The 70,586-nt window shown below is 43.0% G+C and overlaps 3 protein-coding genes and 1 long non-coding RNA gene across 7 annotated transcripts; 2 read left to right on the top strand and 2 right to left on the bottom strand.

The window, feature by feature from the left end:
• The first annotated feature begins 9,532 nt into the window (after positions 1-9,532).
• CAMP (cathelicidin antimicrobial peptide) lies at positions 9,533-11,501 on the top strand. The gene is made up of 4 exons (XM_025989838.2): positions 9,533-9,780; positions 10,408-10,515; positions 10,653-10,724; positions 11,300-11,501. The coding sequence occupies exons 1-4, from the start codon at positions 9,583-9,585 to the stop codon at positions 11,438-11,440; spliced, it is 519 nt and encodes a 172-aa protein (XP_025845623.2). The 5' UTR covers positions 9,533-9,582; the 3' UTR covers positions 11,441-11,501.
• An 11,479-nt stretch (positions 11,502-22,980) lies between these two features.
• On the bottom strand, positions 22,981-32,368 carry NME6 (NME/NM23 nucleoside diphosphate kinase 6). Of its 2 annotated transcripts, none has more exons than XM_025988903.2 (6): positions 32,196-32,368; positions 30,046-30,142; positions 28,162-28,264; positions 26,949-26,988; positions 26,166-26,326; positions 22,981-25,888 (listed from the first exon to the last, which is right to left on the bottom strand). In XM_025988903.2, the coding sequence occupies exons 2-6, from the start codon at positions 30,133-30,135 to the stop codon at positions 25,722-25,724; spliced, it is 561 nt and encodes a 186-aa protein (XP_025844688.1). In that variant the 5' UTR covers positions 30,136-30,142; positions 32,196-32,368; the 3' UTR covers positions 22,981-25,721. The 2 variants fall into 2 exon arrangements, with proteins under 2 accessions (XP_025844688.1, XP_025844683.1); XM_025988898.2 differs by having other exon boundaries at positions 32,150-32,262.
• On the top strand, positions 32,302-51,696 carry LOC140593940 (uncharacterized). 3 transcript variants are annotated; one of them, XR_011994407.1, is made up of 5 exons: positions 32,302-32,349; positions 32,627-32,923; positions 49,420-49,748; positions 50,171-50,346; positions 50,609-51,696. It is a non-coding gene; the product is annotated as an uncharacterized lncRNA (long non-coding RNA). The 3 variants fall into 3 exon arrangements; XR_011994408.1 differs by lacking the exon at positions 32,302-32,349 and adding an exon at positions 32,389-32,460; XR_011994406.1 differs by lacking the exon at positions 32,302-32,349 and having other exon boundaries at positions 32,471-32,923.
• A 282-nt stretch (positions 51,697-51,978) lies between these two features.
• Positions 51,979-65,080, bottom strand: SPINK8 (serine peptidase inhibitor Kazal type 8 (putative)). The gene is made up of 5 exons (XM_072722128.1): positions 65,026-65,080; positions 58,601-58,647; positions 57,661-57,782; positions 52,447-52,489; positions 51,979-51,984 (listed from the first exon to the last, which is right to left on the bottom strand). The coding sequence occupies exons 1-5, from the start codon at positions 65,078-65,080 to the stop codon at positions 51,979-51,981; spliced, it is 273 nt and encodes a 90-aa protein (XP_072578229.1).
• Between the last annotated feature and the right edge of the window lie 5,506 nt (positions 65,081-70,586).

Below are 70,586 nucleotides of genomic sequence, written 5' to 3'. Positions count from 1 at the left end.
TGTTTTTGTTTTGAGTTTAGCTCTTAATAGGGAAGATTCAACTGTCTTAGATAACCAAAGATGGGATAAAGACAACATGAAGCACAGAAAATGGTTTTGAGAAAAAACAAATTCCTTGCTTTCTAGTCAGATTATTCAAAAGATAAAGAAAAACCTTTCACGATCTCTAATTAGGAGCAGACTGGTACTCAAAACTTTGTCCTTTTAGCAAAGAAAATTTCAGGGGCACCTGGGTGGCTCAGTCAGTTAAGCTTCTGCCTTTGGCTCAGATCATGATCTCAGGGTCTTGACATTCATCCCTGCATCAGGCTCCTTTCTCAGTGGGGAGCCTGCTTCTCCCTCTACCTCTGTCACTCCACTTGTGCTATCTCAGTCACTATCTTTGTCTCTCTCAAATAAAATCTTTTTTAAAAACAAGAAAATTTCATAAGTATACTATTGATATTAAAGCTTATTTAAAGAATCCTTATAATAGTAAATCTTTTTAAAAAAATGGTGGGGGCATGCCTGGGTGGCTCAGTGGTTGAGCATCTGCCTTTGGCTCAGGGATCCCACAGTCCCAGGATTGAGTCCCACATCTGGCTCCCTGCATGGAGCCTACTTCTCTCTCTGTCTCTGTCTCTGCTTCTGTCTCTGTGTCTCTCATGAATAAATAAATAAAATCTTTAAAAAATCCTTATAAGAGCAAGTCAGTTTTAGCCAACTTGCCCACATAAAGTAAAATTCTTTTTCTCTCTTTTCTCAAATTTCTACTTTTTAAATTATTTTAAAAAGATTTTAAAAAAATAAGAAAAATAAAAGATTTTATTTATTTGGAAGAGTGTGGGCACACAAGTCAGGGGAGGAGCAGAGGGAGGAGAAGCAAGCTCCCCGCTGAGTAGGGACCCCCAACTCTGGGCTCAATCCCAGTACTCTGAGATCATGACCTGAGCCAAAGGCAGGTAGTTAACTAAGGAGCCACCTAGGACACCCCTCTCTCTTCCCAAATTTCTATACCATTTTGTTCTTTATTCTCCTTTTTCCCATTCTGAAATAACTAGCTTGATGACAAAATTAATTTCCCTTAACAATTCATCTCCATACCTCATATCTTTCTTTTTTTTTTTTTTTACCTCATATCTTTCTTACCCAAAAACATATCCTACTTTCTTTGTATACAGAAATTTTAGTTACATATATTAATTGAAATTCTTTTTTTAAAAAGATTTATTTATTTATTTATTTATTTATTTATTTATTTATTTATTTATGATAGACATAGAGAGAGAGAGAGAGAGAGAGAGAGGCAGAGACACAGGAGGAGGGAGAAGCAGGCTCCATGCTGGGAGCCTGACGTGGGACTGGATCCCGGGACTCGATTCCGGGACTCCAGGATCGCGCCCTGGGCCAAAGGCAGGCGCTAAGCTGCTGAGCCACCCAGGGATCCCCTATTAAATGAAATTCTTAACCCTTAGGGGTACGAGGGTGGCTCAGTGGTTGAGCATCTGCCTTTGTTTTTTTTTTTTTTTTTTTTTTTTTTTGTTGTTGTTGTTGTTTTGACCATCTGCCTTTGGCTCAGGTCATGATCCCAGAGTCCTGGGATCGAGTCCCAGATCAAGGTCCTCCCAGGGAGCCAGCTTCTCCCTCTGTGTATGTCTCTGCCTCTCTCTCTTCTCTCTCAAGAATAAATAAATAAAATCTTAAAAAACAAACCACAAAAATATTGATATGCCCCAGCTGACCAATGGGTTACTTACACCCAGACACAGGTACCAAAAAAGGGAAATTCCGTATGTTCCCATTCCTCTTCATCTTCCCTCTTAACTACAGCCCCCTACCCCTGTCCTGTCCCAGGATCCCTTGGAGTATATTCAATTAACTTCTATCTCCTTTGTTCTGCCTTGAATGAATTCTTTCACCTCCTGCACGACTGGCCTCCACCCAATAGGGTCTCCCCACCTTTAGTGGCCCCCATATGATCAGAGTGCACCACGTTACCAACATTTTTTAAAAGTTTTATTTATTTATTTATTCATGAGAGACACAGAGAGAGAGGCAGACAGAGAAGTAGGCTCCCCATGGGGACCCCATGCAGGACTTGATCCCGGGATTCGGGGATCATGACCCGAACCAAAGGCATATGCTCAACCACTGAGCCACCCAGGCGCCCCCCTCCCCCCGCCACATTTTTTTTTTTTAACATTTTGTTTTAATGACCCTTCATTCCTAATATATTCTTATGAACATGTTTTTTTTTTTATTTTAATTTTTATTTTTTTAAATTTTTATTTATTTATGATAGTCACACACACAGAGAGAGAGAGAGAGGCAGAGACACAGGCAGAGGGAGAAGCAGGCTCCATGCAGGAAGCCCGATGCGGGACTCGATCCTAGGATCACAGAAACATGCCCTGAGCCAAAGGCAGATGCTCAACCGCTAAGCCACCAGGTGTCCCTGAACATGGTTTTTGTAGTGACATTTTTCAGATCTGTTAAAGAGATTGAATGCTGAGCTTGGGGAATTTATTCTTCTTACAGATTTGTCTTTTTAATATAGTCTTTTTTGTGATACAACAAAAACTAGCTCTTTATAAATGAACATTTTAGTTCATTTGATGTCTCTTAAAAGTTGAGTAATTTTCCGATGTACCTTCTTTTAGTATCTTAAGAATATCTTAAGGCTGAGCAATTCACAGAATCTAGCAAGTTTAAGAATTATTCAAAGGTCTTCAAACATTTTATACCATTTACAGTAATTCATATTATAGGAGATTGGTTTGAACATTTTGAAGATTTCCATGCAATTCGACTAGATCTGCTTTTATTTTCTCTTCATAATCAATTTGAGCAGACATGGAAACATAATGTGGGATGGGGAACCTGAAAGTGGGAGACCGAGATGTGGAGGCTGAGGACACAGTGAGGGTAGGGGTCCCTGGAACACTGGAGGCCAGGCCCCTCTAATACTCTCAGGCCCTGTGACTCCACTCCTTGCCTTATCCTATATAAATCCATGATACACTTTTTGGACAAATCAGTAAATTTAGTCAACTGTATGAATGAGCCACTTGGAAAAATAATGTTTGGTCTTTGACTCTAAGAGATTTTTTTCTCCATTTGATTTTCTTCAAGCATCCCTGATACCTCTTGTGCTGGGTAATGTCCTAGCTAGGTTGGTTCTGTCCCAGGCTACCCCAGAGCTTAGGAGTCCCAGCCTCTGCAGACTTCTGACCCACCTGCCTCCACAAAATCCTGCTCAGATTTTGAACAAGCCGTTTCCTGCCTTGGGCCCCCACTGAATCTCTTGGGGACCACTGTTCTTTCCCCTCTGTCAGTGCTTTCAACACTCCCCATTCCCCTCTTATCTCTTCATATGGCCCTGGCTGGCCGCTGTGCCTTTGCTCAGGTTGTACCTCTGGCCTTGGAGCTCTTTTTCAGTTCTGGGTTACTCTTTCCCAGGTTCTTCCTCTGATGCTTGGTCTCTTTCACTCTCCGGGGTAAAGGATAAAAGATAAAGTATCACCAGTGAGACCACTTAGGGATAGTATGTATACTTTGGGCCCCCAGGGAGTGGCTGGAGGAATTCCCTCTGGGCCATTGACAATTAGGGAGGGCATCTTGGGGAGGTGTGGTTTGGGCTGACCTTGACAGATGGATTGGGTTCAAGTATGCCAGGAGATGAAACTAGGACACACAGGAGGGGTAAAGGGGAGGCCTTAGCAAGGTTTATAGGCAGAAGCCAGTGTGGTGTTCCAAAGTTTAAGATGTTTGTTCCTCCTCAGGAAGTGAGGAAGGTGAACAGGTTGGCAGATGATGGACAACCTTGAATGCCCAGCTAGAGGGCAACACTTGGCCCCTGTGGTCCTGGGCTGGAGATGTGGTATGCATGGTTCCACTTCAACACTGTGCTGTTGGCAAACATGAAGAGTTAATTAGAGGGGGACCTGGGTGACTCAGTTAAATTACTCTTTTTTTAAATTTCTATTTTTTAAAAAAATTATTTATTTATTCATGAGAGACACACACACACACACAGAGTGGCAGAGACACAGGCAGAGGGAGAAGCAGGCTCCATGCAGGGAGCCTGATGCGGGACTCAATCCCGGGACTCCAGGATCACGCTTTGGACTGAAGGTGGCGCTAAACCGCTGAGCCACCTGGGCTACCCAGGTGTCTGACTCTTGATTTCAGCTCAGGTCATGATCTTGGGGTTGTGGGATCAGTCAGGTAACAGGCTCTGCACTCCTAGTGGGTTCTACTCCAGAATCTCTCTCCCTTTTCCCCTCCCTCTCCCTCTACCCCTCCCCCTGCTCGTGCTCTCCTCTCAAAATAAATAAATAAAATCTTAACCTAAAAAGAGTCAATTAGAATTACTTGTAATAACCAAAATGTAGAAACAAGTCAAATGTCCACCCATTGATATGTGAGTCAACAAAATGTGGGATGACTGTACAATGGAATATTATTTGGCTATAGAAATGAAATAACCAATACATGCTGCATCATGGATAAATATTGAAAACATTATGCTAAGTGAAAGAAGCCGAACTGTTTATACGAAATGTTCAGAATAGAAAAATTCATAGAGGGATCCCTGGGTGGCGCAGCGGTTTGGCGCCTGCCTTTGGCCCAGGGCGCGATCCTGGAGACCCGGGATCGAATCCCACATCGGGCTCCCGGTGCATGGAGCCTGCTTCTTCCTCCGCCTGTGTCTCTGACTCTCTCTCTCTCTCTGTGACTATCATAAAAAAAAAAAAAAAAAAAAAATTCATAGAGACAGAAATTAAATTAGTGGTTGTCTAGGGCTGGGGGTGCAGCTTGGTGGGGGGGAGTGGCTGCTAACAGGGGGTTTCTTTTTTTTAAGATTTCTTTATTGGGGGATCCCTGGGTGGCGCAGCGGTTTGGCGCCTGCCTTTGGCCCAGGGCGCGGTCCTGGAGACCCGGGATCGAGTCCCATGTCGGGCTCCCGGTGCATGGAGCCTGCTTCTCCCTCTGCCTGTGTCTCTGCCTCTCTCTATCTCTCTGTGACTATCATAAATAAATAAAAAAATTTAAACAAAAATTAAAAAAAAAAAAAAAAAGATTTCTTTATTGGGAATCCCTGGTGGCTCAGCGGTTTAGCACCGCCTTCAGCCCAGGGTGTGATCAATGTGACCCAGGATCAAGTCCCACGTTGGGCTCCCTGCATGGAGCCTGCTTCTCCCTCTGCCTGTATCTCTGCCTCTCTCTTTGTGTCTGTCATGAATAAATAAATAAAATCTTTTAAAAAAATAAGATTTCTTTATTTATTTTAGGGTGAGAGAGAGAGCGTGCATATGTGTGAGCAGGGGGAGGGGCAGAGGGAGAGGGAGAGAGAATTTCTTTTTTTTAAAGGCTGTGGAGCATTTAGATGACCACAACCTTTTTTTTTTTTTTTTTTAAGATTTTATTTATTTATTCATGAGAGACACAGAGAGAGAAAGAGAGAGAGAGAGAGGCAGAGGGAGAAGCAGGGTCCATGCAGGGAGCGTGATGTGGGACTCGATCCGGGGACCCCAGAACCACACCCTGAGCCAAAGGCAGACTCAACCACTGAGCCACCCAGGCATCCCAAGAGAGATAATTTCAAACAGACTCTGCTGAGTGCAAAGCCCAAGATGGGGCTCAATCTCAGGACCCTGAGATCCATGACCTGAGCCAAAACTAGGAGTTGGATGCTTCACTGACTGAGCCACCCAGGTGCACCTAACGGAGAGTTTCTTTTGGGGATGATGAAAATGTTCTAAAACCAACTGTGGTGCTGGTTGTACAACTCTGTGAATATACTAAAAATCATTGACTTGACACTTTAAATGGGTGGCCTATGTGGCATGTCAGTCGTATCTCAGTAAAGCTGTTACAACAGAAAAGAGTTGATTTGGGAGAAGACACCTGCTTCCCAATCCTTTCAGCCACAGGCAATGAATATGAGTTACAGGCGCATGCTGCCCTGCCTGTATGAAAGAAGGGAAGACTGAGGTCATGGGCCAGTCCTGACTTGGGTCACATAATTCTGGGGACTCCCTGGGGTGCCAGGTGGCTGGAAGGGAAGGCTGAAAGAAGGAGGCTCATCAGGGGGCTGGCTTCTCTCCTGCGGCACCACCCCCAGCCATGTGGAAGCACAGAAATGTTGGAGTTGCACAGGGCTTATGGATTGCTGCCACAGGAGAGGCTGGGAATGGGGAATGGAGCAGGACAAGGTCACCTGGCAAGCAGGAAGGGCTGCCCAGGTTAGGAAGCTGGAGGTTTCATCTTTCTCATGGGAGGCAATGTGGAGATGGGAAATCTGATTTTGCAATGTATCCCTGGCCCAGGGTGGGTATTCTTGCACAGGACAGGGTGTGATTGCTCACAGCTGCCTTGGCCTTTCCCAGAATGACACATACTTCAGTTTGACACTTCCTGCTCTAGCCCCCATCTTGCAACCACAACCAGAGGAAGACAGATGGGCCCTGGGAGCTGACAGCTGGGCAATATCTGGGTTTCCCCCTCCTGGCTGGACAGAGCTTCCATCTCCCTGGACACCATGTTCCAGGACCCTCTTGGGAATCACCCCAGGAAACAAAGTCATATTGCTAGAAATTACCCATCATCACCCCCACGATGTATAGTTTTTCTTTCAACAGATGTTTTCTTCTGGCTCTGTACCTGCTGGCTGCTGGGCCCCTCGGAGGGCAGAGTCCAGTGCTGGGTCCTGAGAGGGACCCAAAGATGAAACAGGTCCTGTCCCCTAGAGACTCTAGGGGATGAAGGAATGCAGAGTATTGTCCTCAGAAGCCTCTGTCTGTAGAACAAACTTCTCACATTTGGGAAGCCCTTGGTCGGGCAGAGGTTGGATAGAAAGGATGGCTTGGTGAGTCCCAGACTAAGGGGGCAGCTCAGGTCTTCATGACTGTTGCCTAAGGAGATAGGTAGTCCTATCCTGGGGACCAGTCTGAGATTAAAGGTAAGGTCGGTGAGCTGCTTCCCATCCTGGTGTTGGGTATGGGGTATATCATAGAGGATGCCAACTGGGGGTGACACTGGGACAGATCTCCTGGAGAGGCTGACCCTGAGTAGAAATGTCACAGGGCCTGGGGAAGTGGGTGGTGTTGTTGGCAAGGAGGGCACAGCTCCCAAACTTGCATGTGGGCACATATCTATTGGGGAACAGTTGAGCTAGAGTCATTGTAGAGCAAGGAGACTTGCCCCTGACCTCACTGACAAAAATGCCCCAGGAGTGCAAGACTTGACAGGAAACATGCACTTTCTCACTCGCTGTCACACGGTCCCCATGCAGACATTTCAGGGCATGTAATCTGCATCCTAAGGATGAGGAGATTGAGGCCCAGGAAAACAAAGCAACTTGCTCAAAATCACACAGCTAGGAAATGACGGTGCCCAGGACCCCCATTCCAGGTCTTCTGGCAGAACAATCCTGCAGGTGAGAGGAAGGCACACAGTGGCAATTGCAGAGTGGGCAAAACTGCTATAAAAGGCCCTGATGTGAAGCCCTGCTTGACAAGAGGCCACTGGGGCAACAGCTGGTCTGTGAAACTAGGTTGTACAGCATCCCACATTTCCTTCCTTTTCCCAAGGCTGACTGCACAACTAGCAGCACGCATCCAGGCTACACCTTCCGAGGTGCCCCACCAGAGCCCCCAAGAGTCCCATGGGCCTTTGGAGCCAGGAGCTACCCCCAGCCTCACAGCCTCATAGCCATTTCACAGGAGAGCTGGGATGAGCATTTGCCTCATGGCCTCTGGACCCCTCTGTCACTGTCACCCCTTTGTCACTTCTCCCAGTGGTGTTCTCTCCACTCCCCAGAACCAGCCTTCCCAACCTGGCATCTCGACTAGAGCATTGGACTTAGAGTCATTTGGGGTCAATTCAGAGGAGACTTTATGGAGGAAGCAAAGAGGAGCAAAGAGGAGGAGGGTGTTGTGTCTGTTTGGAAGTCAGGGAAGTCTTCACAAGGTGGAAGGGCATGCCAAACAGAGGGATCCGGTGCAGAAGGCTTTTTTTTTTTTTTTTTTTTTTTTTTTTTAAGATTTTATTCATTTATTCATGAGAGACACACAGAGAGAGGTAGAGACAGAGGCAGAGGGAGAAGCAGGCTTATGTGTGACTTGATCCCAGGACTCTAGGATCATGCCCTGGACTGAAGGCAGACGCTCAACCAATGAGCCATTCTGGTGCAGAGGTTGAAAAAGAGAAGGAGGCTCTAGGAGTCTGAGCAGTTGGATTATATATAGCATCCTGGTGCCTGGGGTGTTCAGGACTGTGGGGGCAGGGAGGTGGTAATGGGAAGCAACAAGATAGCAGCCCAGGAGGCATGTGGGCTCCTAAAGGCAGAGGTTTGAAAGAGCCCTTGGAAAGCTGGTGTGGATGGTAGATTGTGGTTTGGGGAGAGCCTGGAACTCAGAGAAAGTGGAGTCTGGAGAATATGGTCACACTTCAGGGGAGAGAAGATGGTGGTAGGAACCAGGACAGGGACATTGGGGGAGGTCAGAAGGGAGTATTCCCGGGAAAAAGGAGCAGATGGGGTACCCCCTAAGTTTTCATCTCAGGGTTCATGCAATGGCACTGAGCAAAACAGCAGGCCAACAGGCCCAGTGGGGACAACCAGGGGTGTTTATAGGAGTCTTGAATTTAGAGATACAGACCATAACTGTCTCCAATAACTGGTATCCTAAAAGGGGATGTCCTCAGGGAGATGTGAGGCCTGGGAAGAGAAGCAACTCAGGATACAATTCTGCAAGCCTCACATATTAAAAGAGGTCCTCGGAGGAGACTAGGGAGTACCTGGGAGATGAGAGGGAAACCAGGAGGGTAGCATCAGGGGACAATGAAACAGGTGTCATCATGCCTGCACAGGTAAAGACAAGGCTTCAGAGTGACCCTGCCATCTAATGAGGGCTGGCCAGCCTGTAGTGGCCTGTGTTTGAGAGAGCGAGGAAGTGGGTCAGTGAAGGTAGAGGACCTCAGGTTCAGAGGGTAGCAGGGAGCCAGTGCAATGGGCCACATCTGATGGTGGCTGGGGCCATTTTTAGACTGAGAAGGCAGTGGAGATGAACTCAGGAAAGGAGGACAGCCAGAGCTGAGGGCCTACTGAGTGCATCAGGCTCTAGACCAGGGGTGGTTACTGTTAATCATTCATCAAACATTTGCTGAGTGTGTATTGGGCGCGAGGCAGTGCCTAGAGCTGGATATTGAGTGGTGAATACACTACATTGCCATGATTCCTGAGGAGGCCATCTGGGGAGAAGGATGTAGGACACCCGTCTGCCTCTCTTTCTCTCCTGCGGAACTCAACTCTCTTGAGCAACCTTGGCAATAACACTCCCCTGTGGGGCCCAGGAGAGGCCCAAACCTTGCCAGGGAGATGGAGAAACTATTTCTCTAGTTGCACATCAGGCAGACTTGCGCACTGCCCAGCAAGCCCGGTGGGGCAACAACAGCCCACTGAGGCAAGCCTCGGCCCACATCCTGGCAAACAGCCAGGGATAGGTGGATCAGGAAGGCTCCTGACTGGGTCTTTGCATCAGGCCCAGGCTGGGCATAAAGGAGAGACTTGCAGGCTGGGAGGAGGGAGACTTGGGGACCATGGAGACCCAGAAGGACAGCCCCTCCCTGGGGCGGTGGTCACTGTTGCTACTGCTGCTGGGCCTGGTGATCACTCCGGCTGCCTCCCGGGCCCTTAGCTACAGGGAGGCTGTGCTCCGTGCTGTGAATGGCTTCAACCAGCAGTCCTCGGAGGAGAATCTCTACCGTCTCGTGCAGCTGAACTCACAGCCCAAGGGAGTGAGTCGAGGAGGGGGCAGTGAGGAAAGAGGCTCTGCTCCAGCCAGCAGGTCTTGGCCATACTGTCCCTCCCTTTGTTCATGCTTTGCTCACGTCCAGATGGCTTTTCTCCCTTTAAGTGTAGTCCCACCTCTTCCAGGAAAACTTCCCAGATCTGTGTGCCACTACCTGCCCCCTAGCATGAGTGCTTCTTGCCTTAGCATCTTTACTGTATAAAAAGGTGTCACTCCCCATCAGCCTTCTGGAAGTTCCAGGGATAAGAGTTGGATTTCGGGCTCTGGGGTGTGAGTTCCCTGCCCAGGGATGGGCTCTGCTTGGCCTTGAGATTCCAGTGGCAATATCTTTCCCTCCAGGAGGCCTCTGCTTTCCCTTGGTCCCCTGAGCCGGAGACGCTATGCATTAGAGCCTGTCTGAGGTCCGCTCATGCTCTCTCATCTTGGTGAGGGCAGGAATGGGCTCTGTCTTCCTCATCTCTGTGCCTTAGCACAAAGCCAGTGCCAGGCAGAGAGCAGGGGTTGTTAAAAAGCTGTTCTCTTAGCTGGGAGGCAGGTGGGGTGGGCAGGGAGACATATTAGAGAAGGTAAGCATGAGCCTGACTCTCGTCTTCCCACTTCCTCCTCTGCCCAGGATGAGGATCCAAACATCCCAAAGCCTGTGAGCTTCACAGTGAAGGAGACTGTGTGTCCCAAGACGACACAGCAGCCCCTGGAGCAGTGTGGTTTCAAGGACAATGGGGTGAGGCTGGGGGCCCTGGCAGATGCCCCCCAAGGAACTGAACAAGAGGCTTCCTGGGACTGTTTCCAGCCGCGGGGGTGAGGCTGGGAGGTTATGGCACGGGCGTTCCAATTTGACCTGGAGCCTCCTCTTCTTAGCTGGTGAAACAGTGTGAAGGGACAGTCATCCTGGACGAGGACACGGGCTACTTTGACCTCAACTGTGATTCAGTGAGTGATCCCTTCTGGGTTGTAGGGGTTGGTGGGGTGGTGGTGCATGGCCAGTTAGCCACCTTCGCATCCAGGCAGAGAAAGCCTCTTCTACCCTTGGCTTCTCCCTCAACCTGAACCTCAGGTCTCCAGGACTGGCTCTACAATCCCCTAGAACAGCAGGTTTTCAAAGTGTGGTCCTGAGAACCTGGGAATTCGTTAGAAATGCAAATTCTCAGCTCCTACTCCGACCTAGAGAATCAGGTTCTGGGGTGGAGCCCAGCAACCTGGAGTTTAACAAATCCTCCAGGGGATTCTGACTCCTGTAGAAGCTTGAGAGCCACTTAGAGTAATGAGTTTTAAGCTGTGAGACCCTGGGAAGCTCTCTGCCGTCTCTGGGACAGTTTCTTCATCTGTCTATGGGTGTAGGGATTCAATCAACCACATACTCTAAAGGTTATAGCCAGAGGATGAACTGGAGCCCCAAGGCTCTTAGGGTGGCCCAAGAAGGGGGGTGTCTAGGAGGGGAGGGGTTTTGTCTTGACCCTGGATCCAGCCTAGCCCCCATAAAGAAACTGCTTCCTTCTGATGCACAGATCCTGCAAGTCAAGAAAATTGACCAGCTGAAAGAGCTCATCACGACAGGGGTGCAGAAGATTGGCAAAAAGATCAGGAGAATTGGCCAGAGAATCAAGGATATTTTAAAGAATCTTCGGCCCAGGGGGGAGGAGTCCTAAGGGCTTGCTGCGCCCTGGCTTAGGCTTCTGGACCCTGAAAAATAAATTTTTGTGAAAGCAACTTCCTCCTCCAAGGTTCAATTTTACTTATCTTGCCTCCTTCCACTTACCATGACCGAAGTCTCAATTCTGGGAGGACTTATGCATGTGTGTGCATGTGTGCATGCACCTGCCCATGCAAAACACAAAGGTGGGGGCAGCTAAGGGGTGAGGCTGCAGGGCCAGGAGGGCCAGGACAGTGTCTCTATTCTCAGGATTCTTCCCCATGCCCTTTACATGCCTCCCACCATCTTCATTGAACACCCAGTAGTGATGGAGGAGATCTACCTTGTGTGTAGTGGTAGTGGAGGTGCTGTAGAGCTGTTCCTGCTCATATAGAGATGACAGCTGAGGGAGGGGCCAGACATTTTGTTAAACACAGAGACACAGTTCAGTCTCCTGGCTGGCTGGGTTCTATGGTCAGCCTTCTGGTATAATTCCCATAAAGTTCCAATTCCCCTTGAAAATCTTAACTCTGGAAAAGCCCACCACTCCTGGCATCTCTTCTGGCATTGGAAAACATCACTGTTTCTTTAGCTGGGTAGCAGATTTAAGTTGGGAGCTTTAATGTTGGGAACATTTGGGGCACCTGGGTGGATCCACCATTAAAAGCAAGAATCATGCTCGGCAGGCTGAAGAGCTCTGGCTAGGAGAGACATGGGTGTTTCAGACACTGTCAATGTCTTGCCCACTTGCCATTCAGTAGCTGACTAGAAGCTCCCGAGGCTCTGGGCTAGGGGCAGACTGGAAGTTCTGGGGAGTTGGCACTCCAGAGAGCAGTCTCAACCAAAGATTGGTGGGAATTGGCAGACAAATATTTTCTCTTCCTTGTTCCTTGGGTGGGCCCACTCTAAGATGTGTTATACATCTCCCAGGTCCCCAGCTGGTTGTGCCCCTGTTGCTCACAGCAATGACCTATTCATTAACACATCCTGTTCTGGCTTCTGTTCCTGTTCCGTCTCACTTCCTTATGTTCCTGCTGTTGCTTTCTGTATTTGCCTGCCAAATAAACTACTTCCACTTGCATCCTTGTCTTAGGTCTGCTTCTGGGTCAGCCTAAAATAAGACATAGATGTCCTGCTCTGAGAGCAACAGGAGCAGGATATCACATAGCATTTACTTTATTATCTGTCATGCTTGCTTCTTCCTAGTGAGCAGGTCATATTACGGTTTTCTGCTTTTCATGGCTCTCACTTTCCAAAGTGGGCCCATAGTGAGTGGGCTCTAACTTGACCCTCCCTTCTGTGACAACCACTGTTCATTAATTACTGGATGCCTTATCCAGGCATGGGCCATCGTTGTAATTACCCTGGAAATCAGAGTTAATTGTCTTAGTGAAGGGATGTAGCCTTCTCTGATTACAAGGATCTGAAAAGGCTCTTGCTTTAGGAAATAGGTTTCCTCTTCCATCAAAGGTGTTCATATTTGTGTGTACTTTATTTAGTTTTTATACTTTTCTAAATGTCCCTGGGATCATGACCTGAGCCAAAGGCAGATGCTCAACCGACTGATCCACCCAGGTGCCCCTGCTTAGATTATTTTTGTAGTTGCTTTAGATTTAGTCCTCTAACTGCTCCTTAGATGGCCTTTGCTCCTTGTGGCTAGCTTGGGGGCAAAAGCATGAGCTCAGGAACCATGCTTTTAGCTTGGTCTTTTTAGGGCAGGATGGCCCACACAGATGTTTGTGATGAGAGGAACCACCCCAAACAGACAAGATCAGAGCATCTAGTGATGTCAATGTTGACCTGTATCAGTCACCAAAGCTGTGGGCTGCTGCCTCCAGAGCACATAATAGGTAGGCATCCAAGGAATGGTAGTCCCTCTCTTCCCTTTAGGGGAGAGGCTTTGATGTATAAAACTTGTATTTTCTGGTTTTTCCGAGAATGACTTTGGTGGCTCAAGACTGGAATGTCTTTAAACACAAGGTGGAGGAAGCGTATTGTCTAGCTGTGATCTCATGGTGAAAATCACTGCTAGGAACTGAAAGTTTGGGGCCACATTCACTGGAGCAGCCCCAGAATGCATAGCAGGTCAGGTGAATTACTTGGTGCCTTGTAACCAGCCAGATGCCACCTGTGAGGAAGATGAGTGGAGTTTGGCCTTGTCAGCATCTGCTCACCTAGTGCTGAATGTCACTGTGTTGCACTAAAGATGAACAATATTTTCTACTTGTGATCTCAATGCCAGTTTTGGGATTTTTGTTTGTGTGTTTTTGTTTTTAAAGCTCTTGATTGGGGGCACCTGGGTGGCTCAATCAGTTCAGTTGATTTCAGCTTGGATCATGATCTCAGGGTCGAGAGATTGAGCCCCATATCAGGCTCCACATTCAGCATGGAGCCTGCTTGAGTTTCTCTCCCTCTGTGCCCCCCATGTACACTCACACACACATACTCTCTCTCTCTCTCCAATAAATAAATAAATAAATCTTTAAAACTTTTGATTGGTATAAAAGCCTCTAAATAAATCAGTGTGGTGGATATTGAAATGTTTCTATGGGTCTATGTCTATCTTTTTGCTGCCAAACTGCCCCATAGTAAGAGCTTTAGCTTTAGAGCACATGGGTTCATGGATTTTACAAAATAAGCATGGTGGAGCTGTGCTCAGTTGAGTAGGAGGTGTTTTTCCCCTCTTCCACATGTTGGAGCCAGTCAGCCTAATGGTTTTTGTGACCACCAATGATCCTCCCCGTTCACAAAGGTCTTTGTAGCATTTGACAGACACTGAGCACCTGCATCTAGTTTGGCCAGATCCTGTTTTCCAGGATGAGGATGTGTACATCAGTGTGGTTCTGAGGGGAATCTGTGGTCTGGTTATAGTACTGTCACCCTGCAGTTGGTTCCGGGGCCCAAGGGCAGGACTGGCTAACCACCTCAGGAGCTTGGGGTACTGCATCTTTTGTCTAGGGTGGAAAACCAAGTTAGGGGAGCTTATAGAATCCAGAAAAACTTGAGGTAAAAAAGCAATCCAAACGAACCATTAGTATGCAGGGGGGTAGACCAAGAGGAGAATCCTGTAGGAGGTCCAGGGTGAACCAGACGTGGTGGTTTCACAAGGAGCCAGAGGAATTTCTCAAGCTGAACCTGTAGTCCCATGGGCTTCGTCAAGAGTAGGGGATGGGGGGCACTTAGAAGCCTCTGCCAAAGTTAGCCACTGGCAATGTCTGCTCTTTTCCTTCCCTACCTCCTCCTTGAGGAAGATAAAGGGTAACCTCCCCACGTTGTTTGGTTGGGTAAAGCCAAAACTAAAAAAACAGGAAAAAAAACCCTCTCACACACACAAGGTAGGAAAACGTCAAATAACTTCCCCAGGATAGACAGATTTATTTAAATTCCCTGAAAAAGAGTTTGGTGAGCTAAATACAGCACAGTCTCACCCAACCATGACACAATCTTTATCTCATTACCCACACTGTGTGCTAGGGAATGGAAATTTCACATGACTAGTCTGTGAAATCTGAATAGTGTGCAACTTGGCAAGCCTCAGCTACAATTGGTAAAAGAGAAGACAGTTTTCTTGCCCATTGCCAAACTCCGGCGTCAGAGCCATCCTAGGTCTTGCTCGCCCTTCCGTCTACCAGCATATCCCCACCCTCTGCCCTGTCTGCTCCCAGGATGCTGCTAATGTCACCCAAGGAGCACAACAGAGCTCAGACCCATCAATACCTCCCCCACCAGGAGTGTTCCTGGTTGATGGTGCCGGATTCAAAGTCCCAGGGATGCAGAGAGGGAAGGGCTTTGGGAGGGTTGGGTGCACAGGAGAGGTGGCCGTGGTTATCCTTGTCTGGATAGATGAAGGAGGCTTCTGGGTAAGGCTGCCTCAGGCCAGAGCTGTGGGGCGCACTTTCTCCCATAGACACACTTAGTCCATCCAGTCCCTAAATACATTATTCCATTCCTTCCTAGGATAATAATTCCATAGTATTTTCACAATAATGACAGTGTAACATCTGTAATTACAATCTGATTTTGAATATGATCTCTTTACCTAATGAATATTTAAATCAGAACTGAATTTGTTAGAACCTGCCTAGTTTGAAATACTCAGCTTTATTTACAAAGGAAATCCCAGTTAAACTGCCTGAGAAGTAGTGATTTTTAAGCCTCCTTCCCTGTATCTGAGAGGAGGTGTGTTGGGTGGACATAGGAACCCCTCATTTACATTTTGCTGATGGGGAAACTAGGATGCTAAAGTAAGGAAATGGTGGGTTTTAGATTTTCCATCAGTTCTTTTGGATTGCAAATTCAGTGTATTCAACCACGATATTATACTGCTCGAGATGAGATAATCTGAGAGGATCAAAGGTCACTGAAAAACACGGAGAGCATAAAGGAAAAATAAGTCCTTCACACTCTCTCCCCAACCTGGCTAACTGCTCCGGGATCCAAGACCAGCAGGAGCCTCTCCATCTCACAGCTCAGAGCTGGAGGCTGCAGCCTCCATCTGGAGAGCCAGGCAGAGCCTCATCGCAGCGGGGAGAATGAAGGTCACGGCCTTGAGCATGGGGACATCATGGCCCTGATCAGGTGGGCCAGGGCTCTGGTCACCTGTGGTTATGGCTCAAGAAAGTGGCATTAAGGGGCACCTGGATGGCTCAGTCGAGCATCTGCCTTGGCTCTGGTGGTGAGGCCTGGGGGTCCTGGGGTCCTGGGATGGAGCCCACTGTGGGGCTCCCTGCTCAGCGGCGAGTCTGCTTCTCCCTCTCCATCTGCCCCTTCCCTCCGCTCCTGCATAGTCTCTCTTTCTCTCCACAAATAAATAAAATCTTTTTTTTTTTTTAAGATTTTATTTAGGGACGCCTGGGTGGCTTAGCAGTTGCGCTTCTGCCTTTGGCTTGGGGCATGATCCCGGGATCCAGGATCAAGTCCCCCATCGGGCTCCTTCTGGAAGCCTGCTTCTCCCTCTGCCTGTGTCTCTGCCTTTCTGCCCCCCCCCCTCTCTTTCTCTCTCTCTCTCTCTCTCTCTCTCTCATGAATGAATAAATTTTACTTATTTACTCATGAGAGACACACAGAGGCAGAGACACAGGCAGAGGGAGAAGTGGGCTCTTCAAGCGGAGCCTGATGTGGGACTCAATCCTAGACCCCGGGATCACGCCCTGAGCTGAAGGCAGACGCTCAACTGCTGAGCCACCCAGGCGACCCAATAAATAAAATCTTAAAAAAAAAAAAAAAAAAAAAAAAAAAAAAAGTGGCATTAAAATCTCTCTCACCCCCCCCCCTTTTTTTTTAAGATTTTATTTATTTATTCATGAGAGACAGGCAGGCAGAGGAAGCCCAATTTGGGACTTGATCCCAGGACTCGGGGATCACAACCTGAGCCAAAGGCAGATGCTGGACCACTGAGCCACTCAGGTGCCCCTGGAAGTTCAAGTTTAAAGTGTAATTAAATACAACAGTTCTGTGTTCATTTATTTAAAACCTAAAACTGGGCAGCCTGGGTGGCTCAGCGGTTTAGCACCACCTTCAGTCCAAGGTGTGGTCTTGGAAACCCTGGGTGGCTCAGAGGCAGACCCGGGATCCAGTCCCGCGACCGGCTCCCTGCGTGGAGCCTGCTTCTCCCTCAGCCTTTGTCTCTGCCTCTCTCTGTTTCTCATGAATAAATAAATAAAATCTTTAAAAAAATAAAAATAAAAAAATAAATCCTAAAACTGATTATTTATCTAGGTTGACAAATACAAAACTATACAGGATATTCTTGAGTTCTTAAGAGCTATATTTTCAGAGTTGCACACAAATTTCTATCAGATTTTTCAGGATTTCTCTTCCTATGGCATAGCGAAGAATTAGATGGAATTAGATATTAGTTCTGGTTTGTTTTATTTCTATCTGCTTGGATCTGTTTTGAACTCTTTTCATCTGACTTGAATTGGCCTCCTTTTACTCCATTTGGGTTTTGACCTAGTTTCTCCATCTCTTTCAATGTAGATTCACCCATTTAAATTTGCTTTCAACTGGCTAATCTAATTGGGCCTTGTTTTTATCTTGTTACATCTGGTCTTTTTTTTTTTTTTTTAAAGATTTTATTTATTTATTCATGAGAGAAACACAGAGAGAGGCAGAGACACAGAGCGAGAAGCAGGCTCCATGCAGGGAGTCCAATGTGGGACTGGATCCCCAGACCCCAGGATCACACCCTGAGCCCAAGGCAGATGCTTAACTGCTGAGCCACCCAGGCGTCCCTCATCTGGTCTTCTTATTCTCTATGCTCATACATTTTGATGATTCTGAGGACTATGTTAAAATTGCCTTAAAATAACCTGATTCAAATTAATCTTTACACTGAGATTTTGGATCCAATTGGATCCATTTCGGGATTTAAACTGTTTTGCTACTCTTGATTCATCCTTTCCTTCTTCTCCATATATTTTTTTCTTGTTGCTGAATTTTTATTTATTTATTTATTTTTAAAGATTTTATTTATTTATGAGAGAGAGAGAGAGAGAGAGAGAGAGAGAGAGAGAGGCAGAGACACAGGCAGAGGGAGAGGCAGGCTCCATGCCAGGGGCCTGACTTGGGACTTGATCCCCAGGCTCCAGGATCGCGCCCTGGGCCAAAGACAGGCGCTGAACTGCTGAGCCACCCAGTGATCCCCTGTTGCTGAATTTTTATTTTTATTTATTTATTTTTTAAATTTTTATTCATTTATGATAGTCAGAGAGAGAGAGAGAGAGGCAGAGTCACAGGCAGAGGGAGAAGCAGGCTCCATGCACCGGGAGCCCTACGTGGGATTCGATCCTGGGTCTCCAGGATCGCACCCTGGGCCAAAGGCAGGCGCCAAACCGCTGCGCCACCCAGGGATCCCTGTTGCTGAATTTTTAAAAGCAAGTCCCATATAATGTGACATACCATTCTAAACATATCACAGTGCAACTCTACTAAATAAGGACATTTTGCTTTACATAACTACAGTATCATTATCACATCTCACAAAATTATCAGTAGTGCTTTCTTATCATCTAACACTCAGTCCATGTTCAGATTTACCTGAACATCTCAAAAAAGTCTTTTTGCAAATTTGGATCAGGATCCAGACAAGATCCATAAATTCCATTTTTTTTTTAAATGTCTCTTAAATCTGTATAAATTCTTCCTCCTTCTGCTGGTTTTTCCCCATAGGCCTTGGATCTGTTTGTAATGCTGTGAATCTAGAATATAAATCTGTTTTAGATAATATCATAAAGTAATTTTTGCAAAGATTGTAAATTGAGGGAAAATACTTTCAAACTTTATCAAGAACTATTCACCAATATATAAAAAAAAATCACACCACCAATGGCAGAGCTGGCTGTAGTCTTTGAATTACCACCTACATAGCACATTTGTGTCTATAACCAATAAAATATCTGCATGCCAGTCATCAGTAAGACACATCCTTGTCTGTCTGCATTTGTAACTATCATGTCCACAATGACCTGCCTATAGCATCTGATTGCATTATTATGTCTCTTAATGCAGTCCTGACAAGAAATTCATATTGAAATGCATAATGTTTTATTATAAATTCCTTTTTAAAATTCCTTTTTGATATTTTAGATAGGGTAGCACATTATTTTAAAAATAGTCTTTGTATGGGCAAAACTTATTAAATATAAATTTCATTTGAGGACCATAAATGAGATGTTAGAAAACATACTATAAAAAGGAGACTTTGAGGGTGCCTGGCTGGCTCAGTTGGAGGAGCATGGGACTCTTGATCTCGGGGTTTTGAGTTCAAGCCCTGTGTTGGGTGTACAGATAACTTAAAAACAAAATCTTTGAAAAAAAAAAAAAAAAGAAGGAGGCTTTGACTTTGACAGTGTTGTCAATCTTTTATCTGTCTTCTATCTAACCCTTTAGTTCTTTCTTAATTAACTCTGCTCCTATCACTCATTCATTCAAAAATATTTATTAACTCTCAAATGTTAGGCCCAGTTTTGGGTTCTTGGAACATACCACTGATATGTCTGATATGTCTAATGAAAGGAGTTCATTACATAGGAACCAGCCAGTGCTAGGCTTCAAGAGGGGAGGTCAGTGTGGCTCTGGTGAAGCAAATGAAGGGTGGAGAATAGGTGGAGTCAGAAAGGCAGCAGATCACCAGAGAATGTGGAACCCAGGAGGCTCCTCTGAGGAGCTAGTTTGGCTTTTACCCAGAACATTATGGACTTAAAAAAATATGATAAATGAAGAGTCCTATTTATTAGAAATGTAGAACAAAGAAGGAAGAGGGGTGCCTGACTGGCTGAGTCAGTTGAGCATCTAACTCTTGATTTCAGGTCATGATGTCAGGGTGGTGAGACTGACCCCTGCCTCAGGCTCCATGAAGTCTGCCTGAGATTCTCTCTCCCTTTTCCCCCATGCCTGTCCCCCAACTCTCTCTACCTCTCTCAAGAAGAAGAAGAAGAAGAAGAAGAAGAAGAAGAGAAGGAGGAGGAGGAAGAGGAAGAGGAGGAGGGGGAGGAGAAAGAGAATTGCCTTTAGTCACCCACTTCCACCCCTTTCTTCTATTCCTGATCTCAGAGCAGAGCTCTCCAGACTTCAGGGAATACTACCTTTTGGTTGGGTGAGGGTCCTGGTAGGGTTGGATTCAGTAGCTCCTCTGGAGCAGCATGATTTAGCCACCCCTGATTTTGTCCTTAGAGAGTCATGCAGTTGGGTTGGGTGTCTGGGAATTTCCTGATCAGGATATCCTGGTGGTCGCTCTGCAGCCTTAGACTGCTTCCAGATTTAGTTTACATACCAAATTGGGTTAGCTTTCCCCCCAGAAGATATTGCATCTGTGTCAGGGGCTTAATTCTCATGGGCTTTTTTTCTCCAAAAACCTAGTCAAGGCAGCAAGAGTATCAGTCTTTGCTTGGAAGCTTTTTTTTTTTTTTTTCCTTTAAGGACAGATTTAGTAGGATATAAACCTTTGCATCCTAATTAGCGTTATCTGTGGTTTGTTTAAGAGCATATCCTGTACCCTGTTTTGTTTCTTGCTTTGTGACTACGGATAAGTTACTTAACCTCTCCACCTCAGTTTCCCCATTACGAAATGATAATAGCAGGATTCAATTTGATTTTCATGTGTAGCAAAGTCCCGGGCCCATAGGAAGTGCTATTTATTACGGCAAATACTAATGGTAATAACAATATTCTTAGAATCCAAATGTTAGGTCATAAAGGAAACACCACCAAAACTTAGATTAAAAAAATTCTGAGTTTATTTAATTGTCAGTTAAAGATGTAAACCAGTAGACAAACTTTTACCGAATAGTTTGCAGAGAAATGTCACGGATGTTTAAGGACTAGAAAGGCAGTTTTATGGCATTTGTGCTAATAAAAGATAAAAAATTAGCATTCCAAATGGGATGGAATGAATCTATGGTCTGTACATATATGGTGAAAGCAGTCCTCTTAATTTTTTTTTAAAGATTTTATTTGTTTATTCATGAGAGACACAAAGGAGAGAGAGAGAGGCAGAGACACAGGCAGAGGGAGAAGCAGGCTTCATTGCAGGGAGCCGGATGCAGGGCTTGATCCCAGGACTCCAGGATCATGCCCTGAGCCAAAGGCAGGCACTCAACTGCTGAGCCACCCAGGCATCCCAAACATTCATTTTTATAAAAAAATAGATTATACCTAACCTTGGAACTAGAACTTAAATCTAGATCTTGTAGCTGGAACTCAACCTGGACTTTAGACATGGATTTAATCTGGATCTTAGATTCACCTTACACCTGGGAAATGGGCCTAGAATTGGACCTTGGATCTGGTCCTTGAACCTCTGCATTGGATCTGACTGTGGATCCAGACTTTGGGTCTTGACCTGAACCTGCACTTTGGAAGTAGTTGAGTGTACCTCAACCTTGAACATGGGCCTTGAATCTAGACTGTGAATCTGGACCTAGATTTGACATTAAACACTAACCTTGGACCTAAGCCTCAAATAGGAACATAGATGTTGGACCTGGACCATGGATCTGGATCTTAGATATAGTCTTTTGAACTGAACACTGACCTGCTCCTGAACTTTGTTGTAGATATTGGATGTGGAACTGGTCTGTAAGTTAGTCCTGACATTAAACCTGGTCCTTTGGGCAGCCCGGGTGGCTCAGTGGTTTAATGCCGCCTTCAACCCAGGGTCTGATCCTGGAGACCCGGGATCGAGTCCCACATTAGACTACCTGCTTGAAGCCTGCTTCTCCCTCTGCCTGTGTCTCTGCCTCTCTCTCTCACTCTGTATCTCTCATGAATAAATAAATAAAATCTTAAAAAAAAATAAACCTGGTCCTTGAACATGGACTTCTATATTGATATAGAATAGTATCGTGATAAAAAAAAAAAGAATAGTATCGTGGATCTCAGATTTGAACACTGAACATTTTAAACTTGGATCTGCCCTTTGGGCTTGAATGTAGGGTGTGGATCTGTGTTTGATCTTGGATACTTATATTGGTCTTAGGCTTTGGAAATGGGACATGGATCTTGAACCTGGCCCTTGACCTAAATGTAGACTTAGGGACCTTGTTCTCAAGCTCTGGACCTGGACCTTGACCTCAGATTTGGGCCTAGATCTTGGAGTTGGCCCTTAGATCTCAAACTGGCCCTTGGACATAGAACTGGACCTTGGACTTGAACATCAAATCTCATCTGTGGAACTCTCTGTCTGTGATGTTGGACCTGTCCTCAGTCTTCAGTGATGGATCTAGCCCTTGCAACTGTTACTTGAATGTCAACATCTAAACTGAGACTTTGACCTCATGTCAAGACCTCATACCTAGACATCAGACCTACACTAGGACATTGACCTTGGACCTGGAATGTTGATCTAACCAGAACCCTAGACCTAGACTGGGGGACCTGGGTCTTAGACTGGAACCTTCCTTTGGGACTCAACTTGTCCTGGACATTGAACTCAGACATGGGATTGACTTGGATCTTGGAACTTACTTTTGACTTTGACTTAGATGTCTAAGTTTGGTCACAGAACTTGGACTTTGGGCACTTGTTTTGGTCTCTCCTGTGTTACTTCATCAGCTTATTATCTTTCCATGGGGGAGGGTAGCCACAGACTTGGCTAGGAAGTAGAGTACTTCCCCTAGTTATTGATAGCTGGCACTCCTGATCAATCCTCCTGTCAGTTTGCCGGGTATTTTGAGCTGGACTTTCTATTTAGTCTGTTTAGTCATGGGAAAGAATAGGCCATATGGGCTGCCATCTGTTGCTGGGTTAGGATTTGGGAAATGCCTAGTCTTGCTCACCTTGTTCTGTTCTGTGGGGAGACCTAAGATGCCCTGCTGCTGTGTTGTTCCTCTAGTCTGGAAGTCTCAACAAGTTCTACTTCAGAGAACTTTTCAGAGTTCCCTTTGTTTTTTGCATTCTTTTCAGGTTTATGGTTGTACTCAGCAGGGAGGAGCAAAGATAAATGGGTCTACACCATTTTGTCTAGACTGAAAGTCATTGGTCATTGCTGTTCTAGGTTACTCTGTTGAGAGTTTTGCTAAAGCTGAGAAGAGATATGGGACAGTGGTATGAAGGAGATGTGGTGTGAAAATTTGCTTTTATTTATTTTTTATTTCTTAAATTTTAAGTAGACTCCATGCCCAAAGTGGGGCTTGAATTCATGACCCTGAGATTACAAGTCACATGCTTTACCAACGGAGCCAGCCAGGAGCCCCTACTTATTTATTTTTTAATGAGAGGAACTGCAGCATATCTGTAACATCTCTCTCCTGACGATGCAGGATGCATAGGCAATAATTACTGGAGCAATGCCTTGAATAGGTAGAGACAATAAGATGTCCTGCACAAAATGGGAAAACTTTAAATAGGAGGTTGGAAGGTTTGTCTATTGTTTATTCTAACAGGAGGGATGCAGAGTACATGAGCACAGATGCAGGTAGGTGCTCAGTAAGGTCTTGGAAGTCTAAGGAGTTTCTTTCCTGGCTGTTAACTTCCTGAAAGAGGAGGCAGGGTTAACAGTTGGGCAATGAGGAAGAAGAAAGAGGCTACTGGAGGTTTGGAGAGAGAATATATGAAAAACTTACATAGGAGAGTGAATGAGCAAATAGTCTAGGTCTAGAAGACATGAGAGACGAATATAGAAGACTATGATTTAAAAATAGGATTTCAAGATTTTAAAGATGGAGGGATCCTAAGCAATGTCAAAGACCAGACTATGGATAGCTTAGTGCGATTTACAAAGCAATGATAGCTATGTCTGGCGCTGAACCGGGCAACAGTGATAAAAGCATGAGGAAACCAGTCTCCTCTGGAGTGGTTAGTGTGCAAGCCACACTGGAGTGGGCTGCTGGGAAAAGGGGGATGAGCCTGTTAGAGCAGACAACTGGTGTGGGTTTGTTTGTATAGAGATGAAGAAACAGAGGTAGCTGAAGAGGAAAGTGGAATTAAAAAGATTTTGAAAGATGGGAGACACCAAAACATGTTTGAATTCAAAGGGAAGGGACCCAGCAGAGAAAGTGAAAGTGCAGTAGAGACTAGAAAATCAAAAGAACAAGGTGGGATTCAGAGCACATGGAAAGACTGGCTTAATGGGAAGCAGGACCCTTCCTATATTGTAACAGGAAGAGAAGAGAAGGTGGGAGCATATGCAGATACATTTATAGATTCGGATGTGAGAAGATTCTCTAAGACTCCCAGATATTTCACTCTAAGCCCAAAGGTAGTATGACACTATAAATGCTTCAGCCCATCATCTTCCACGCAAGGTAACCCCCCTATTGGCACAGAGGACCTGCTCTCGCCAAGGTCACAGTGACCTCCATGCTGCCACATTTAGAGGGTATTTTAAAAGCTTCATCTTTCTGGACTTCACAACAATATTCAACATTGCTTCATTCTCCAGAAAAACTCTTCTTTTGACTTTCCTGATCCACACATCCTTGTTTCTTTCCTTCCTTCTCTATTTCTTTATCTGCTTTGTTAGCTTGTGCAAATATTTTTCACAAATTCTATATAAATTCAAGGTTCCTCACTACTCCCTGTATGGTAAATTGTCATAGTTATGGAACCCCCCCACCCCCCGCAATGATTCACACCTCCCAGTATCCATGCCCCCCTTATAGTTTCGTCACACTTGGACCCTGGGCTTGGCCACATGACCTGCTTTGGCCAATGAGATATTAACAAACATGATACAAGTAGCAGCTTGATAAGCTTATGAATGGGGGCCTGTCCTCTTGGAACCCTGAAACAATCATGCTATGAAGCAGTTCAGGATAAAATACCACATCTGACCCACCTGCTGAATGCAGCCACATGAGTGAGTCCAAGTGACACCAGCAGAATCACCCAGCCAATCCAGAGACACATAAAAATAAACTACAGTTTTAAGTCACTAAATGTTGAGGTGATTTGTAATGTAGCAATGGTTAACTTTCATTCTCATCTATAACAGAGACATGGCTAACTTTAGTGGCTTTGTGCAAAACAGAAAAGTGAGTCATAAAAACATGCTTCTATTGGGCAGACACATCCTTGTTCAAATAAAAGTTGCCCCTTCCCCTAGGATGCAGCCCTACTCCTGGTGCACAGCATGCATTTGGGCCCACACTCAACTTTGTCACTGGGTTCCTTTATGCACTAGACAAGCTACACACATGTGTGAATTCACATTCACACAATTCTCTCCATTTAGCATAGACCAGAAACTTGGCTCCAGGACAGTTTTTTTCTTAAATTTATTTGAGAGAGAGAGAGCAAGAGGGGTGGCAGATGGAGGAGAGAAAGAATCTCAAGCAGACTGCACTAAGCACAGAGCCTGATACAGGATTCAATCCCATGACCCAATCAATCATGACCTGAGCTAAAATCAAGAGTCTGATGCTTAACAGACTGAACCACCCAGGCATTCCTGGGACAGGTTTAATTATTCCACTTAAGGAGAAAGAGAGAAAGCACCTAGAATAGTGCTCCTAGTCTTGAAGATTCAGTAGAACACTGATTTTTATTGAGGAAGACAGGCCAAATGGTGCTTATAGTCACTGCATTTTTCAGGCAAGTCAATTAGGCAAACTCCTCCTTGAAAAGGATGAATAGTTCTTAGAAAAAAGAGGAGCCATTACTGCTCTGAACCACCCATGAACATTCTGGAAAAGAGGTAGATAGCTAGATTCTAGAGCAGGTGGAAGTGAGGAGCTAGATCCTCAGGTATGTGTGGTGCCCAGCAAAGATGGCGCTACGATCCCCAGGCCTCCCTGGTCCTAGGTCTCTGAGAAAAGGCTGGGCAGTGCAGCCAGTCTTCACAGACAAACAGGCTTGTATCAGGCTGGTCCTGGGCCTCCTGGTCCAGCTACACAGTGGATGCCTCCCTCTGGACTGTAGTGCACAGGGCCACAGCGCAGCTGGGGCTCCTCTTCCTCATACCAGCGCTGTTCACTGAAGTCAGGGAAGAAGGCTGCAATCTCTCTGCTGGCGGAAATCACAGAGTCTGTAAGGGGAGGTAAGAAAGAGAAGGAGTTCTCATAAGGTGTGCTAGTTGGAGGCAAGAGACAGTTATAATCAGATTCAGAAACCCGAGCCTCTAGTTCTGCCTCCTGACCCTAAGTCCTGAGGCCATGTCTGCGGAGATGGCCACAAAAGAAGAGAAATGTATTTGGGAGGAAAGTTTATGGCAGGGTTACCCCTTAACTCCAACATATGGCCTGACCACCAACCCCAAACCATCCTCTCTTATTGGTGGCCAAGGACAGGGGAGGCGGACTCACCAGAGCCATGGGTCGTGTTGCGGGTGTCAGTGAGGCCGAAACTTCCACGAATTGAATCTGGAGCCACATGACGTGCTCGAAACACTCTAGTGGGTCCCATCAGGGTCCTCCAGAGCTGGATGGCATCCTTGCGGGCAAGGATGTAGGCTCGGATTGGTCCGCTGTGTACAAAAGGAGCACATGTCAGGAATCTGGCTATGTGGTCGAGGAGGGCACACTGTGAGCAGGGCATGAATAAAGGCATACTATGTCCTGAGAGTTACCCTGCCTTTCTAGCTAAGTACTGATGCTGCTTCAAGTAGTAAGTGATGGAAGGCCACTCCGTGTATACATGAAAGGCCACAGAGGTCAGCAGAGTGGCTCGTAGCATTCAACAACACTCTTCTCTAGCCATTGGACCAATAACCTCATGGGACAAGTGGCTACCAGGTCAGTGTTGGCTTAGTCATGGCCTCAAGTCCATGTATCTTCAGACACTTAACACTGATTACAACTTTAAAGAGTGTCAAATGAAATTTAAAAATTTAGGGAGCAGGAGAGATAATTTTTTTTAAAGATTTTATTTATTTATTCATGAGAGACACACCCGCACAGAGAGAGAGAGGCAGAGACACAGGCAGAGGGATAACCAGGCTCCATGCAGGGAGACTGACGTGGGACTTGGTCCCAGGTCTCCAGGATCACACCCTGGGCTGAAGGTGGCATTAAACCGGTGATCCACCTGGGCTGCCCCGAGAGATAAATCTTGGTGGATAAAGATGCCAAAACGAAAATTAGAAGTACCTGGCCATGTACTCCACCAGCCGCTGATAGAAAAAACGCCCTGCAAGGAGAGAGTAACTTCATCAAGACATTGATGCCCAGGAGAACTTTTGTACTTCTGCCTCCTTACTCAAAATAAATAACAAAAATTGTTTTATTTTTAAAAAAGATTTGGGGCACCTGAGTGGCTCAGTCAGGGTCCTGGAATCGAGTCCCACTTTGGGCTTCCTGCTTAGCAGGGAGTCTGCTTCTCTCTGCCTCTCTGGCCTTCTGCCCCTCTTCCCCTGTTCCTCTCTCTGCTCATGTTCTGTCTCTCTCAAATATTTTTAAAATAGATTTTATTTATTTATTCATCCACTTTAGAGAGAGAGTGCAAGGGAGAGGGGCAGAGAGAGAAAAGGAGAGTCTGAAGCAGCCTCCACACTGAGGGTGGAGCCTGATGTGGGGCTCAATCCCATGACCCTGAGATCATGACCTGAACCAAAACCAAGAGCCATATGCTCAACCGACTGCACCACCCAGGCACCCCAATAAAAACTGTTTTAGAGAAAAGAATAAGAACATACCTGGGTCTGAATCCAGGCACTGCCACTTACAACCTGTGCAATTTTGGGTAGGTCATTAATTTTCCTAACTCAGGCTCCTGATCTTTATACTGGAGACATAACAATACCTACACCCCATAGGGCTCTAGGGAAAATTCAATGAAATCATGAGCACAGGACAAGGTCTGAAATAGTAAACATGCACTAACTATAACTACTGATATCATCAGGACATAAAACTAAATTTTTGGTTAGGGCTACGAAGTGGAACCCTCCTAGAAAAAAAAAATTTTTTTTAAAGATTTAATGTATTTATTTATTTGAGAGAGAAAAAGAGAGTGGAGGTGGGGGGAGGACCAGAGGGAGAGGGAAAAGCAAACTCCAAACTGAGCATGAAGCCAACACAGGGCTCGATCCCATGGCTTGATCCCATGACACAGAGACCATGACCTGAGCCAAAATAAAGAATTGGACACTCAATTACAGCCACCTAGACACCCCCTGGAAAATATTTTCCGAAGATTGATAATAATGAAAAGTTTGTGTATCAAGCGAGACTTCAGAAGAATGGCCACAGTATTACAGTTGGTAGGTCAGAGACAGGCTGCTATTGTGCGTCCAGGTGAAAATCTCTCTTGCACACATCTTGAGACAGAGAAGTCTCCCATTCAAAGGACTGTTGATCCTACCTTCATGCTCTTGGTAAAACTTCTGGCATTCTTCTTTTCTCCACAGAAGTTCTTTCATTCGTACAATAAGGAACTTGTTGCTCAGAATCTGCTGATGAACAGCCTGGATAAACAACCACATCAAAGATAAAAATTGGTCAAAGGGACCTCTGGAGTGAATAGGAGACACAGACTGATCAAAAGAACCATGAGGACCCACCAGAGCCCAGGACTTGAGATCTGTCCCATAGTTGGGTAGGAAGAGAAAGAAGGTGGAGTGAGGTAAAGACCTTCAGTCACATGGCCAGAGCATGAGCCTCGGGTGCAGGGGGCAGGAAGTGCCATCTCTGCCCTTCTGTTCCTACAGCCCACATGACCCACTTCTCGAACCATCCTAAAAATATCTTGATAGTGGTCCTGCCTTGAGTTTGTCCCACTCTCTCCAAACTATCACACTTGACAGATTAAGAACACCATAAAATATATGTCACACTCTGGTCAGAACCTTACTCATGGAATGAGGTACAACTACTCTAGCCCAGTGTTCAAGGCTGTACTGTCCTTGTCCTCCACCTCTTCCAATTCTCTAGTCCCATCACCCCAGCCTGCCTGTGGCCCTCAGATCCACCATATGTGTTCCTGTTTCAGTGTCTCCCTCTAGGGAACACCTGCCCTCCTGAACACTAACTGAAGCCCATCCTTCCTTCGAGCCTGTCTAGGTCCCAACACTAGCAGGTCACCATTTCTGACTGCTCTTGTCTTCCTCTGCACCACAGTGTGCTTACCTCGCAGAATTGCTCAGCTAGTACTTATCCAACTATTGTAGGCAGAATCCTACAATGACCCTCCCCTAGTTCCACCCAGGTTCTGCACCCTACTCTCCAGGACTGTGAATATGATGCAATATGATTATGTTATATCATATGGCAAAAGGGATTTTCAGGTGTAATTAAGGTTGCTATCAATTGACTTTGGTGTATTTATTTTTAAAAATTCATTTTAGAGAGAGAGAGAGTATGTGGTGGGGAGGGGAGAGGAAGAGGGCAAGAGAAAGAATCTCAAGCAGACTCCCCACTGAGCACAGAGCCCAACATGGTGCTCAGTCCAATGACCCTGAGATCATGACCTTAGTTGAAATCAGGAGTTGGATGCTCAACCAACTGAGCCACCCAGCCACTCCATCAGTTGTCTTTGCTTTAATTAAAAGGGACATTATCAGGATGAGCCTGATTAATCATATGAACTTTTTAAAAGCAGACTTTTATCTGGCTAGCAGCTAAACGAGAAGTCAGATTTAAGCATGAGAAACACTGAACACACCACTGCTGTCTTGAGGATGGAGTGAGCCATGTGATGAGGAACGTGAGTGGTCTCTAAAATATGGGAGCAGTCCTTGCCTGAAGGCAAGCAAGGACATGGGGACCTCAGTATTATAACCATAGGAATCAAACTCTGTCAACAACTGGAACAAATTTGGAAGTGGATTCTTTCCCAGATCCTCCAGCTAAGGAGCCAGTCAGCCAACACCTTGACTTCGGCTTTGTGAGACCCTAAGGAAAAATCCAGGCAAGCCTACTGCACTTCTAAATTCTAGAATTGTGAGATAAAAAATGTTGTCTTAAACTGCTAAGTTTGTGGTAAGTTGTTACACAGCCAGAGAAGACTAATATACATACATTGTCTTGAGGTTTGGTTCTTCTTACTGTATTGGACCCTTATATTTTTTATCTGCCCCAATTCTCCAGTAGATTTTTGTCTTCTTAGAGTCAGAGTCCACAGGTCCTAGCTTTGCCTCCGTAGCATCTTTCATAGGACTGTGCTGTCAGTCTTCACAAATGGCTCTGTAGCCCCAGAAATAGAAGCAGTGCCCAGGGCATACAGTAGAGGATTAGGATTCCTTCTTACCTCCAGAATCAGGGGGTGAGCAACAGCATCAGGCTTGATCAGGGCCAGAGTAAGCTGGAGAGCCTGAGGGCTTCGCAAGATCGAGGTCATCTCACTCCTGCCATCAGAAAGCTGGATTAAGGACCCCTCCATGCTATGCTCCCCACCCTCCCTACTCTGGAGCCATGCAACCTTGCAAGCCAACAGCCACCTCACTTTCAAGGCCTATGGTGGTTACATACAAAGGAGTTACCTATTCAGGAGAAATTCAAGATTAAACATTACTTGTCTCTGCCAATGGTCCCTTCAATTTCTAACTTTTCATTGTGTTTTAGAGGATTTACAATTTACATTGCTAAACAGCCTGGCCCCAAATGTACAGTAACTGTTTCCATTCATAAGGCTTTCTATCCCATAGGGGGCTCCCATCAATTCTAGAAGTGGAAGATTGGATGGACAAGAATTGGGATGTTGCCAGGATACTCTTAAAGAAGTCTGCTGGATACATACCATCTCTTATCTAATCTTACATAGAGATCAGGATCTCCCCTGCCCAAATCAATTCTTTAATATACTGTCCTCAATGGCAAGGCCTGTGGACATGCAACTCCAAGGTCAAGGACCACTTGTAACCATTTTGTATCTGAAGCAGCTGAAACAGTGCCTAGGACAAAGGTCAGTTTAATTGACTAGTGGAACCTATACAGTCTTGTTCTGTCTATCTTTGTATTTCTAGAGCCTAGCATAGCATAAGAGCTCAATAAATAATCATGGAAATGATATAAGGAACATAAAAGTATTTCTTAAACTGGACCAAGAGAATGTGGGGTATCTCCCAACTGTGAAATTCTATTCACATGTGAGAAACTGATCATCTGATCAGGACTAAGGACTAAGTATAAAAGATTACCTAGTGGAGCTCCTAAATTTGCCAACAACTATGGAGAAGACTTTCATGAAGACACACAGGAATAGTCTGGACAACACTCATTTATTTTAGGCTGAAAGTAGCCTGACAATCATGTTAAAGGCAGTGCTAGGGTCTCTCCTACTCATGTCCTTTCTACAGCTTTCAGCTGGATGCTCCACTCAAACCACAAGTCCAGCCAATCCACTCTCCCTAATATCCCAGGTTGTGAGTAACCGAAAGCAAAAGGAATCTTCACCATAATCTAAGGAGAGACAGTCTTAACATCTTCTCTCCCTCACCTTCCATATCCATGTTATCACCAAGTTCTGGCAATTTTACCTAAGCAGTGTGTCTCAAATCCATACAATCCTCTCCTTCTCCAGGGCCACCACCCTAGCCCAAGACTTCATCAACCCTCATTGGATTTCTGCAACAGCCTCCTCGATGGCCTCTCAATTTCTACTCCTGCCAGCCTCTACAATTTCCACACAGCAGCCAGTGTACTAAAAATGTAAATCTCATCATATCATGTGAGACATTTCCACAGTCCAAAATGTGCTTCCTCTGGTTACTGCCTATCCATCTACTAGATCTTAGCTCACTACCCCTATTATGGCTTCTCGGACCTTTTCTTCAGTTATGTCTTCACTCGTTAGGTAAGCTCCATGAAAGCATTAAAAGATGCTCACCTATGCAGAGTGTCTAGTACATAATTGAATCTCAACAGTATTTGTTGAATGAATGAATTAATGTGCCTCATCCAGCTATTGCAAGGCCAAGCTGCCAGGGGCCCTCTGGGGAAGGATGTGGTTCCTTTCCGAATGCCAGCCAAGTAATGATTGTCTTGGCCCTTGATTTACAACAAATGTTGACAGATCAAGAAACTCGCTCAACTTCAAAGTTGCTTTATCAGAGAACCACAAATTTCAGAGGTTGCCAGGGTATTCGCCCCCTCACCTGAGGCGCCCATTCCTCTGCTTCAGGGAGGGCGAGGGCCAAGCCCCTCATCCTCCCAGGCGCCACGGAGACCCGCAACCCCCTAACTCTACCTCGGCTCCCCGTCCTCCACCCTCCCCCGACACCTGAGGCCCAGCTCCCCAACACCCCAGGCTCTCAGCCCCAGTTCTTGACACCAATCCATCTCCTTGCTGCCCCTCATTTCTCTAGGCTTGCAGCCGCGGGACTCCTGTCCCCTGCACCAGGGCCTCAGCGCACCCCGGATTCTGGCCCCCGCCCCGCGGGAGTTCAGGTCTGGATTCACCTGGTCCTCCACCGCGGCGCCCGGCCACCAGGCACCGCGGTAGCTAGCCTGCGCGGCCCAGGCGGGGTCCTTCGGGCGTTCGGCCGGGCAGCCCTTCCGGGGGTCCTTGCCGGGAAGCCGCGGACCGGCCGGAAGTGGGGGCGTGGTGTGTGAGGTAAGGGGGAGACGGCGCAGTGGGAGCGGCCGGGCGGAGGCTAGACGGCCCGCAGCCCGAGCGCCGCTGCTGCGGGTGGCCCTTGTCTCTCCGCAGCGCCTGCCCCGGGCTGTACGAAGGGACGGGCCGTCTCGGGCGGGAACTGCCCCTCCGCGCCGGCTTGGGCGCCCTCAGGCGGGAGGGAGGCGGGCGTTCCTGGGCGCCCCTGCGCGGGGGAGGGGGCCGCCTGGCTGTGGGACGGAGCTTGCTCGACTCGTTCTGTTACTTTTCTCTCTAGGGTAGTGCCTGGCTCGTGGTTGCTGCCCGGTACTTGTCGGAGCTACGTGGAGGGCGAAGAACTTGGGCGCTCCATCGCGAGGGCGGTGGCAGCCGTCCCAAGTCTCGCGCTCAGGCGATACCTAGACCCGAGGGAGCACAGCTGAGGTGGAGGTGGTGACCGAGGGTTCTTACCTGGGCTCTAGGTTTCCGTAGGCCGTGAGGGAAGCTAGTTGGAAGGGCCTTGGACATGTCGCTAAGGAATGTGGGGTAGGGTGGGTGGGTTCTCCAGCAGCCTGTTGAAGCAATGCAAAGTGAGGTGAGGACTGTGGGTATTCCTGGTGTGTGGTCTAAGTATGGAGATGGGATAGTGTGGCAGGTTGAAGAAGGGTGGTGAAATTTTTTCTTGGAGTCACTGAATTTGAGAAGAGTGAAAATAAGCCATAACTGTCATCTATATATCTACACACACACACATATATATGTATATGGATTAACTGATTCTAGTGCCAGGTATACAGGTGTTGCACTTCTGGAAAGTTGGAAGGGAGGTCTATGATTCTGGCAGCTTGTTTCCACAAGATGTCTTTCAGAAAGTCCAGTCCTGCTTGGCTGGTGAAGGCACATGTCCCTTTCTTCTTCTTCTTTTTCTTTTTTTCTTTTTTTTTTTAACATTTTATTTATTCGTGGAAGACACAGAGACACAGGCAGAGGGAGAAGCAGGCTCCATGCAGGGAGCCCAACGTGGGACTCGATCCTGGGTCTCCAGGATCACGCCCTGGGCAGAAGGCGGCGCTAAACCTCTGAGCTACAGGGGCTGCCCCACATGTCCATTTCTGCCTTCACAGCATTAGAGTAAACTTAACCATATGCTACTGACCAGACATCAGATTTTAGTCTTATTTTCCAGGTGTTTCAGGTCCAATTTTATTTTCTATTCCCCTTTTTTTAAGTTTTTTATTTTTAAGTAATCTCTATACCCAACATGGGGCTTCAGCTTACAAGCCTGAGATAGAGTGACGTACTCCACTACTCAGCCAGCTAGGTGCCTGTTTTCTACCTTTATCTTCATTAACATACGTTTGCACTATAGGGATTTTGCCAATTTTTAGACCATGGTCATTAGCTCACTTTTCTGTCTAACCCACACACACTGGCGAAGGCTTTAGTTCCATATTTTATAGTTGTATTGACTACCCTGAGCAGCAAGCCTATATAATGAAAGGAAGGGCAGATAGGATTTTAGGAGACTCAATAAATAATACCGTTTTTCTTTTTTAAAGATCTTATTATTTTTTTGAGAGAGAGTGCACTCAAGAGAGCACAAGCAGGGGGAGTGGCAGAGGGGAAGAGAGAGGGAGACACAGACTCCCCACTGAGCAGGGAGCCTGACTCAGGGCTTGATCCCAGGACCCTGAGATCATAACCTGTGCGGAAGACAGCCGCTTAACTGACTGAGCCACCCAGGTGCCCAACACCCTTTTTCTGAACTTGGGCTCAGAACCAACAGAGAGTAATTGCAGGCAGGTAGAGACCAAATGTCAGCTTATTTAATACTGGTGGAGCTGTTGGAGAACATATTGTGAGAACCAAATTCGCCACCTTCTAATTCTGTGCTGCCAGACTTCAATGCCAGGTCTCCTAAAAGCCTTAAGTAACACCAAAAAGAATCTAAATCATTAATAGGACATACAAAGTTATCACAGCATTGCTTCACATTCACTGAATTTAGGAAGCAGACCACCTTGAGCTTGTAGTAGATTTTGTCCCTAGAAACCTTTTCAAAGACTCATACTCAATGTGAGGGAAGGTGAATAGGCTGAAAAGGTCTTGACTCAATGTCACTGGGACTCTGGTAATTCTATAACAGTTATTGAGTCTCCTAACTTGTGAGTCTAAACTCGGGAGAATCACCTATTATGAGATTAATTATGACCTGTGTTGATTATATTCTGAGGGGCCTCTACCTGCGTCTTGTCTAGTCTTTGTTTTTCAGCTAGTGGTATTTAAGACGATGCCATCTTCTTACAGTGTTAATTTACAATAGTAGCAGCCCCAAACCATGTCTTTGAAGTGTCTTTCTTTTTTGTCCAGTATATTCAAATTTCTTAATACCGTTTCTCTTTGGGGTCCTGTGTTTCTGGCGTCCCCAAGCTGCATTGAGGGTGAGCTCTATGACATGGCTTACCCAGCCCCACTGTGAGCAGCTCTCAGTTGGCCACTGTTTTCTTCTGTAGAGTTGGTCAGGCCCAGGACACATGGCTCTTATGCGTGGGGGACAGGAGGGTGGTCCTTTACTCCGTGAGTTTTAGTTGAGCATTACTGTGGCAGGTGTTTTTATTTTTTTATTTTTATTTTTTTTTTACCTGAAGCTACTATTCTTGGTTCTAAAATTTGTTGCCTCAGGGACCCAGTGAGAATTGAGACCTTTGCCTTTCCTCCAGATCCTGTCTCAGCTTCTGAGCTTCTGGATGTGCCACATGAGGAGTAGTATTTCTTTCAGACACTTCTCTTTGGGCATTTTCTTTTTCTTTTTCTGTGTTCCCCTACTCCTTTCCAGAAGGCTCATTGAATTTCTGACATTTTTATCATTGGAGAGAAGGAAGACCCATGGAACCAGCTCTTTGCTAGGCTACAGAAAGTGGGGAAGGAATGAATTTACATAGCCATGCCCTAGAGATTTGTCTCTCAGTTGTTTTCCAAGATATCAACTTGCTTTTTAAAAATATCTCTCAAAAACCCCCCCAAAACATCTTTTCCTTTATTTTCATTCTTGTACTGCTTCTGATCTTATGGAGCAGGTTTCTAAAGCTATGCATTTCTTCCTGGACTTTGTAAACATATGTGATTCTGTAATACTGTTCCAGGCCCAGGCTTTTCCCATCTTCTTAATCTCCATGGCTGTGGTAATTTCATAGAGTGGTTTTTCTACTTCAGTCTGAGAAGATGATATGTTTTATTTGTAACAAGGGCATTGTTTTTTTTTTTTTTTACAAATAAAACCTACCATCTTTTTAAAATGGAAACTGCATTGTAAATCTCAGAACTAGGGATCCCTGGGTGGCGCAGCGGTTTGGCGCCTGCCTTTGGCCCAGGGCGCGATCCTGGAGACCCGGGATCGAATCCCACGTCCGGTTCCCGGTGCATGGAGCCTGCTTCTCCCTCTGCCTGTGTCTCTGCCTCTCTCTCTCTCTCTCTGTGTGACTATCATAAATAAATTAAAAAAAAAATAAATCTCAGAACTATAAAACCATAGTCAGTTGTTTTTTTTTTTTAATCTTATTTATTCATGAGAAACACACACACATACACAGAGGCAGAGCCACAGGCAGAGGGAGAAGCAGGCTCCATGCAGGAGCCTGATGTGGGACTCAATCCTGGGTCTCCAGGATCAGGCCAAGGGCTGAAGGCGGTGCTAAACCACTAAGCCACCCAGGCTGCCCCATAGTCAGAGTTATTGACAGACCAGCAAGTGGGGAGTAAACCATGAAGGGAAAAAAAAAAAACCACACATGAATTCTGGTTTTGTCCTTTGGCCTTGAGTCTAGCTCAGGATATAAGGGATGGAATTTGGGACAGCCTTTCCATTCTGTCCGCTGGGCTGGGCCTAATAAAGTCTGGAACTCATACACTTGTGCTCCTTAGCATATGTGAATTTTTTTTTTTTTAAGATTTTATTTATTCATGATAGACAGAAAGGCAGAGACACAGGCAGAAGGAGAAGCCGGCTCCATGCAGGGAACCCGATGGGGGACTCAATCCTGGGACTCCAGGACCACACCCTGGCCAAAGGCAGGTGCCAAACGGTTGAGCCACCCAGGTGTCCGCATATGTAGAATTTAATTGCAGTTTAAAGGCCCTGGCCTCTCGAACTAGCTAAAAGACATAGTAAAGGACCAAATAATTGTTTTACCCCAGTATCTAAAAGGCGTGTATGGGGAAGGACTTCCCTGTAGTTAAATTTGTGCCTCAGTAGACCCTGCTCACCGAGGTCTTCCCTGCTGCTTAGGCTTTGCAGATGCCCTACAAGGGAAGGCAGTGGGTCTGTGCTAATAAGGCCAAGGTCAGTGCCCACACCTTAGCCCTTATGTGCTTCAACCACAGAGATTGTGTTAAGGACAGTGGCTTTACTGAACCATGTGACTGGCATTTTGCTAAGGTACTCCTTCATCCCAGCCTGTACATAAAATCAGAGTTAGAAAAACACTTGCCTGTGAACAAAGTGGCCTGCATTTCAACATGGCCAACTTGAAAAGTGTTTGAAATGCTTCAAATGGTGGTCCCATTGTAGCCTCAACTTGTATGTGATATTTTACTCTCCACATTCCTCACCAGATCTCTCTTTTCTGTTCTTTGCCAAATCATGAGATCCTAACATTCCTTTGAATGAAACATCCCTCCACCTCTGTCAAAAGGCAGAGCCTATTCCTGTGAAACTTCCAAAATAGAGCAACAGAACCTGTGGGCAGCTGGTTCCCAAAATAAGGGAAGAAAGGGTCAAACTACCCTTAATCTGGCTCTATGTCCCTGAAGCTTCAGCCAAGGGAGAAGAGTTATGGGAAGAGATCAGGAGTATTTAGAGGAAATCTTCCTCTTGGACCCAAGGAACCAGTCCAAGAAACATTTGCTTTCTAGTAAAGTTGAGAATAACTTGGTTTCAACCTGTGTGTTTGGCAATTGGTTGAGAGGTTGGCTTAGAGAAAAAAGTGAATTCATTTGGGATGTGAGTTTGGAGTGATGGTAGGACATTCAAGCAGAAGTAACTTGGTGGTAGTTGGATAAAGTTAGGTTTGGGAATTGTCAAAGGGGTGATAGAAATACGTCAGTGAAGAACTGACCATGGGAAAGAATGCAGAGAGAAGACAAGGTCAAAGACCAATCCTTCCCCTGTCGAAGAATAATTAAAGACTTGTTTATAAAGGGAATGCCTGGCTGGGTCAGTCGGAAAAGCAGTGACTTGATCTCTGGGTTGTGAGTTCAAGCCCAATGTTGGGTGTAGAGATTACTTAAGTAAATACATAAACATAAAAAAAAAAAAACTTGTATATAATGGAAAGCAATGATTGATTAAATCTAGCAAAAGCAAAAACTATATATGAGAAAGAGTAGAGAAGGAAGAAGGAAAAAACGATTTTATGAAAATGGTAGCTTTTGTTTCCTGTGGGTAGACTGCTGATCAGCTGGCAGCCAACAAAAAGGCCAGTATTCTTTCCTGCAGCAACTGAATGGATTATAAAATAATACAACTTCACTTGCTTATGGGTTCCCCAGAAGATCTTTAGAGTTCAGGTGAGATTTAGGTGTCAGGCTGTCTCTGGATAAATAATGTCTATCGGTATCCTTTGTAAGCACCACCTTCAACTAGGCCAGGTCTGTTATTTCCCTTGTCAGAATCTCTGACCTCCCTTTTAATCAGACTCCGCTCTAGTCTAAATTAGCCCTGAAAGTTTCAGTCTCCTGAAGTAGCAACGTGAGTTGAATGTTGTTTTGGGGGCAATGTCTGTATAGTAGTATTTAGACTCCCAAATATTAGCAATGCCAAAAGAGTAAGTGAATCCTAGATACTGTTAAAAATACTTGGAACCCATTTCATATCCAGTTTACTCACTGGCCTGTTTAATCAGGAGAATAAGACCCACGGATTGTTTAGTCACGTTTAGCTAATGAATATTCATAAACCAAGTGGATCATAACTGAGTGAGCATTTACTTTAGAGAACAAAAATCCTGATAGAAGTTTCTAACTTTGAATCACCATCTCTGCTCACAACTGCTAAAACAAATATTTTCCATTAAAAAAATACATTTAAATACCTTCACACTCGCTTTTTAGATGAAGTGTGTATTTTTTTCTTTTGCTGTAGATGTTATAAAGAACTTTTAATCTCCTGAGCTCTACTTCTGCCATTAGCTACCCAGTTTTCCAAAAACTCAGGCATGATTCTTGGTTTCATTTTTTGCCAGATTGCGCTCAACGATCCTTCAGCAAACCTCTGTCCATTTAACCTTCAGCTGTACCCTAAATTGGATCACCTCTGGCCATCTCCTAGCCTGAGTCAGCCTCATCTCTTCATGTACTGTCATCTCTTCAAGCCTTCTGTGGCTTGTTTTTCATACAACCATCAGACTGATCTTTTTATTTTAATTTTACTTTTTAAAATAAATATATATTGGGATGCCTGGGTTGCTCAGTGGTTGAGCGTCTGCCTTCAGCTCAGGTTGTGACCCCGGGGTTCTGGGATCAAGTCCCACATCAGGCTCACCACAGGGAGCCTGCTTCTCTCTCTGCCTATGTCTCTCTCTCATGAATAAATAAATAAATCTTTAAAATATTATATATATATATATATATATATATATATATATATATATATATATATATTTAAAAGTAATCTCTACACCCATCAGGGGCTCAGACTCCACCCTGAGATCAAGAGTTGCACATTCCACTAACAGCCAGGTGTCCCCATATTGATCTTTTTAATGCATAAAGCAGGTCACATCACTCTACTGCCTGAAGCACTGCCATGTTTTGTTGCTTTACTAAGAAAAAAAGCCAAACTCCTCACCATGGTCCTTAAAGCACCATGTGACTTGGCCTTTGCTGACCTCTGTTCTTCACGAACCACTCTTCCCTCACTCCTACCATTCCACCATCTTGTTCCCACCTCAAGGCCTTCACAGGAGCTACTCCCTCTGCCTAAAACCCCTTCTACCCAATATTTGCTCCAGTCACTCCACACTGAGTCACCTCCTCAGGCCTAGCCAGATTTTCATGATCTAAAGCAACACCCTCTCCCAGCATTCTCTATTAACCTTCTCTGTTTTTCCTCAGTACCTGTACCTAACTTTGTTGCTCTAGCCCACCTTTTCTTCTGGCTTTATGAAAGAGAGGAAAATCTGGGCAGCCCAGGTGGCTCAGTGGTTTAGCGCTGCCTTCAGCCCAGGGCCTGACCCTGGAGACCCAGGATCGAGTCCCACGTGGGGGAGCCTGGTTCTCCCTCTGCCTGTGTCTCTGCCTCTCTCTCTCTCTCTCTCTCTCTCATGAATAAATAAATAAAATCTTAAGAAAAAAAAAAAGAGGAAAATCTAGCTAACAGCTCTCCAGCTCCACTTGCCTCCTCCCTGCATGTGTGGGTACTTGAGAGTGTGTGTGTGTGGATTCCCCTGAGCCAAGTGAAGGGGATTCCAGAGCCTGACTTTCAATATGGAGAAGTACCTGCAGAAGGAGATTGGCCTCTCTCCTACTCATCCCTTGACCTCAACCCAGTGTTTCCATGGTCAAGTGGGGTGTGCAATGGAATAGTTAGTGTGAAACCTTGACATGTATCCCCTGGGATTTAGGGCTTACGTAACCATAGAACCTGATGCCTTCTGTCTTCCTGGAGAATCTGCCCACAGCAAGGAAAAAGAGGAAGTTACCCTTGCTCTGTTTCCTTAACCCTAACACATTTTAACCCCTACTATCGAGCCTCTTATTCTAAATCCTATACCTTGGCCCCTAACCCCACCACTGATGGTGATCTAACTCTTAACTTGTAACCTAGCCTACCTTTTCTGATCCTGACTCATTCTCTTCTGACACTGACCTAACTCTGGCCCTTGATCCTTTTTTTTTTTTTTTTAAGATTTTATTTATTCATAGAAACACAGAGAATGAGAGGCAGGCTCTATGCAGAGAGCCTGACATGGGACTTGATCCAGGGTCTCCAGGATCACGCCCTGGGCTGCACCACCGGGACTGCCCTGGCCCTTGATCCTTAAACTGAAGTGCTAGACCTTAGGCTTTTGCCACAACCCTAACATCTAACCCACCGTAGTTCCCTAATCACCACTTTAACCTTAACTTTCTAACCCTAGCCCAAGCCCTAGTCCCTAAACTTCTAACCCTTTAACCTTAGACCCGGTTTCTAGATCCTGAGATCCTGACATTTATCTTCTAACCTGGTAATCCTGCCCTAATCTTAACATTTAATCCTTAAATCCTGACCCATGGATTCTAACCTCTAAACCCTCACCCATACTGCTAACCTCCAGGACCCTGAAACCCCAGAACCCCAACCCCAACTCCACAAATGACAAGCCAGTACTTCACTCTACTGTGGACCATAGACAGGGGAATTGCAGCAACTCAAAGTGCATAGGTCAGAGGACATAGTGAATGAATGCCAGCAAATTAATCCACCAGACACAGAACATGAAACAATAGGACTTCTAAAGATCCAGGAGAAAAAAAGCCAGACACTTCCCTAAATAAAAGATGTGGTAGACCAGCAGCAAGCCTGAATAAGCCTTCAAATCTCTGAAGACAGGCAATGAAAGTCAGTCATTGTGACCATACCTCTCTGTCCCAACAGTAGACTCAGCAGGTCATCCTAGAGCCATGATGGAAGAGAATTGTCCTTCCTGGTAGAGCTCTCAGGCACAGATGGATGGCTCAGTAAAGCCCTTGCCCTAGGACACAGCAAAAGAAACCTTGGTAATACAATGGCTATCAACCCAGGAGATAAGAGCCATAGCCAGCATTACCATTTCCCCAATTTCCCTAGCATAATCATTGGGACTCCAGGAGAAGCCCAGAAACCAGCTAACAATCTAGTTGAACAAAAGACAGGAACCCTATATAAAACCAGCTATTTCCCCAAATTCCAGGCCCTGACCTAGATGGGATTCCCAGGATCCAGTGTTCCAACATGAACCAAACTTCAAGAAACAGCCACAAATCTCCCATGGAGAGGACAGAAGGGGGAAAAAAAATTCCATGCTCGGAGTCCCTTCTCCCTTTTGTCTCATTCCCAACCTTTACCCCCACCACTAGGGTGCCCATACAAAAGAGACAAAGGGCAACAGACAGTAGTAATAGAAAACATTTGCTAACAGGACCGAGGAGGTGCTTTATCTTGCTTATGCTTATGTGACTTCTGTATATTCATTATACTTAGGTATAATTTGCTTTAAGTTGGAATACTGCTGAAACCTAAAATACATATATTAGGAAGGAAGGCTGAAAAATCCATCATCCAAGCCTCCATCCATCTCTACAAGTTAGAAAAAATAAGCAAACTAAACACAAAGTTTATTAAAAAGGCAGAGTTAGTGGGGCACCTGGGTGGCTCTGTGGTTGAGTGTCTGCTTTTGGCTCAGGTCATGATCCCAGGATCTGGGATCTGGTCCCACATCGGGCTCCCTGCAAAGAGCCTGCTTCTCCCTCTGCCTGTGTTTCTGCCTCTCTATGTCTCTCATGAATAAATAAAACCTTATTTATTTTTTTTATTAAAGGCAGAGTGAAAACAAGAGCAGAGATTTCTCAAAATGAAAAAAAATAAAGAGACGCCTCGGTGGCTCAGTGGTTGGGCGTCTGCCTTTAGCTCAAGGTGTGATCCAAGATCAAGTCCCACATTGGGCTCCCTGGGTGGAGCCTGCTTCTCCCTCTGCCTATGTCTCTGCTTCTCTCTCTCTGTGTCTCTCATGAATAAACAAATAAAATCTTAAAAAAAATAGTATCAAAATATGTTTATTTCAAAATTTTTTTTAAAGATTTTATTTATTTATTTATTTATTTTTGAATTTTTAAAATTTATTTATGATAGGAACACAGTGAGAGAGAGAGGCAGAGACGCAGGCAGTGGGAGAAGCAGGCTCCATGTACCGGGAGCCCGACGTGGGATTCGATCCCGGATCTCCAGGATCGCGCCCTGGGCCAAATGCAGGCGCCAAACCGCTGCGCCACCCAGGGATCCCAAGATTTTATTTATTTATTCATGACAGACAGAGAGAGAGAGAGAGAGGCAGAGACACAGGCAGAGAGAGAAGCAGGCTCCATGCAGGGAGGGAGCCTGATATGGGACTCAATCAGGGTCCCCAGGATCACACCCCATGCCGAAGGCGGTGCTAAACCGCTGAGCCACCGGGGCTGCCCTATTTCAAAATTTCTATGCAGTTATGCATACAGCAAAGTGAACAAATCTTAAGTATGCAGCTTTTATTTTTATTTTTTATTTTTTAGTATGCAGCTTAAATATTACAAGCAATATTCCGAGTGAGATTGGGGAATATTTAAGAAAATCTTAAAGATGACTCAGTAGAAATAAAATCTTTTTTTAAAGCTTTATTTATTTATTCATGACAGAGAGAGAGAGGCAGAGACAGAATCAGGCTCCAAGCAGGGAGCACGACGCAGGACTTGATCCTGGGTCTCTAGGATCACACCCCGGGCTGAAGGTGGCGCTAAACTGCTGGGCCACCAGGGCTGCCCAAGAAAAGAAAATCTTAAGTAGGCATAATGAGGGACGTCTGGGTGGCTCAGTGGTTGAGCATCTATCTGCTTTCAGCTCAGGGTGTGATCCTGGGGTGTGGGATTGGAGTCCTGTGTCTATCTCCTTGCAGGGAGCCTGCTTCTCCCTCTGCCTCTCATGAGAGATCTGTGTGTCTTGTGAATAAATAAGAATCTTTAAAAAAAGAAGTAGGAGTAATGATTTCATGCTTAGATATTAAATGTAAAGCTACAATAATTAAAATTGTGGCATTGGGGGATGCCTGGGTGGCTCAGTGATTGAGCATCTGCCTTCCACTCAGGGTGTGATCCCAGAGTCCCAGGATCAAGTCCCACATCAGCCTCCTTGCATGGAGCCAGCTTCTCCCTCTGCCTGTATCTCTGCCACCCCTCCCCCCATCTCATGAATAAAGTCTTTAAATTGTGGCATTGGAGTAGGATTATGTCAGTCATGGACAAAACTTTCAGAATGAGGGTCTTGTATATAGAAGAATAAATGAGAAACAAATCATTTTTAAAAAGAAAAATGGTATGGGTATAGACTTGTCTTACAAAATACTTATATTTCTTATGAATCCACTTTCCTCAAATAGTGAAGTACAGGTACATACAAAAGTCGTTGGTGATTCCATGGGAAAGAAAAATAAATGCTCATAAGGCTGAGAATTCATCTGGAAGGAAACACCTAGACTTTCACTTCAACCACATACATTATAAATTCTGTCTGGCTTTAAATGGGTAAAAGTGAAATATAATGATGAAAATGTTGGAATGAAGTTTAGGAAATATATTTATATCCTTCATGGTGAGGAGACTTTCCCAATCAACATATGGTCTAGAGGCCATAGAGGAAAGGCTAAGCCATTTAAATAAGTAAATAAATGTCATAAAAGACCAAAAATGGTCTTACAATAGACTATATTGTAAACAAGGATAGCTTGTTGGCAACTACAATAAAAAAAAAGTCCCTTACTGAATGGCTAAATATGATTCTACAAATTGATAAGTGAAAACCTCTCTGGGCAAGTTATAAAAGAAGGAATGAGTTGTTCTCTACTGCTCTTTGATTTTGAGTTCTAATTGTCTTGAATGGAGCCTCTGGAGGAGTCGTTTCTTAAGGCAGGAGTAAAGATTTGCGATGTATTAGCCAAGGGTGGATGGCGCTCTCCCTGACATTCTTTGGAGCTCCAGTCACTCCCAATTGCCTGTGTCACATGTGCCCTTAAAACGTAATCCTCATCTCAAATCTGTTAATGTCCTCTCCAAAATCTAGCATCTTCTCCCTCAACAGTTACCAACTGGATTACAGCATTTATATAGAGTTCTTACTGTCCTTAGCCTTACAGTAGCCAGTCAAGATACCCTTCCACAATATTACTTAGCTTGTTTATTTTCTTCCCTATCCCTTTCAGTGTGGTTATGCTATTTATAACACAGCTAGTGCAATCCTTAGTGTTTGTTTGTTTTTTAAGATTTTATTTATTTATTCACGAGAGACACAGACACAGAGAGAGGCAGAGACACAGGCAGAGCGAGAAGCAGGCTCCATGCAGGGAGCCTGACGTGGGACTTGATTCCGGGTCTCCGGGATCACACCCTGGACTGAAGCCCGCACTAAACCCCTGAGCCACCCGGGCTGCCCATCCTTAGTGTTTATATTCCATTTTGAGTCCTCCACATCCTGGCTGATTTTAATTGTTTATTTTTGTGTATGTGAAACAATTCTGATTTTAAGGGAACTGTGCAAAAATGCCCAGAGAAGTGCTGCTCCTCCCTCATTCTTACTATCTTGTTCCTATTACCCATTTCTTTCCATCATTTCCCCAAGTACTCCCTACAGGTAACCATTCTTTTTTGTTTCTGGTTTACCTTATGTTCCCTTTGTTTTTTTGTTTTTTTAATTTTTATTTATTTATTTATTTATGATAGTCAGAGAGAGAGAGAGAGAGAGAGAGAGAGGCAGAGACATAGGCAGAGGGAGAAGCAGACTCCATGCACCGGGAGCCCGACGTGGGATTCGATACCGGGTCTCCAGGATCGCGCCCTGGGCCAAAGGCAGGCGCCAAACCACTGCGCCACCCAGGGATCCCCCTTATGTTCCCTTTGTACAAATGAGCAGATACAGGTGTAGTTTATCCTATCCTCTTCTTTGTTACACAAATGTTACATTACACTCCTGGGCGTTTTGCCTTCTCCACTTTCAGAATGCCCTGGAAAACACTCTGTATCAGCTCATAGAGACCTTTCTTTCTTTCTTTCTTTTCTTTCTTTCTTTCTTCCTTTCTTCCTTTCTTCCCTTTCTTCCCTTTCTTTCTTCCCTTTCTTTCTTCCCTTTCTTTCTTTCCTTTCTTCCCTTTCTTTTTCTTTCCTTTCTTTCTTCTTTTCTTTCTTTCTTTCTTTCTTTCTTTCTTTCTTTCTTTCTTTCTTTCTTTCTTTCACAGCTGCATTGTTCTTTATTGTGTATGTAACCATTCCCATATACATGGACATTTATTATTTTTTATTTTTTAATTTTTTTTATACATGGACATTTAGAGGGTTCTCAGTTATTTGCAATAGCAATGCTATAGTGAATAACCTTGCACTTACATACTTTTGTATAGAGGTGTGTCTTCAGAGTCCTAGATTCCTAGGAGTGAGATTACTGTCTTGAAAGTAAAGTATATACATAGGTTTGCTAGGTATTTGTCAATAGTTGTGTTAGGTCTGTCTTAGATATTTCCTTCTGCTATTGGTTTCTAATTTTAGTCCGTTGTGGTCAAAGAAAATACGTAGGATGATTTCAGTCCTTTTAAAGGTATTGAACTGTTTTTTTTTTTTAAAGATTTATTTATTTATTTATTCATGAGAGACACATACACACACAGAGAGGCAGAGACACAGGCAGAGGGAGAAGCAGGCTCCATGCAAGGAGCCTGACGTGGGACTTGATCCCAGGTCCCCAGGATCACACCCTGGGCTGCAGGCAGCGCTAAACTGCTGCGCTGCCAGGGCTTCCCGTATTGAACATTTTTAATGGTCCAGGATATGGTCTGTCCTGGAGAATATTTTACATGCATTTGAGGAGTATATGTAATTCTGTTGTTGGATGGAATGTTCTATAGATACTTAGATCTGTGATGTCTGTGGAGATTTGATAATTCCAGCCTTCTGTTTACTTTGAATATTCTGCTTAATTGCTCTATTCAGGATTGAAAATGGGATGTTGAAACCTCCAGCTATTATTGTGGAATTGTCTATCTCTTTAATTTGCCTCATGTATTTTGAGGCTCTATTTTTAGCTGCAAAAAAATGTTTATATGTCTTCTTGCTGGATTGACTCTTTGATCAATATAAACTATCCTCTATCTCTAGTAATAATTTTTGTCTAAATTTTACTTTGATATCAGTATAGCCGCTTTAGGTTTCTTTTTGTTGCTATTTACGTGATTTTTTTTAATCCTTTTTTTTTTTAAAGATTTTATTTATTCATGAGAGAGAGAAAGAGAGAGGCAGGCAGAGACACAGGCAGAGGGAGAAGCAGGCTCCATGCAGGGAGCCCGATGTGGGACTCGATCCTGGGTCCCCAGGATCATGCCCTGGGCCAAAGGCAGCGTGAAACCACTGAGCCACCTGGGCTGCCCTTTTTTCATCCTTTTATTTTCAGTCTATTTGTGTCTTAGAATCCAAAATGTGTCTCTTATAGATGGCATCTAATTGGGTCATGTTTTTATTCATTCTGTCAATTTCTGCTTTTGATTTTATTTTTGATTTTATTTTTTTTTCCTGCTTTTGATTTTAATGTGTAATCCATTTCTGTAGTTGTAGATAAAGTAGAATTGTCCTCTGGTCATTTTGCAATTTGTTTTCTTTTTTTTTTAAGTTCTTCCCTAACATATTTTTATTTTTATTATTTATTTATTTATTTTTAAAAATTGTATTTATTGGGATCCCTGGGTGGCGCAGCGGTTTGGCGCCTGCCTTTGGCCCAGGGCGCGATCCTGGAGACCCGGGATCGAATCCCACATCAGGCTCCCGGTGCATGGAGCCTGCTTCTCCCTCCGCCTGTGTCTCTGCCTCTCTCTCTCTCTGTGACTATCATTAAATAAATAAAAAATTAAAAAAAAATTAAAAAAAAAATTGTATTTATTTATTCATGAGAGACACACAGAGAGAGAGAGGCAGAGACACAGGCAGAGGGAGAAGCAGGCTCCATGCAGGGAGGCCGATGCGGGACTTGATCACGCTTGATCCAGCGTCCAGGATCACGCTCTGGGCCGAAGGCAGGCGCTAAACCGCCGAGCCACCCAGGGATCCCCTGCAATTTGTTTTCTATTTGTCTTACGTCTTTTTTGTTCTTCTGTTCCACCATTGTTGCCTTTTCTTGTATGTTAAATATTTTTCAGAGTACTATTTTAATTCCCTTGTCTTATTTATTTATTTAGAGAGAGCATGTGCGAGTAGGAGGGGCAGAAGGAGAAAATCTCAATTGCCAGATCCACACTCAACATGGAGCCCAACATGGGGCTTAATCCCATGACCCTGAGATCATGACCTGAGCTGAAATCAAGAGTTGGATACTCAACTGACCGGGCTACCTAGCCACCCCTCTTTTACTATATGTTTTAGTTATTTCCTTAGTGATCACCCTGGGGATTATAATTAACAACATATAACAATCTAGTTCATGTTAATTCCTTTTTTTTTTAAAAAGATTTTATTTATTCATGAGAGATACAGAAAGAGAGAGAGAGGCAGAGACACAGGCAGAGGGAGAAACAGGCTCCTTACAGGGGAGCCCGATGTGAGACTTGATCCCCAGACCAGGATCACTACCTGAACCAAAGGCAGATGCTCAACTGCGGAGCCACCCAGGCATCCCTCTCTAGTTCATATTAATTCCAACTTAATTTTAATCTTGTACAAAACTCTGTTTCTATATAATACTCTGCCCATCTCCTCCTTTGTGGTATTATCATCATACAAATGTCATTTTATGCGTGTATGCAGGTCATGTAGGAACAGATTCAAGCCCACTAGCATGAGTTCAGTGGAGATTTCTACTTTGCCCCTTAATCTCATCTCCTCTTTGCCCCTTAAAATTTTCATCCTTGGGCAGCCTGGGTGGCTCAGTGGTTTAGCACTGTCTTCAGCCCAGGGCATGATCCTGGAGACCTGGGATCGAGTCCAATGTCGGGCTCCTGCATGGAGCCTGCTTCTCCCTCTGCCTATGGCTCTGCCTTTCTCTCTTTCTGTGTCTCTCATGAATAAATAAATAAAATCTTTAAAAAAAAATTTCATCCTCAAATCTCTTTCCACTTCTTTTATTTCTGTAGACATTTTCAGATCTCTTATATCTGAGGAAAGGACATATTCACACTGACCAACCAGTGCCATCATATATAAACAGTTTTCTCCTTAGAACTATAGGATCTCTTGTTGCATGGGACCTCAAGAAGATAATTGAGTCACATAGTTCCTAATTCTAGTTTCGCATCAGAATTTCTGAGTTTAGGAGGCTTTTCTTTCTTACTGGGTGTTGCCTGGGGTTCATTTCAGAACTTCTGATAACAATCTCATTCTATTCTTTTTATTCTTTTTATGCTTTATCCTAAGAATTGAGGAGAATTTGGATTAAATGACTATAACTTCTAGATTGTGTTGAGTAAATGTTCTTAGTCCTAAATCCTAAGTGGTATCATTAGTCTGCAGCTTATAAATTTTGGGAAAGAAGAAAAGCATTAAAGCATGTTAAGAAATAAACATATTAACACAGGCATGTATTTCCTCATCCTTTTTCAGTTTAATGTGTGCATGTGTCTATATGTGTTTCCCTAGGACCATAAGTATGTTTTTTTTTAAAGATTTTATTTATTTATTCATGAGAGACACACAGAGAGAGGCAGAGACATAGGCAGAGGGAGAAGCAGGCTCCCCACAGAGAGCCTGAATGCAAGACTTGATCCCAGGATCCCAGGATCATGACCTGAAGGCAGACGCTCAATCACTGAGCCACCCAGGTGTCCCATGTGTGCAACTTTCTAAGCCTCCATCCCTTTGTCTATAAATTGAGGATGTACTTCTTGAGTTTGTAGTGAGGCTTAAATAAGTTAGTGCTTGTAAACTATTTGGAAACCTTACCGTGGCCAGGCATTACTTCAAGTAATGTGCTTAACACATTTTCTTTGGATAAAAGTCTCTCTTTTATGGTCTGATTGAAATTACTCAAATCAGATCCTGGTGTATTGAAAACCGTGTTACTCACATGACACATATTCATCTCAATAATGACCAGAGCCCTCAGGTTGTAAATATAGCTGCTTTTAAGGCACCCATTGTCTTGTTTAGATTTCTGGGGTCATTTGCTCACAACCTATATGAGAACAGATGGAATCTGTGGCATAAGTCATGTAGTTTTGGGATGAGAACACAGAATAGTTGATATTTTTAAGAGATTCTTAATAACCAAGAGAAATGTTTGCCAGCCAGAATTTCTACTGAGAATCATTTATTGAAGAAGCAAATCTCAAGGAGTTTGATCATCTAACCATTGGTTTCTTCCAGCATCAGCATTCTCCTCCACAGGATGATACTTGAAGTGACAACCATTATGTTTCCCTTAATCATCTGGGGATTCAGCAAGATCTATAATTCTTCATGGTAAATTCAGGAGTTTTCCTGCAAGGGAAGTATCTGCTTAGAGAAATCAAATTTGGGAAAATTAAGAGAAAACCCACCACATTGATAACCACACCCATAGTCCTGCTGGAGGAATGCTAAACAATTATTTTATGAATGAGAAGGCAAACTAGAGACATTCTAATTTCAGTGAAGAACAAGAGCACAGAGTGGACTTGGAAGAGAAGAGGAGAGCTAAAAATGCAGATGCCTATGTGAGTCTTTGAACCCCAGGAGAGCCATGAGGCAGAAAAGGTGGAGGGTAGAGGCACTGAAGTTGGTGTAAAACAGTCTGGTCAGAGGCATATGAGGTGCCATGGGCAGCGTAGAAAGAGGTGTTAAAGAACGGTCTGAAGGCTGACCAGCCAGGTCCAAGACTCAACCCTGCCTGCTCCTAGCTGTGTGGTCTTGGGCAAGTCACATCCCTCTGTAGACCTCTCCATCTTTCAGTATGAAATGTAGCTAATAGCAACACCTTCCTCATGGTGGGGGCTGTAGAAACATGGTGGAGGAGATACAGGCAAAGCATGTGGCACAGTGCAAGGTACACATACCTTAATCAGTGTATTGATTGGCAGTCAATCAGTGATAATTGTTAGTCCTCCCATCAAGGATATTGTGTTTTTTGTTTTTTAAGATATTACTTATTTATTCATGAGAGACACACAGAGAGAGGCACAGACATAGGCAGAGGGCAAAGCAGGCTCCATTCCATGCAGGGAGCCCGACGTGGGACTCAATCCCCAGTCTCCAGGACCACACCCTGGGCCAAAGGCAGCACTAAACCACTGAGCCACCCAGGCTGCCCCTAAGGTTATTGTTATTTTCTTTGCAATCTTGTTGGAAACCATGTCCATTGTGCTTTGGTAAAGGGCTTCGGGAGGGGCCATTGTTCATTCATTCATTCATTCATTCATTCATTCCCTTTCTCCTCACACTATAGCCACCCATTTTAATGAGCTTAGTGTCTCTTTTTTGCTTATGTGTTTATATAAACTATTGTTTGTGTTTATTTTTAACTTACATAATGGTATTGAGTTACTTGAATTATTCTGTCTCTTGCTTTTTCTCTCAGTGTAGTATTTTGAGACCTACTCGTGCTGCTGAATGTACATCTGATTTATTCTGAGAGCTGCATGGAACTCCATGAAGACACCTTCCACAGTTTACTAGTTGATTTCTGGACTAGTCTCACCCAGGCTGCCCCCCAAACCTGCCACTTGCCACCATGAATGACACTGCAGTAAACATGTATGTTACAAAGTTATGAGAGAATTGCTTTGTGATTTCCTAGGTTTGGAAATGCTGTCCCAGGAGATATGCATGTATCTAATTTCTTACTTTGCCTAAGAAGTGGTAGATTAGTCCTCAAGAGTGGCTGTAACAGTCTTCTCTGTTAACACATGTTATGAAGCTGTAGCATTGGACATGACCCAGCTTTCTGATGTTTGCTAATATAACAAGTACAAATTGTTCTCTTGTTTCAGTTTGAACTTGTTTGGTTACTCATTAGGTTTTGAACATCTTTCTTATGCTAATTAGTCTTTATCTTTCTTGTATAAAACCATAGCCTTTGCCTGTTTTCCTGTTGGTTTACCTTATATTTTCTTGCTGCTTATTTGCATACACATTCTCAATATTAACTTATTGTTGTTTTTGGGAATGGCAAATATCCTCCAGTTCTGTCAGCTGTCTACTAACTTACCATAATGTCCTTTACTTATCAGACATCATCAGTCCAACAAAATATTGATTGGGAATGAAATGAATTTTTAGAATAGTTTAGAAAAAACCAAGTCATATTACTTAAGTTATAACCTAGGAGTATGGACTGCCTCTCTGTTATTCATATGATTTCAAATATCCTTTGTCTGGGTTTTAAAGTTTTTTTCTTTGGAAGTCCCGAGTATTTTTATTCTTATATGGTTAATTTTCAGATATTTCATAGCTTTTGTTTCTATTTTGAGTGATGTGTTATTGTTGACTGATCTTGCATCCAGCACAATTGCAGGATCCCCTTAATAGTGTTAAGTTTGTGATTAAGCCTGCCTTCGGATTGATGATTATAGTGCCTTCATTTTTGTCTTAGGCAGGCTCGAGTGCCATTTAGTAAACAGACAAACATGAAAAGACTTGAACAAAATAAAAAATTCATTGCTTATACACATAATGGTCCCTGGGGCAGGTGCTCTGTATTGGAGAACAGCTGTTTTCCAACCAGTGCCTCACAGACAGGCTTTGTGATGATTGATTTTATGTGTCAACTTGGCTGGGCCATGGTACCCAGATACTTGATCAAACATTATTCTGAATATTTCTCGGAAAGTATTTTTGTGTATGATTAACATTTAGTATTTAATCTCATGGCCAGCAGACATATGGGAAGATGCTCAACATCACTCATCATCAGGGAAATGCAAACCAAAACTACAGTGAAATATCACCTCACACCTGTTGTAATGGTTAACATAAAAAACTCAAGAAACAACAAGTGTGGCAAGGATTCAAATAGGAACCCTTGTGCACTGTTGGTGGGAATGCAAACTGGTTCGGTTCCTGTGGAAAACAGAATGGAGGTTCCTCCATTTAAACGTGAAATACATACTAGAAGATGACAGGGAACTAATTAGATGTGATAACAGCATTGTGGGCATGTAAGGAAATGTCCACACTTCTTAGTAATATGACATGATGTGCAAGCCATGTGTTAATATACTTAGGAAAAGAAAAAAGAAATGAAGGAAATGTGGCAGACACTTTATACTTCACTGGATTGATATGATAGACATATGATATTTTATTGTATCTAGTTGTTTATAAATTTATAAACTAGAAATTTTTTATAATAAGCATTTAAAACTCTATAACATCAGTATACTCCTAAAAATGAAAAATGAAAGTGACTTTACTTACACATGGTCCATCATACAGTTTAGTTATATTAAGCCCTTTGTATCTGAAAGAAATTATATTTTGAAATGATTATTTTTCTTTTAAGGTATATTATAAATTATAACTAAATTTCACTTGATAGGGGTGCCTGGGTGGCTCAGATGGCTAAGCATCTGCCTTTGGCTCAGTTCATGATCTCCAGGTCCTGGGATTGAGCCCCACATTGGGTTCCCAGCTTGGTGGGAATCTGCTTCTCCCCTTCCTCTCCCTTTACTTCTCTTCCTGCTTGTGCTCTCTCTTTCTCTCTCAAATGAGTAAATAATATCTTTATAAAAAAATAAATTTCACTTGATAATCTTTAATTAAATTTGAGAAGGAAACACTCTGCTTATGGTGAGTTCTTTTTTTTTTTTTTTTTAAAGATTTTATTTATTTATTCATGAGAGACACAGATTGAGAAAGAGAGGCAGACACAGGCAGAGGGAGAAGCAGGCTCCATGCAGGGAGCCTGATGCGGGACTCGATCCTGGGAATCCTGGAACTCAATCCTGGAACTCCAGGATCACACCCTGGGCCAAAGGCAAGTGCTAAACCGCTGAGCCACCCAGGGATCCCCATATGGTGAGTTCTTACATAACAACTATTTTAAAATACCTATTGTTATAGATCTTTATTTGTCAAAGATATTGGATATATAAAATTATGTATTTTATAGAATATAAAAAATTTAATAATTAATCTTGAATATTTAAGTAGAAATCCAGAGTACATATAATGCAATTAAATAATACAATAAAATTACAGTATAAATTTTATGAAAGATGAGGCATTACTATGACCTTATGGAAATAAAAAATGATTAGGAATACTATGAACAGTTTTATGTGAACAATTAGATAACCTAGCTAAAATGGGCAAATTCCTAGAAACACACAAATTACCTACACTCTCTCAAGAAGAAAGAGGAAATCTCAACAGACTTTTATCAAGTAAAGAAATTGAATCAATAATAAAAAACCTCTTAATAAAAGTTTGACCTGGTATCTTCATTAGAATACTACCAAACATTAAAGAGTGAGTACCAATGCTTTTCAAACTCTTCCAAATAATAGAAGAGGAAAAAACATTTTCTAATCATTCTGTAAAGCTAGAATTACCATGATAGGAAAGACAAAGACATCACACACACATGCACATGAAACAATAGACCAATATACCTTATGAATATAGATGTAAAAATTCTCAACTAAGTTATAGCAAACTGAATCCAACAGCATATTAAAAGATTTATACACTACGACCAAGCAGGATTTATCCCAAGAACTCAGGGTGGTTCAACCCCAAAATATCAACCAATGCAATACCATCACATTAATTGAATGAAGGAGGTAAAAAGTACATGTTAATCTCAATTGACATTTAAAAAAAAAAAAAAAAACCAACCCTCATTTGACACCTTTTCATAATAAAAACTCTCAGAAAACAAGGGATAGAAGGGAACTTCCTCAACATGATAAAGAACATTTATGAAAAACCCATAGCAGATATTATATTCAGTGGTGAAAGACTAAAATTTCTAAGATTAGGAACAAGACAAGGATACCCACTTTCACCACTAATATTCAATGTTATGCTAAAAGTTCTAGCCAGAGCAAGAATAAGAAAGGCATCCAAAATTTCATTTGTTAATTTTACCTCAATAAAACTGGAGTGGGGGGAGAGATCCAATTTGGAACAGAAGAAGTAAAATATTTGAAGATGACATAATTCTACATAGAGAAAATCCCAAAGAATTCATATAAAAGCTACTAAAGCTAGTAAATTCACTGTTTCAGGGTACAGTGAAAACATGAAACACAACATGAAAATCAGTTGTGTTTCTATTTAACAGCAGTGAACAATCTGAAAATAAAATTAATAGGACAATTCCATTTATAGTGGTATCCGTTTGGCTCAGTTGGTAGAGAATGCAACTCTCGATCCTGAGGTTGTGAGTTCAAGCCCCACGATGGGCATGGAGCCTACTTAAAAAACAATGACAATTCACTTTACAATAGCATCCAAAAAAATAAAATACCTCTGAATAAATTTAGCTCAGGAAGTGAAAGACTTGTCCATTGAAAACTACAAAACATTTCTGAAAGAAATTAACGAAGTCTTGATAAATAGAAAGCTCTCCCATGCTCATGGATTGGAAGACTTAGTATTGTTGAAATGTTGATTGCTACCCAAAGCAATCTACAGAGTCTATGTAATCCCTATTAAAATACCAATGGCTTTTTTTTTCTTTTTTTTTTTTCAGAAACAGAAAAGTTGTCTTTCAAATTCATATGGAGTTGCAAAAGGTCCTGAGTGGCCAGAACCATTGAAAAAAAAAGTTGGAGGACCTCCAAATCCCAATTTCAAAAATTTAGTACTAAGATATAGTAACTATGTGGCATTGGAATTAGGATAGACATATAGAACAATGGAATGAAACTGAGAATGTGGGATAAATTCAAATATCTATGACAAATTGATTTTTGACAAGGGTACCAAGGCCTTTCAGTGAAAGAAGGAATAGTCTTTTCAACAAATGGTGCTGGGACAACTAGATAATCACATGCAAAAGAATGAAGTTGAACCTCTGCCTCACACCATAACAAAAATTAGCTCAAAAATAGATCTACAACCTAAATTTAATAGCCAAAACTATAAAACTCTTAGAAGAAAACATATGGGTAAATTTTCCTGCCTTGGATTTTACAGTGGATCCTTAGGTATGACTCTAATAGCAAGAACAGTAGCAGCAGGGGAAAAAAAGATACATTGACTTGATTAAAATTCAAAACTTTGTGCATCAAAGTACATTATCAGGAAAGTGGAAGACAATCTACAGAATGGGAGAATATATTTTCAAATTATATCTAGAATTCAGAATATATAGAGAACTCTTACAACTCAAAACTAAAAAGACAAATAATGCAGTAAAAAAAAAAAAAAAAAAAAAAAGCAAAAGACTCAGACTTGTCTCCAGAGAAAGTATACAGATGGCCACCAAGTACATGCAAAGATGCTTACATCATTAGTCATTAGGGAAAGTAGATTAAAACCATAATGAGATACCATTTCACAACCACAAGGATGGATATTTTAAAATGTTGGGGAGAAAGTAAAGAAATTGGAACCCTTAATGTTGCTGGCAAGAATGTAAAATGGTCCAGTCCCTGTGGAAAATATTTGGTAGTTTCTCAGTAAGTTATAAGTTACATATATAATTACTATAAGACCCAGAAAAATTCCACTCCAAGGTTTATACCCTAAACATTGAGAACAGGTACTCAAATGAATACCTTTACATAAATGTTCACAACAGCTAAAATGAAGAAACAACCCAAATGAGGGAATGTGTTGCTTCAAAATACTGCAGACAGTCCTTCAGGCTGAAGTGAAAGGATACCAGACAGAACCTCAAATCCATATGAAGAAACAAAGAGAACCAACAAAGTTAACTACATAGGAAAATAATATAAATGTGTTTTATCTGTAATTATTTTTTCCTATCTAAGAGACAACCACATAAAGTGATAATTATGAATCTATGTTGTTGGGCATACATATATTAAGGTATACTTTGCATGATAATAATATGCAAAGAAGGGTGAATAGGAGCTATTAGGATCAAAGTTTTTATTTAAAAAAAAATTATTTGTTTAAAAGATTTTATTTGAGAGAGAAAATGGGTGGAGGGAGGGAAGGGGCAGACACAGACTCCCTGCTGAGTAGGGAGCTCAATATGGGACTCCATCCAAAGACCCTGGGATCATGACCTGAGCTCAAGGCAAATGCTTAACCAACTGAGCCACCCAGGTGGGTGCCCCAGGAACAAAACTTGTAAAATACTTTTGTAATTAATGTGGTATCAATCCAAACTAAGTTATTATACATTAAAATCTTTTAATTCCCATATTAACTACTAAGAAAATATTTCCAAAAATTTGGTCAATGGGAGTTCTTTGGAAGCTATCTCTCAAGGATCTCCTGGTTTTAGCATTCTATGAGTCTGATGTTTTTTGTTTTTTGTTTTTAAGATTTTATTTATTCATGAGAGACACAGAGAAAGAGGGAGAAGCAGGCTCCGTGCAGGGAGCCTGAAGCAGGACTCAATCCCAGGACCCCAAGGATCACGCCCTAGGCCAAAGGCAGGCGCTAAACCGCTGAGCCACCCAAGGATCCCGAGTCTGATGTTCTAAGTTCCCCAGACTGTGCATTCTGATTGTCAGCTGTCTGTAAGGGTGATTGAGGCTGACACTAAAGTTATTTAATTCTAGTGTAAATTTGTGAGTTCTAATGTAAATTTTGGTATTTATGCAGCAAGGCATTCAAGAAAATCCAATCTTGCCCAGCTTGACATCTCTTATTGTGACCAGAATTATCATGTCTTCTTTTAAGGAGAAGACCAGAGGAAGGACAGAAATAAAGTTTTATCTACTCTCATGTCTTTGCTTTTCTCTCTCTTAAAATATTGGACTTAACCTCTAAATCTTAGTTACCCAAGGGTGTTGATTTTCTCCTTAAAGGAGAAAGCAAGCAAAAAAAAAAACAAAAAACAAAAAACAAAAAAAAAAAAAAAAGGAGAAAGCAGATGTCAGAGGAATCCTCCTCCAATCTCTGTAAGGCAGCCTCCTTGATAAAAAGCTCTGTGCCCCACTGTTCCTCTCAGATGAAGGGTTGGGCATTTCACGTGGGTGTCACTCAAATCTTCTAACATGTAATGGGCCCAAAGATTTAAGCATATTGCTAAAGCATGAAAGCTAAAAGAAAGCTGGAAGCTAAAGAAAGTTGTTTGAGAGAATAATACCCATTCAAGGATCAATAAGCCATCCGCTGGGAGGATTTTTCACGCAGCCCCTTCCTCCTCTTCCTCATCAGGCTTTGTTCTTTGGCCTGAGGGTAACCCTCATCTGTGGTCATGTGATCTGAATGCTGTGGCTACTTGATACTGAGAACTTTCCACCTAATACTTGCCCAGGCCAGGAAGAACACTCTCCCCTCAGTGGGTTTCTGTTCTGCAATTGTGTGAATGGCATCACTTCTGGGAGTATAGGGAGGGATGGAAGAAATGGAGGAGCAAATAGTGGAGGAGTCCCTGGAGGGAAGATCTAACCAGGAGGAAGCATTCTGAGGAGGTTACTCCTATCTTGGCTACCTTCAGCCCCCTGACTGAGAGAAGGGAGAATAAAAATCAAGACTTACAGAATTTCGGAGCAGAGATGGCATTCACTGCTGTAAGTCACCTGGTCACTGCCACATATGGGTTCACTTGGCTTGATGTAAGAGAAAATCCAGCACTTATTTATATTCTCACTGCACTCCACCTGAAGGTGAGACACAGATTAGAGATGCCTTCCTCCAGGTCCTCTGACCATTGTCACTGGTAGTGGGGTAGGGGAATTGAAGAAGGAATGCCAGATCAGGCATTCAGAGGACAGTCTTTAGCAGCTTCAGTGTTTGGCCCCTGGCACTTACGCAACAATATGAATATAATATATATCATCACCTAACATGTGAGCTGTGAACTCCCTAGTCTGAGCTCTAAGTTCCTCATTAGGATGAAAATCTGTGCCCAAGCAACCACAAAATGCGATTGTTAGATTACAAAAAGGAGAATGTCTTTATGGTTAGACTTTTCTTATGAACATTACTGAGTGACTTGTATGTGGTGTTTCACACAACAGTGGCATCAAGCTTGTCACAGCAGAGGTGGGATGTAGAAGGAAGGGGACAGAGAGACTATTTGTGAAGCATTAGTATGTGGGAGGCAGGATGGACATTTTGGTATATCTTGACTAAAAGAATGTCCACTGCCAGCATAGGACAGATGTGAACTTGAGCCATGACTTCAACACCCATTTAATGATTCAAAATACTCAGCTTCAAAAAAAAAAAAAAAAAAACAAAAAACTCAGCTTCTATCCCACAAGAGAGTATGAGCTGATTGGGATAATGCATGGGAAGAGGGCTCAGGAACATATGAAATGTGCTACGTAACTGATGACCCAACTTTTATTGTGGTGTTACTCCCATTCAAGCCCCCCCCTCTGCTTCCACCTCTCAAAAGAAAGATCTGGGGCTATCAAGGAAACTGGCTTTGCTCCCCATTCTTGTTCTTGGGAACCAAGGAGGTAGAGCTTACCTTCGTCTCTTGGAGGCGAGCTCCTGCGCCTGTAGGAAGAGGGAAATCTGGAAGACAAAAACACATTCACAAGAGTTGCTCCCCTGTCTTCTGACCTTAGGGGGGAAGCTAGGATGAGGGAAACCCTGGTTGGCACAAAGAAAGCATCAGATCCCATCAGGAGGGGCTGTGGTTCCTCTGTGATGCATGCTGCCCTCTAAAGAAGTGAAGAAATGGGAAACTTCTGCCCTGCCCCTCATGTAAAATGGAGATCTTAATCCCGGCCCTTCCACAGGTAAATAACAACCTCTATAATCCTTCTTAGTTGTTTTTAGAAAACACTCTCTAAATGACAAATTACCATGAAATAGTTAGATGGAAATACTTTAGAAGATGCTGAGTTTCATTAAGGCTTCCATATATTTTCTTTCTTTTCTTTCCTTTTTTCTTTCCTTCCTTCTTTTCTTTCCTTCCTTCTTTTCTTTTCTTCTTTCTTTCTTTCTTTCTTTCTTTCTTTCTTTCTTTCTTTCTTTTTCTTCTTTCTTTCTTTCTTTCTTTCTTTCTTTCTTTCTTTCTTTCTTTCTTTCTTTCTTTCTTTTTTAGATTTTATTTATTTATTCATGAGAGACACAGAGTGGCAGAGACATAGGCAGAGGGAGCCTGATGCGGGACTCCATCCTGGGATCCCCGGGGACCAGACCTAAGCCAAAGGCAGAGCCACCCAGCTGCCCCCATATATTTTCTTTCTTTTTTTAAATTGTAGTGTAGTTAACATACAATGTTATATTGATTTCAAGGGCATATATATTCTTGATCCAAAGCTGTCTTTGCAATTATTCATATACAGTTGACTCTTGAACAACACGTGTGAACTGTACAGGTCCACTTTTGTGTGGATTTTTTCCAATAAATACAGTACTGTACTATAAATGTATTTTCCTTATGGTTTTATTAATAACATTTTCTTTTCTCTAGCTTACTTTATTTTAAGAATATAACAGATAGGGGTGCCTGGCTGGCTCAGTTGGTTAAACATCTGCCTTCGGCTCAGGTCAGGGGATCAAGCCCCGCATGGGGCTCCCTGCTCAGCCGGGAGCCTGCTTGTTCCTCTTCCTCTGCTCCCCACTGCCCATGCTCTTTCTCAAATAAATAAATAAAATCTTACAAAAAGAATCCAATCATAATACATATAACATACAAAGTATATATTATATTAATCGACTGTTTATGTTATTGGTAAGGCTTCCAGTCAACATTAGGCTATTGGTAGTCAAGTTTTGGGGAGCCAAAAGTTATACATAGACATTTGACTGTATGTGGGAGTGACCCTTGCCTCACATTATTCAAGGATCAACTGTATATGTATATAATACTTTATTATATATAATTACCTGATATCATGATTATTATATATAATATGTATGATACATTATCAGCTGTTTACATGTAGCAGCTTTATTAAGATATAATTCACATACCAGAGAATTCACCCATTTGAAGTGTACAGTGGTTTCTAGTATATTCACAGAGTTGGGCAGCATTACTACAGTTTTATTTTATTTATTTTTTTTTAAATTTATTTTTTTAATTTTTATTTATTTATGATAGTCACAGAGAGATAGAGAGACAGAGACACAGGCAGAGGGAGAAGCAGGCTCCATGCACCCGGAGCCCGATGTGGGATTCGATCCCGAGTCTCCAGGATCGCGCCCTGGGCCAAAGGCAGGCGCCAAACCGCTGCGCCACCCAGGGATCCCAGCATTACTACAGTTTTAGATCATTTTCATCACCCCAGAAAGAAACCCTGTACCCATCAGCAGTCACTTTTCATTCTTCCCTCAACAACCCCTCCATTCTCCTATCCCAGATAACCACTAATCTACTTTCCATCCTTTCTGGACACTTTATATAAATAGAATCATACAATACGTAGTCTTCTGTATCTTTCACTTAGCACCATGTTTGAAAGGTTTATCCATGTTACAGTATGCATCAGTACTTCTTTTTTATGGCTAAATTTCGTATTCCATTGGATGTATATACCATATTTCACTTATTCATTAATCAATTAATAGACATTTAAACTGTTTTCACTTCTAGGCTATTATGGGTAGGGTTACTAGGAACATTTATACACATTCTTTGTGTGGTCATGTGTTTTTATTTCTCTTGGGTATACGCCTAAGAGTGGAATTCCTGGGTCATATGGTTACCTTTAGAGAAATTACTAGACCATTTTCCAAAGAACCCGAGCCATTTTGCATTCCCAGGGGCAATGTACGAGGGGTCTAATTTTTCACATTCTTGCCAACCCTTGTTTTCTCCCTTTTTTATTATAGCCAGCACAGTGGGTATGAAGTGGTATCTCACTGTGGTTTTGAATTATATTCCCTATGATCAATGATGTTGAAGATCCTTCCGTGCACTTATTAACCATTATCTTGGAGAAATGTCTGTTCAGTTACTTTGGCTTTTTTTTTTTTTTTTTTTTTTTTTTTTTTTTACTTTGCCTATTTTTGAAAAATTGGCTTATTTGTCTTTTTTATTATTTTTTAAAATATTTTATTTATTTATTCATAGAGACACAGAGAGAGAGAGGCAGAGACTCAGGCAGAGGGAGAAGCAGGCATCACACAGAGAGCCTGACGCGGGACTGGCACAGGGGTCTCCGGGGGCCGACCGGAGTCTCCAGGATCACGCCTTGGGCTGCAGGCGGCGCTAAACCGCTGCGCCACCGGGGCTGCCCTTGTCTTTTTATTATTGCATTGTAAGAGTTCCTTATATATTCTGGATACTAAAGTCTTAAATTCAGCCTAGAGAGAATTCAGAGTCAAACTCTCAAGTAAGCAAGAGTAGAATGGCAGTTAAAGGTTAAATACGCTGTCAAAATGCTAGAGCAGGCGAACCCAGATGTCGCAACTGCACCAGAGTTAGGGGTGTTTTTCTTCTTTTTTTATGTTTGCATAGGTTAGGGGTCAACTAGGGAGCTCTCCCACAGAGCTTGTGTCCAATCACCTAAGGGACTCCTCCTACCAGTCAGCAGGGGGAGTTTGGGTCCCATATAGTCCTTGTCAGATCTGTTCTGACAGCTATCCTCCACAAGGGGGGGTCAAGCCTGCAATGTAAATAATAATGAAGCTACAGGTTACTGTAGTGCAGCGGTTTTAGGGAAGACTGCACGGGTATCCCTGGAGTCTTTTTCTAGCTGTTTGTGTTCTGGGGATGGTTGGTGGTTTCTTGATTTTTATCTTTTTACTGGTCAGAAGGTCTGGTTCCCTGCTCATATATCACTAACTGCCTACTCTCTCATTAGGAAACCCTAATTTTTGTGTTTATTATAGCAGAGTTAAGATAAGATTTGTGCTAAAAAAGGACAATTCTTAAGCAGTATGGATGACAGATTAAAGGAAGTCAAGCTGGAGGCAAAGGAAACAGGAAGAATATAAACATTCTTTCAGGGAACCACGATGAAAACCTTCACTAAGGAAGAGTCATTTCTGTGAGAAGGGCATGCATTTACGTGATGTGTGAAGTGTTTTATCAACTGAACATGGGTGATATGGGTACTCAGGTTAGAAACAGAGGGAAAATATAAGGCCATAAAAATGGGAGGGGAAGGACAGAATGATTTTCAAGAAAGATGAAGTGATCTACCTTGGTTGAGTAATGGTATGTTACCCACAAAGGGTTGGCCCAACACTTAGCCAGAAGGTCACATGGTGTGCCTGCAGGAGGGCTGATGCCAGTGGGTGGTGGTCTCAGTAGCAGTGGGAATGAAGATGAAGTGAAAGATGAGAAAGTATAAGAATAAATCTGGATTTCTTTAGAGAGGATTAAGTGTAATAGGAAAGAGGAGATGTGATATAATAAGAAATAGATATTTGGTCTCGGTCTCCAATTCTTGGCACAAAACTCCAATAACTCTTGTAATTTCCTGAGTGATGGGGAGAGGAGTGTCTTTTGTTATTCATAATAAGCCCCTTTCCACCACACCTGGGTTTATGCTCATGAGGTGGCTCTTGAAGATGGGGCTTGTTGCTAGAGAAGCAAACCACATGATTAGAGAATTGGAACCTTCAGCCCCACCCCTCAACCTTTGTAGACAAGAAGGGCTGGAGATTGAATTAATCACCAATGGCCATTGATTCAATCAGTCGAGCCTTCGTGGAATTATATAAAATTTCTAAACATGAGACACTCCATTTTGAAGCTCTCCTTTTCTTTCTAATTCCTGAACTCTAGAACTGGGCCAGAAGTGGTCATTGTATTGCAAACAGTTGCTTATAAAACCAACAGAACAAACTGGTCCTTGGACCATAAAACTGTTTATATGACCTTTATGAAGACAAACGTTAACTAGTGCATCCCCAGAGGAAGTTTGTTTGATAACACCTATAAAATCATCAACTAGGTAGTAATCAAAGTCAGCTCAACCAGTTAGCACTGAATTAAGTTTTTTTTTTCTTTTCTCGCCTGTATCTATGTCAAGTAGTTACCCTCCTTCTTTCTCACAACAACCTTTTATGTTCCCATATGAGCAGGACACTTTTCTGGTTACTCTGGAAACTGTGCTTGCCAAATTGCAATTCTGAGACCTCAGATGGAGGCCTTTGTTCTTTTTCAGTTTTCCCTCTTTTTCTCAGTTGACACCTTCATAATGGAACCTCCATAAAAATCCTAGACCAAGAGGTTTGGAGAGCATCGCATCCAGGTTGAACACACTGAGGGTGTTCACTGAGGTTGGGAGGGTGACCACCCAGAGGGCATGGAAGTTCTGTGCCCCTTCCCACACACCTTGCCCATTGCATCTCTTCCATTTGGCTGTTTCTGAGTTGTGTCCTTTATAATAAATTGGTGATAGTAAGTAAAGCACTATCCTTAGTTTTGTGAGCCATTCTAGCAAATTATTGAACTTGAGGAGGAGGTCAAGGGAACTCCCGACTTATAGCTAGTTAGTTAGAAGTCCTGGAGGTCCAGTCTTTTGACTGCTGTCTGAAGTAGGGGCAATCTTGTAGGACTGAGTCTCTTAACCTGTGGTGTTTAGATAAATGCCAGGTAGTGGTGTCCTAATTGTATTAAATTTTGGAATACCCAACTGGTATCTACAGAAAATGGGAGGATTGCTTGGTGTGGAAAACCCACATATTTGGTGTCAAAAAAAAGTGTTGGCATAGAAGGAAATAGCTTTTCCTTCAATAGAAAAAGAAAAATATTTTCCCCCATAAGATATGAGAGGCATGAAGAATAGTTTTCAATTTGTTACAGAGCGTCTTAAGATATGAGGGGCTTGGGAGGCACCTGGGTGGCTCAGTGGTTGAGTGTCTGCCTTTGGCCTAGGTCATGATCTTAGGGTCCTGGGACCCGGTCCTGCATTGGGCTCCCCTCAGGGAACCTGCTTCTCCCTCTGCTTATTTCTCTGCCATTCTTTGTATCTCTCGTAAATAAATAAATAAAATCTTAAAAAAAAAAAAAAAAAGACGAGAGAGGCTTGAAAAAAATGTTTTAAGTGAGAGAAAGCACCAATAAAAAGTAAAAAATTGAAGGTAAATGAGAGTTTCAGAATCCAGATGGAAAAAGGACCTGTTGAGTGTATTGAGTGTAGAGGCCACTCTTAGGCAACAGGCTTGAGCAATGGAAATCTGAAGAAGGCAAGAGGGCCCATAGTGACCACCGACCACCAAGCTGATGCAAACAGGCTCATTAAGCAATCCACCTGAAATAGCCATAGGCCCTAAGTGACCAATTACAACCAGACACAGTTCCTAAAATTACCAAAAAAGGGAGGGTATATCCCCATACCTCCTCATTCTGCCCTGTAACTATAGCCCCTCACCACCACCTCCTGGCAGTCTCTCCTTCACTGTCCTGCCTGATGCTTCCTTGAGATGTATCTGATAAACTTTGATGTCTTTTTTTCTGCCTTCGTTGAATTCTTTCACCACTAGTACCTCGCCCCCCACCCAATCAGAATGTACCACATTGAGGCCCTCAGAGATTCCCCACAGTTAAGCCTGAATACTGTTTATTCTGAGGCCCTCAGAGATTCCCCATAGTTATGGATGAACACTGTTTACTCGAAAACCAGCCATTGACTAAAATAATATCTGACTCTATTTCCACAGAGCCTAATCAAATTCTTTTGGGTTTGAGAAATGTAAATATACAGACTCTGGAAATGAATGTTTCCAGAGTGACGACTGCCCTTTGGTTTAAATGCTTCCATAGTAATCAGGTATTGGAAAGTTCAGTGGTCCTGTGTTTGGAAGGTTTGAATTTGATTCCCAGCTTTGATACCAATGACACTGAGGGAATACTTTCTTCCTCTGGATTTCAGTTTGTACATGTGTAACAGAAAACTGAACAGCACTTCCACAGATACCTCTGATTTTCCTGTAACCCTGGATATACCACAGAAAATGTGAGCAGAGCAAGGATATGTAACTCACCAACTGCAAAGGCAGCCCACACGGAGATGACCAAAACAAGAACGACCTCCTTCATGGTGGCAGAGGAGCTATGAAAATATGCAGCCTTAGATGGTAGGATAGAGAAAGTTCCGTGTGAAGGCCACATTCTCACAGAGATCCCTCACTGACAAGGAAGTGAAGTCTAAATCCTTCAAGTTTGTTCTTTCCTCAGGTCATTTGGAATGAATTTTGTCTGATGCAATTAAATTGCTTAATTTATTTCCCTAGAATGATTGGACATTAGAAGAAAATGATCTCAAAAAAAAAAAAAAAAAAAAGGAATTTTAGAAGATGCCAGAAAAAGAGCTAGTAAATGCTATCTGTAGGGGATCACTTGGTAAAGAATAGGCATCAAAAACGTTTAAAAGTTGATATTTATCTCTGAGGTAAGAAGGGCAGTCTCTAGGAAGTTCGGTGGCACATGTTAATTCAACAAACAACAAAAGACAGGAAGGGACAAAACAATACTCACTTTCATTTCTTAATCTTCCATATTATTACTTTGGTGTTAATATTTAGTAATCAATAACAGTACTGAAAAGAAAACCATGGAGTATTTACCAACAGCTTACTTGCATTATTGATAATATTATAAAACAAGGCAGTTGACATTATTTGTCTGCAGGTTTTGATACATTTTCCTATACATTTTCCAGGCAAATTATATATTTAGGTCATTTCTTCCCAAGACCCTCCCTGTGTAAAAACAAATAAGAACTAATATAATCCTTTTCCTACTCAAAAGGTTGCAATTTAGTATGTCCACTTTACCTGCTGTGACTCCCTTAGTTGCTGTGAAAAACAGGCTGGACGAGATATTTTTTATTTCCAGTTTGTTGATAATGAAATGATTTGTGTGGGGGTGGGTGGGTGAGGGGGTAAATGTCTTTTCAAGACTGAGATGCCTGGCAGTAGAAGAGAATGAACTTTTTTGTTTTTAAAGATTTTTTTAAAAAAGATTTTATTTATTTATTCATGATAGACACACAGAGAGAGAGGCAGAGACACAGATGGGGTTGTGGTGGTTGGGGGGTGGGGGTTGGGGAGTAGGCTCCCAGCAAGAAGCCTGATGCGGGACTCCATCCCGATCCAGGATCACGTTCTGAGCCAAAGGTGATCAACAGCTGAGACAGGCGTCCCTGTTTTTAAAGATTTTTTTATTATTTTAGAGTTAACTCTATGCCCAGTGTGAGGCTCACACCCACAGTCTGGAGATCAAGTCAACACACTCCACCGACTGAGCCAGCCAGGTGCCCTGAAGAGAGGGGACTCTGAAGTTAGGAATGTGGTTACAACTCATACCTATTTCTTCCAACTCCAAGTTCTGTAATGCCTAAATCTGGTCAGTTTCTATTTTAATTTTTTGAGGGTGGTAAGTACTGTCCACTACCACTCCAGAATCTAGCTGTTCTTTTTTTTTTTTTTTTTAAGATTTTATTTATTTATTTGACAGAGGGAGAGAGAGAGAGAGAGCACAAGCATGGGGAGCAGTCAGCAGAGAGAGGGAGAAAAAAGCTCCCTGCTGAGTAGGGAGCCCAACGGGGGTTCGGGGTTCAATCTCAGGACCCTGGGATCATGACATGAGTGGAAGGCAGACGCTTAACCAACTGAGCCACCCAGGCACACCAAATCTAGTTTTTGCCAAACCTGGACCTAGCAGTGTGTCCTGCCCAAATTTGAATTCCTGTATTTTTATCTGTAGGCAATCACTGTATTCAGGACAGCTTTGGATATGTACACAGTACTATAAATTGCCACATCTGCATATGCAGTTACTTATTTTATCAGTAGTCAAAACTATGTATTCACTTTATTGAAACCTTTAATTTAGAATGTTTCTAATACTGACTCAGAATCTTAAAGTGGAAAGTTACCTTATATGGAATCTGCCATGTTCAGCCTTATTTAGTGGAATTGAGGAATCTTAGGATGGAGTGCCAACTCTTTCTACCACTTGGAACAAAAGTCCCTCAAAACACCAGCTTTACAGGAAAAGTTCAGAGGTTACTGGTTATCATAAACTATTCTGTAGGTCCTAGTCCTGAATGAATGGCATTAAGTAAGGACATGCCACCTCGTTCTGGGAGGTGGAGTATACTTTCTCAGTATTGGTTTTTTTGTTTTGTTTTTTAAGTAAGTGTGGAGCCCAATATGGAGCCCAACCTGGGATTTGAATTCACAACCCTGAGATCAAGACTCAAGCTGAAATCAAGAGCACTCAGGTGCCTCTACTTTCTCAGTACTGTTCTGATTGACCACAGTGTCTACCATGATAGTCTTCAAAATTTTTGCTTTCAATTCCTCTATATTTGGTGCCCACTTAGATTTTTAAAAAATATTTTATTTATTTTATTTGACAGAGGGAAGGAGCAGGGGGGGAGAGAAAAGGAAGGAGAAAGAACCCTAAACAGACTCTGCATTGAGCATAGAGTCTGACTTGGGGCTTGATCCCATAACGCTAAGACAACAACTTGAGCTGAAACCAAGAGCCTGATGTTCAACCCACTGAGCCACCCAGGTGCCCCCATGTCACTTAGACTTTTTTTTTTTTTTTTTAACTTTCTCTCTTTTTTAAAAAAAAGATTTGGGATGCCTGGGTGGCTCAGCGGTTGAGTGTCTGCCTTCAGCCCAGGGCGTGATCCTGGAGTTCCAGGATTGAGTCCCATGTCAGGTTCCCTGCATGGAGCCTGCTTCTCCCCCTCCCTGTGTCTCTGCCTCTCTCTCTCTCTGTGTCTCTCATGAATAAATAAATAAAATCTTTTAAAAAAATCTTTAAAAAAATAAAAGAGTAGCTTTTAAAAAAGATTTTATTTTTCTTATTTGACAGAGAGCACAGCAGGAGGAGCAGGAGGGGTAGAAGCAGGCTCCCCACTAAACAGGGAGTCCAATGTGGGTTTCTCTCCCAGGACCCTGGGATCATGACCTGAGCTGAAGGCAGACGCCTAATTGACTGAGACACCCAGGCACCCCACTTAGATATTTTTTAAGTGGCATGTAAAATTTTTCATCCTAAGTTTAAATGGTTGACTTACTTTAAATATGTTTTAAAATAAAAATGTTGAAAATGAAAGTCATTCTTTAAGATGTATCCAGTGGAATCTACATTCTATAGTGATTTGAGGACACCATGATAATATGAAAAACACATGGATGAGCTCACAGTTTGAAATTTTACATATTTTTTCTCCTTGAATGAGTAGAATTTTCATTTTACTTCCCTACAACTTTATATACAATGTTATGTTACAGATTTTTTTTTTTTTAAGATTTTATTTATTTATTCATAGAGATACAGAGAGAGAGAGAGGCAGAGACACAGGCAGAGGGAGAAGCAGGCTCCATGCAGAGAGCCCGACGTGGGACTCGATCCAGGGTCTCCAGGATCACGCCCTGGGCTGCAGGTGGCGCTAAACCACTGCGCCACCGGGGCTGCCCTATGTTACAAATCTTTACTGGTCAGTCTTTTCTAATTTTCTTCAACAGAAATATGCAAATGAATTGATGCTTTCAATTTCTTGTGACCATAGGATATAAAGTGTTAATACAATTCTTTTGGGTTGAGTTATCACAAACATTGGTAGTACACATTGATCAAAACAGCATACATTACAAATTTTTATAGTTATTTATCATAGAAGTTTCATTAAAAATATAGATCTCTGTCTTTTTAAAAAGTTTATTTATTTGGGATCCCTGGGTGGCGCAGCGGTTTAGCGCCTGCCTTTGGCCCAGGGCGCGATCCTGCAGACCCGGAATCGAATCCCACGTCGGGTTCCCGGTGCATGGAGCCTGCGTCTCCCTCTGCCTATGTCTCTGCCTCTCTATCTCTCTCTCTGTGTGTGACTATCATAAATAAATAAATAAATAAAAATTAAAAAAAAAAACTTAAAAAGTTTATTTATTTAAGTAATATCTATACCCAATGTGGGGCTCAACCTCGTATGACCCCAAGATCAAAAGTCACACACTCCTCCAGCTGAACCAGCCAGGCACCCCTAAGTATACACCTCTTAATGTGATGCATGGTGCTGATGTTTTCCAGTTATTTGTGTATGTACCCTTGAATATTACTTGTTGCTAGAATTACTCGGGATCCAGCATCAGTTCTGTATTTATCCTTTGTTTTCAGTTACACACTGAAAAATCATGTTTACATTAAATAACTAGATGGGGGGTGGGGTGCCTGGGTGGCACAGTCGGTTATGCACCTGTTCGACTTAGATCATGACCCTAGGGATCCCTGGGTGGCGCAGCGGTTTGGCGCCTGCCTTTGGCCCAGGGCGTGATCCTGGAGACCCAGGATGGAATCCCACATCAGGCTCCCGGTGCATGGAGCCTGCTTCCCCCTCTGCCTATGTCTCTGCCTCTCTCTCTCTCTCTGTGACTATCATAAATAAATAAAAATTAAAAAAAAAAAAAAAGATCATGACCCTGGAGTCCCAGAATCAAGCACTGCATCAGACTCCTTGCTCAGTGGAGTGTCAGCTTCTCCCTCTCCCTCTGCCCCTCCTCCTGCTTGTGTTCTCTCTCTCTCTTTCTCAAAGAAATAAATAAAATCTTATAAAAAGTTTTTTTTTTTTTTACTAGTGTCACTTACTTCTTGGAAGTCTTTCCTAATTATCTATGAAAAGTTACATCGTGATACTAAAAATAATTTTCATAATTTATAAGCCATAATCTTGATTATATTTTCCTTCAGTTTTGATGAAATAAGAAAATTGGAAGTCACCTGACTTCGAAGGGAATTATGACTTAGTCACAGAGTCATTTCCATGGTCAATTTTTAATAAATGCTCTGTCCAGATCTACCAAGTAAAACTATTAGTGGTCTCTGCCGCTTCTTCACTGAGATGCATCTTGTTCAACCTGCTATGCACACAGAAAGGGTTGAGAGAATAAAAATGTCATTTTCTATATACCTTTGCCAACATAATATTTTAATAATGTGTTTACATTACAGGAGTATACGCTTTTATCAAAACCTTAAAGTGGCAGAATCAGTTTGGTTGGTTGACAAGAATGAACACTTATATTTTGCTTACTAGTTCCAGGTATTATTTTAAAACTTTATGCACATGATCTATTTTAATTATCAAAACAAACTTACAAATTAGATATAGTGTTATCCTCATGTCACTGATCTGCAAAATGAAACATTGTCAGATTAAATAACTTTCCAATATTCACATATTTGATGAGTAGCAGAACTGAGATTTGAACTGGCTCTGGGGTCTTTAACTTTTACATCTCACAGTCTCCCATATTAGTAGACTCATTATATTTTTTACTGAGTATATAAGAACCTAGATGTTTGCTTATTGCAGCTTTGCAACAAGCTTATTCTTGTTTCTTTTATTCTTATGGCAGATTCAGACTCATGGGAGTGAGATGTTATTTAGAGAAAGAAAGGAGAGAGAGATGGAAGACAGGAAGATAAAGGGGAGGGAGATGAGGGAAGAGGACGAGGATCATGAATTCCCAGGTAGGTAGGAGTGTGCTAGTCTCCTTAATTCCCACCAGCATTAGTAATTTCAGCATTT

This window comes from Vulpes vulpes, chromosome 9 (assembly GCF_048418805.1).
Source record: "Vulpes vulpes isolate BD-2025 chromosome 9, VulVul3, whole genome shotgun sequence".
In the NCBI taxonomy this organism is placed as follows: Eukaryota; Metazoa; Chordata; class Mammalia; order Carnivora; family Canidae; genus Vulpes; species Vulpes vulpes.
Note: the sequence above shows the minus strand (reverse complement) of the source record. Positions and strands in the feature narration are given on the sequence as shown.

Coding starts and splice junctions, on each gene's coding strand:
- NME6 (XM_025988903.2), bottom strand. CDS start 30,135: ATGACCTCGATCTTGCGAAGCCCTCAGGCTCTCCAGCTTACTCTGGCC. Junction 26,327..26,948: donor CTGGTGGAGTACATGGCCAG/GTACTTCTAATT, acceptor TTTTGTACACAG/CGGACCAATCCGAGCCTACA. Junction 25,889..26,165: donor CAACACGACCCATGGCTCTG/GTGAGTCCGCCT, acceptor CTCCCCTTACAG/ACTCTGTGATTTCCGCCAGC.
- SPINK8 (XM_072722128.1), bottom strand. CDS start 65,080: ATGAAGGAGGTCGTTCTTGTTTTGGTCATCTCCGTGTGGGCTGCCTTT. Junction 58,648..65,025: donor GTGGGCTGCCTTTGCAGTTG/GTGAGTTACATA, acceptor TTTGTCTTCCAG/ATTTCCCTCTTCCTACAGGC. Junction 57,783..58,600: donor CTCGCCTCCAAGAGACGAAG/GTAAGCTCTACC, acceptor TCTCACCTTCAG/GTGGAGTGCAGTGAGAATAT.
- CAMP (XM_025989838.2), top strand. CDS start 9,583: ATGGAGACCCAGAAGGACAGCCCCTCCCTGGGGCGGTGGTCACTGTTG. Junction 10,516..10,652: donor GTGGTTTCAAGGACAATGGG/GTGAGGCTGGGG, acceptor TCCTCTTCTTAG/CTGGTGAAACAGTGTGAAGG. Junction 10,725..11,299: donor TTGACCTCAACTGTGATTCA/GTGAGTGATCCC, acceptor TCTGATGCACAG/ATCCTGCAAGTCAAGAAAAT.